General features: G+C 34.6%; 2 protein-coding genes across 8 annotated transcripts; one reads left to right on the forward strand and one right to left on the reverse strand.

Moving 5' to 3' along the window:
• The first annotated feature begins 13,058 nt into the window (after positions 1-13,058).
• On the forward strand, positions 13,059-20,379 carry LOC123321109 (protein artichoke-like). The gene is made up of 5 exons (XM_044908612.1): positions 13,059-13,212; positions 14,681-15,606; positions 18,641-18,678; positions 18,726-18,778; positions 19,321-20,379. Exons 2-5 carry the CDS (start codon positions 14,681-14,683, stop codon positions 20,284-20,286), a joined length of 1,983 nt encoding a protein of 660 aa, XP_044764547.1. The 5' UTR covers positions 13,059-13,212; the 3' UTR covers positions 20,287-20,379.
• Positions 20,380-21,362: 983 nt separating this feature from the next.
• Positions 21,363-47,217, reverse strand: LOC123320099 (toll-like receptor 3). 7 transcript variants are annotated; one of them, XM_044907279.1, is made up of 3 exons: positions 47,198-47,217; positions 23,412-23,445; positions 21,363-23,199 (listed from the first exon to the last, which is right to left on the reverse strand). In XM_044907279.1, the coding sequence occupies exon 3, from the start codon at positions 23,197-23,199 to the stop codon at positions 21,679-21,681; it is 1,521 nt and encodes a 506-aa protein (XP_044763214.1). In that variant the 5' UTR covers positions 23,412-23,445; positions 47,198-47,217; the 3' UTR covers positions 21,363-21,678. The 7 variants fall into 7 exon arrangements, with proteins under 7 accessions (XP_044763214.1, XP_044763213.1, XP_044763209.1 ...); XM_044907278.1 differs by lacking the exon at positions 47,198-47,217 and adding an exon at positions 25,628-25,796; XM_044907274.1 differs by lacking the exon at positions 47,198-47,217 and adding an exon at positions 25,479-25,796.
• Between the last annotated feature and the right edge of the window lie 24,872 nt (positions 47,218-72,089).

A 72,089-nucleotide genomic window follows, 5' to 3' on the forward strand; every position in this document is an offset into this window, starting at 1 on the left:
ATCTTTTCAGAAATTTAATATCATCTTAATAGGTAGAAGGTACCTTGGTACCTATCTCTTAATGATAACCCAATAAAAAAAATTTAACTGAATCGAAGTTAATCAAAACTAATCAGTTGTCAAAACAAAGTGACGTCCGCTTCCTAGGTAATTTCAGCCTCTACGACTCACACTTTATCATGATGATAAATTATATTTTTCTCAAAATCTTTAGCAAAAAATCAAAATGGTATCTAATTTGTTGAGAATGGAATAAGCTATTCAAAATTAATTTTTTTATTGTAAAGTATGAATATGGAAAAAAGTTTCTTGCAAAAGAAAGTTTAGGGGTGGCTTTTTTTACTCCTGTCAATTATAGAGGAACACCACCAAAAATTTTGTCTTCCCGCCTGTATAAAATATCTGCTTGATTGCATTCTCGTCAGTTCTTTGATTTTTAAGAAAAAAAATCGAAAGCGGGTTCCATCTTGAGGGGGTTCTAACTAAGTAGGGGGGCAACAAGAAAGAAAAATTTATTTGAAAGACCCACCCTATTTTTTTACAAGGAAATACTCCTTACATTTTTTCGCAACTATTCATATATAACTAGATTAAATCAGTTGTTAAACGCAAAAAAATCATGATTTCGAAAACTTTTCGAATACCAAATTCCAATCCGAAGCTAAAAAATTCACGTAATGATCCCGCAACCACTCCATCATATTTAAAACTAATTAGACCGGTTCCTCCCTCGAATTCCAACCCCCTAGCACGCATTCATTTCAAGACTGCACACCGCGATATATCTCTGTTTATCTTGAACCACGCAAACCGGCAATTCTTCAACGCCCTCACGAAAACTTGCAAGTTGCGCAAATTTTAGAAATTCCATCCCGAGCAGTCGTGCTCCGAACCCTTTCAGAACAACAATTTAATATTTCACGTACACAATACGGGCGAACTAAGAAACTCACCCCCGACCCCTTTAATTCATAACTGAAATTGCGAAAATGCCCCATTAATTTCTGCAGTGATTTCTGGTACTTGCGAGGGGGTTGAGTGTATGCGTTAAGAAATATTTGTCATCTCGGGATAAAGTTAAAGGGGAAAGAGATGGGGTAGATTCGTTTACTCCCTCTTTCGTGAAGATGTTATGCCCCATGGCCATTTTGAAGAGACATTTGAAAAGATTTCTCTAAATCCTTAGAATAAATATAACATCTCATACTGAACTAAATTTTTTTCAGGTACCCACAAATGTACGGAATATTACCACTAACAAGAAGAACTATAACGCCATCCATCACAAAACAGATGCATGAACAGAGACATCGACCTTCATAAGCCACAGAAAAAACGTACCCCTGAAGATCACCACTCAAGAGATGCATTTTTGGAATTTCTCCCAAGAATTAATTTCAAACAGGTTACCAATTAGAGCTTTCGTACTAAACCTACAAAAATCAAAAGCATAACAAGTTTTTCATCCCTTATAATTTTCTTTTCAAATGGCTGATTTCGAAATCTAAATAACTCAAAAAAATACTTAAAACTTCAAATGATTCCTTTCGTGATCGATTTTCGATAAAAATCAGATGCAGTTCACTATTATTTGTCCTTAACGCAACAAGTATATCGTCACATAATGAGCTCCTCTTCGTATAAGTCATGCAGGACGTAATTTATAAGTAAATTAGAAGAAAATATCAAAAAAGTGTAACACTGACCATAACACACATTTGCATATAAATATTCAACCTTTGCTTGAACGTAATTACATTTCCAATGAAAAATAAAAAACGGACTGGTGATCCTGGTTTTCATTTTCAATATGAAACGAGAATAAAATCTGTTATTTTTGTTATTTCCAATTAACTTATCCAAAATGAATTATCATTTGTTACTCGCCATTTCACCAATCATGTTTAAGCTATAGTAAATACCGAAATTAATAAATCTGTATATCTAAAATAATGCTCTTGGAAAAAACATCGGAATCTGCTATCTCAAAACTTTTACTTGGAATAATTCAAATATAAATTATGTTGATCCATCTGATCTTATACCGATCTTACTTCAGACCACACTAATTTTATTTTGAACTTTAAAATCAAGAAAATTATAGCAGCTTCAGGAAGATGTAATTGGGATTGATTTTTCAAAATTCAATATTGCCATAATTCCTTCCAGAACACATTTTGACCCAAAATAGGCTAAAAAACAGTGTAATCAAATCATTCTTTCAATCACCATACGCATTTCAAACTCCTCAAAATCTGAAAGATCAACAGGATTACAGAAATAGATCAACTCAGAAATTCCGGATAATGAGCCATCCTTATTTATTTTTTACATGCAGTTTGGAACCAATTACTCGATGGAAATAAATTTGTAATAAGCTCAACTCCTGATAAGAATTTATAACTGGATTTCAATTCGAAGCAAAAACAATAAACAAAACACGTCCCGAATAAACAGAATCCATTGAAAATTTTCATTTATTCCAAGTGAGTATCAACTGAAAAGTATAAATTACAACTGAAAACTTAACACACCAAATTCATTTCCGAAAAAAGCTTCATCACAATTCCAATCTGTTCGAAATGGTAGTACTTATGATATAATTCAAAAATATCATTAATTAATTCATCGAAATATAGTTTATTTTACTGTGATAGCTTTTGCTTCACTTTAACTATATAAAATATTTATATAATTAGCAGAAAATGATTATAAATTGTTTTTATTTGATTCTTTATATCGAAAAATTGTTTCATCAAGGCTGTTCACTGCTGCCTGCCCCAAAAAACTTTTCCGTCGATTAAAGGTCGAGAGCAACCGCAAAAATCTGTTAACTGTCCCTAATTGAGCTTCGAGCGCTTCTCTGTTTCAATTTGAAAACGTCCGCCCAAATTCTGGATTAACCGAACGGTAAGGGGGAAAAATACCACGGTTTTGTAGAGTATTTACTGCGGTTTTTTCGCATTAGGGTGTTCAGAACTAAGGTTCATTTAATACTAATTGAATTTTCAACGGTTAATCTGAGGGATCGCCTGAGAGATCCACATAAATGATTCCCATAAAATATTCTGACATATTCACTCAATCGTATGCGCCGTTTTGCAAACAACGTAAAATTCGTGGATCTGGTAATCTAGCTTATTGATATTCAAAAAATTATTTTTATTATTATATGAATTATTTCGAAATTAATTTTTGAATGCGGATAATTTCTGTTTTACACTTTACATACTTCGCCCAAAGCCATCAATATAGAACGGATATAATGATAATGATATAAAAAAATCAATATTTGAAGAAAAAAAATTAAACGAGAGGTAATAAAAATTGAAACATTGGGACATAATTATCATATGCCTTGTTTCTTTTTCAAACACAAATTATATCATTTTGAAAATGCGAAATCTCAAAATTATATCCTATAGAAAGATTATTCAGGTATATGTTGATTTCAGAATCATCCGATGTTACTAGTCATATATTGAGTATAAAAATATGATTCGTTTCTTGGTACAAGGTATATTGATAATAGAGAAAAAAAATGTCATTAAAAAATCGTCACATTGACATTTTGAAGGCAAAAAACTGATATTTCATTAATAACATATTTGTAGTATTTTCTATAGTCAGTTTACCATCCGTCCAACATATGAGCTTATCGATTAATTATCACTCAATACTAAATAATTCGAATAATATTTATTAAATAACTAAATAATTATTCTTCGAGTAAGGAAAACATCCAGAAAAATTCAAAACACCGAAAATTAATCCCAAATATGACAGGAGTTTAGCGAAACTAATAAATTAACAAACAATTGAAAAACTTAATGTTTTCTTAGAATATTCTTTATGAAATTTGAGTTTAAAGGCACAAAATAATCAAGAGAAACAAAACAAAATTCAGTAGCAACATAAAAAGTTGTGCTGATTTAGAGAACTAACATTGATTTTCTTTTCCTCAATCAAAAGATTCATTTAGATATATAAAAAAGCATTCGGAAATATCGGTGGATTTCATGGATGCCAAACTTTTAATATTGGAAAATTGGAGATTCAAAAAACAAAATTTGATCATTTAAAGTAACCAAATATTCTTCTCCTCTGATTTGAAATAATATTTTTTTGAAGTGATAGAAAAACTAAAGTTTCACAGCTCAAATTCCTCTCTTGAATGAGAAGAATTATCGAGATGTATTTCAACGATTCTTGCACATGAAGTAAACCTCATATTACAGAGGTTATATTAATTATTTAATTTCTCAAATCAATCAGCAAACTGAAATTCTAAATTTAATGACTACGTATATGAACTGAATTGTCGTCGATCAATTTTTCACAGATTACAGATTAAAAAAACTATCAAATGAAATTTTCAAAAAATTAAAAATAAAAAAACAATTATGATAAATCAACTTCGAAAACGTATAATGCTGAATCTAAATCATTCAATATTTCTATATTTCAACAATGCGAATTGTTTGTTCAATTGAACTCTTTCAGTTAATTTTCGAATTTTTTCAATAATTATAATGAAGAAATGGATTAAAATAATGAAAATGAATCATACAAATTTGCAATTGTGTATTTAACATAGTTTCGAAATATGGTACAGTTGTTTTAAACTGCAAAATAAATAAAAACTAATTTTAACACAAAATTAAATATTCCAATTTGACAACTCAAAACGAGATAAGATGCTGCAACATTTTTCATTTCGTTTAATTCCGAATTGAATTCACATTTCATCATACTTTCGCTTTAACATGTAATTCAATTTTTATCTCAAAAGTAAATTAATATATGAAAAAAATATCTAGAACACTCTTGAAAGCATTTTGAATTATGCCCTTCATCTCGTTAAAAAATGAAGAGTGGCATATTTTCAGCTGATGAATTACGAATAACTATTTATTCTTTCATGTTTGATACCTTCAAGAAAAAAATAAATTCAAAAGTATTTCTAATCGAAAAATAAATAAAAACGTCAGCGACATCTCCATGTGCTAACGACCATTCACTCAGCTCCCCCTTGAAACCCGTTAAAAGACCTAATTTCCCCTGAAAAACACCGAAACAATTGGTATCCACCGAATCACTTCACCCCCTCAACAAAAACCGACACAAATTGATTACAAAACCCGTTTTATCCGACTAAAGAGAAAAAGGGTGCTAACAGCCCAATCCTCTCCCGCCCTTATAACAGATTCCAGCAGATTTTTGCGGAGAACGGTCTGAAAATCAACGTGAAAAACCAATTTATCTCTCTGAAAAAACCCTCGAAAAGAGGGTTGAAATCTAGACAGCTACTTGTTGCGTGTAAAAAGGCGAATAATGATGCCGGGAACTTTTTTACCGTCGTTTTAAATACACCCCTCACGATGTGAAAAAGGCATGATAACAGATTGGAGGGAAGCTCTTAATTTGGTTTTTATTTCGAGTGATACATATCTGGATTATGATTATTATGGATGATATTCGTAGCTTTTCTGCTTTAGCGCTGTTTGCTCAGTTCTTCTGTTGACACTAGCCTCTTCATTTTTATTTCCAAAGATGTTATGCTAAAAGTATATTCATTTTAAACATATCACTTGGCTGTGAATAATCAATTCAATAAAAATACGGAAAATATTTTTTTACTCATTTTGAAATCCACAAAATTTTCAATCAATAAATTAATAAATAATAATAATTAATCTTCCAGAATTCAGAAAAATTTCCATACAAAATCTGCATGAATATTCAAGATACAGAAGATATTTCGCAAAAGAAATTATTCTTACTCATTTCTGAACCATTCAATTCTGCATAACCATTTCATAAAAAAAAAATTTTCTTCCGTTTGCTTGGAGTGCTGCATTCTGCAACTAATTAGATGAACACAGTTTCTTGAACCCTTGTTTCTTATTTTATTCCATAACTACCAAAATATAGAAATAAAATAAATAAAAATTTTACCATCATCCAATCGGTAGAACTCTGTTAACCACTCTGTAGAGTACACAATTCCATGATCTGTCGGATCCGTTTTTCATCATTTCTTCTAAAAAAGTTGATTTCCAGAATATTATAATTAGATACCAAAAAACAATTCATTATTCGAGAAATTATACCATTAAATCATATATGAATAAGATAAAAAACACAATAGTCAATTGAATTGAGAAGTTGTTTTGTTCCAAATTTGAAAATAATAAATTCCTTCAGCATAAGAGAACTACATATGCCCTTGAACAAAAATTATGACTACCTCCATTCTGATAAAGCAGAAAATTAAAATGAATACAATTAATCTTTTCATAAATATTGACAAAAGATAATAAATCAATCGAAAATTCTAATATTCAGCTAATACTCTTACAGAAGTATTCCATCGTGAGGACATAACAAAATAATGAAATTATTTTTAATGTGTCTTAAATTAATTATTAAGGAGAAATTCCAAAATTCTTCTACTCAGATATCCTATACCAAAAATTGTTTCATTCGAACAAATCTATGAATTGAATGAATATACAATAACAATGTATTTGAACAGCATTTACTCAATCGGATTTCCATTCCAACTAGCTTAATACCAAACTACCAAATACCAAAATTTTATGAACACTAAAACATAAATACAAACCTAACAATATCTAGGAAAACCTGAGTATAACGTTGCATCAGAAAAATCCCAATTCAATAATTTTTCACTCTCGATACACCATCTGAACTTTTCATGGCAAAACTGGCAACAAAGTTTAATACTTCTTTAATATGTTATAAGTATTTTAATGCTGTCCGATTAGGTAATTGCTGTTCTCAAAAATTAATTAAGAAATTTTCCATTTTCATTGCAAATTTCTCGAAGACACCTGGTTCAATAGTCTTTTAATTATTGACAGAATTTTTCTCAAAGCTAAACCACTTGTGTTCCCTGAACCCAATACAAAATTCAAGAAAATTTTATGTCAAAATAGAAACTCTTATCACCTAACTCGACTTTGAATTTCGTTCTCAAAAACCTCTACAAGCAGTATTGGACTAACTGAGCGGTAACGAATTTGATAACGGACAAAATCCAACGAAAAAAATTATATTCAAGCATATATTGTGATTATCTTTATACCACTTTCGCTGTTATTTATTATAGGCTTTCATTTAGCAGGAATGATATTTATGATGTGAACATCTGGTACATATAATAAGTTAGTCCATAAGTTATTTCGTTTTATTTTTCACTTTTTCCAGAAAAATGTCTCCTCCCCAACAAATTTTTTTCAACTGGAAATCGTAAAAAATCTTTTTATCTTTAAGTTGATATTGTTAATTGAAAATTCCACAATTTTAATTTTGCTAATTTTATGTACGTTTTCCGTTAATATTAAGTTTTCCAAATAGTTCTTAACGATTTTTAATTATAACTTGAAAAAATTCAAGACATGTAACACACATACAACTGTTTATGATAAGGGACATGTATTTTAGGTGATAAGTTACTGATTACGTACTGAGTTATTATTATTTATGTATTTTTAAGATGTTTTGTTTCAAGGTTGTTTGGATTATTTGTATTATGTAATAGTTTGGGTTTTTCAATAAAGTTCAAAAAATTATTTACTGTGTATTTTCTTCTTAACCGAGTTGTGAAAGGTGTTTTATGTTTTTATTTATTTTATAGCCTTTATTTGAAACTTCTTATTTTGCAAATAAATTGAATAAAAAAGACACCGAATTTTTGGCATCCAATATATCTGATCGGAGATATATAAATTTCCAATTTACCGAGATTCAAATAAAGGACGCACTTTTGCTTCAAAACTGTTGAATATTTCTAGTTACCCCCCTAAATTCGAAGGAACATCTCGCTAAATTCCAGAATTGAATATTCCGTCTTCTGGATCATAATGGGGGGCCTTGGAATGACATCCCCTCCCCCTTCTCAACCCTTAATGTGATAATTAAGGAAGTGACGTTTAAGCGATGAGTGACATTAGAGTTCGACGACGTTTCGCTCAACTATTATATTTAATCTTCAGTTAAAGTTTCGCAGGCTTCTCCCTAATGAATCGTTAATACGCATTAGCGACTGGAATTTGCATCTAATCAAGAAATGTTTTTGTCGAGGCAAGAAAATGGAAGGGAGGAAAAACTGAACGTCGATCTGGGTTCTGCTGTGAAGCAATCGTGTCTTGACTGTGGATACTGTGGAGGAATTCGAACTGGGAGATTCGCAATAATCAATTTAATTTTGAATTGTCCTTTATACAAACACGTACAACGATCCTACAGCATGTTTCCCTGAGTAAGAGTTTATGAGGAAAACGTGGATTTTCTTTTGAGGGTGCATATTTTGATTGAAAATTGGTGGATGGACTATCATCCCCCTAAACAACGGGGTATCTCCTTTGAGAACCTCAAACAGCAAAAAGGGCTAGTGCCAAATAATTCTTGAGGCCGTAAACTACGAGGATGTATTGATATCTAGTTAGCCTAGACCAGTTTCATGCATAAAAAAAATATTGTGTTACCATAGCAACGAACAATAACTCATTAGAAGTGTCAGTGTGAAGTTTGAGGTCACAAAAGGAAACCAAAGTTACGCAATAAATTAAAAGAAAGAAGATGTCCACTGAAATTGTGAAAATCGAAAAATTGGAGTATCGAGCCTTCATCAAGTACCTGTATTTGAAAGGGGTAAGACGTAAGCAGATTTACCCTTAGAGATCAATGTCCTTCGTATGCGACCGTGAAAAATTGGGCTGTAGGCTTCAAAAGAGGTAAATTTTCCATTGAAGATTGTGAACGATCGGGAAGGCAAGTTTCTGTGTCAGTCCCCGAAAATATCGCTGCAGTTCATGACATGATTTTATCAGACCGTCGAATTGGGCTAAAACGGATATCTGAAGCACTGAATATTTCATATCTTAAATCGAATTGTTACTATGGATGAGACTTGGGAACATTTCTACGATCCAGAAACAAAGCAACAATCGATGGAATGGCGACACTCTGGTTCTCTAAGACCTTAGAAGTTTCGTGTCCAAAAATCTGCTGGAAAAGTTCTTGCTTCATGAAATGCCATGGTGTAATCATGATTGATTTTTTGGATGAGGGTAGAACAATAACCGGGGATTACTATTCGACATAACTGACCACTCTACGGGAAAAAATTAAATAGGAAAGACGCGGAAAGCTATCCAAAGGTGTTTTGTTCTTGCTGGACAACGCCCCTACACACAAATCTCACGTTGCCATGCAAGAAATTCGTGCTTTAGGGTTTGAATTACTTGAACACCCCTCTCATTCACCAGATTTGGCTCCATCCGACTATCATCTCTTTCCTCAACTGAAAAAATTTAAAAGGCCGTAAATTTTCTTCCAACGAGGAGGTAATAAAAGCTGAGCAAGAAAAAATATTTTTTTGGAAAGGTCTAGAGACGTTGCAGGTTCGCTGTAACAAATGTATCCAATTAAGAGGAGAACATGTTGAGTAAAAAATATTTTGTTTGGTTCTATAGTAGGCTAAGAATTTCTCAATATATTCTCGTGCTCTTCAGTATTGATCAATTCCAAGAGACCTATTTTTTCAACAAATTATTGAAAAAATATGTGATCATGAGATTGGAAGGAAAACCACACATCCTCAAAACAATAATTGAATTAATTACGTCTAGCCCTGATTATTTATCATGATCCTGGTCAATTCCAGGCGAATTACACTCCTCAATATCGACTCTTATTCCATAATAACACCTAGGGCTAGATACGAAGGGGAGGCTTTATAGCCCATTAGATTCCAGGGATACTTTCCTAGCGATGAGATATTGATATCAGACTATAAATTCCTGATTTCAAGCGCCATCTAACCCTTCTATCGGGCAAAAGAGAAAACGAGAAGGAAATCAGTTCACGTCTTGAAGATATATGAACCTCAATTTGGTTAACGCCGAACCAACACCTTTATACAGTCGATTTGATACTTCATCACCGTTCAGAACAAAGTGAGTTTGTTTGCTCGTCTTCAGCGTCATTTGATCCAAACCGTTTCGACAAGGCTCGACCTCTTGGGGTGAAAGGATGGGGATTTAAGGTCTATTTCTCACGTGTTAATCGATAGAATCTTTCCATGAGAAGTTTCGGTAACTTTCTGACTCTTCTTTTAATCCTTTTGGAATTCAACAGGTGTGGATATTTTGGTGATGTCTTGAACTCTGATCACTCTATTGGCATGTGTACATTATTGAACTATTGTTCAATTTATATAACTCATGATCTTAAATTGAGAGTTTTGGACAGAAAGAATTACATTTATAAATGACCTAATATTTCTTTACACACGTTGTATGTACGATGATATATTGAAAAATTCTTAGCCTACTATAGAACCAAACAAAATTTCAATGTCAAAATATTTTATTTCTCAACATATTCTCCTCTTAATGGGATACATTTATTACAGCGAACCTGCAAAGTCTCTAGACCTTTCAAAAAAAATGTTTCTTCTTGCTCTGCAAACCAGTCCTCCACAGCTATTATTAATTCCTCGTTTTAAGAAAATTTAAGACCTTTTTTTCAGTTGAGGAAAGAGTTGATAGTCGGATGGAGCCAAATCTGGTGAATAAGGGGGGTATTCTAGTAATTCAAACCCTAAATCACCAATTTCTTGCATGGCAGAATGATATTTGTGAGCAGGGGCGTTGTTCTGCAAAAACAAAACACCTTTGGATAGCTTTCCGCGTCTTTTCTCTTTAATTTTTTTCCCGTAGAGTGGTCAGTAATGTCGAATAGTATTCTCCTGTTATTGTTCTACCCTTATAGAAAAAATCAATCATGATTACTCCATGGCAATTCCAAAAAACTGAAGCAAGAACTTTTCCAGCAGATTTTGGGACGAGATACTTCTTAGTTCTTGGAGAACCAGAGTGTCGCCATTCTATCGATTGTTGCTTTGTTTCTGGATCGTAGAAATGTATCCAAGTCTCATCCATAGTAACAATTGGATTCAAGAAGTCTACATCGTTTTCAAATCGAATGCGATGCTTCTACCCTTGCACGCTTTTGGTCAGCATTCAAACATTTGGAAATTTATTTTGCAGCATTTTTTCTCATTTCCAAATTGACTTGAACTATAATGATGAACGCGTTCGTATAAAATATTTAGTGCTTCAGATATCCGTTTTAGCCAAATTCGACGGTCTGATAAAATCATGTCATGAACTGCATCGATATTTTCGGGGACTGACACAGAAACTGGCCTTCCCGATCGGTCATGATCTTCAATGGAAAATTTACCTCTTTTGAAGCTTGCAGTCCAATTTTTCACGGTCGCATACGAAGAAAATTGTTTACCAAGTGTATTGAGCATATCTTCGTAAATCTGCTTACCTCTTGACCCTTTTAAATACAGGTACTCGATGATGACTCGATACTCCAATTTTTCGATTTTCACAATTTCGGTGGACATCTTCTTTTATTGAATTTATTTCATTTTTCGACCTCCAACTTTACAATGACACGTCTAATGAGTTATTGTTCCTTGCAACGCAATTTTTTTTATGCATGGAACTGGTCTAGGATAACTAGATATCAATACAAATGTCATTATTCTCGAGATACTGGGCATTTTTCGAATTTCAAGCAACGTGCTACATCATCTAGGAATTTGTAGCAATTTCTACGAATTGAGAATTTTTGTAATATATTTACTACTGAAGATCACTGATAAGTGATTCTTTCAGGCAGGCCTAATAGTTTTCAGAAATTGATGAAACTTTTGGAAAAATGGTGGTGAAATTCCGCAGATTAAATGTTCACCAATCATATCAATTTCTGGAATACTGTTTTATCAAGCATTCAATTATTCTGAAGATTCTAATAGATGAATATAAAGGATGATAGAATTCATGAAAATATTTAGAAACAAAAACATATAGAAATTCGTCCAGTCATAACTAGTGCTTAAGAATTTTGTCAAATATAAACGGAAAATGAAGAAAGTAAACGTTTTTTTTAAGACATAAATATTATCTTCGATTGGATTGTACCTTCCTGTATAATGATCAAATATATACAAACAAGAACAAAAAGTGCCCTTGATAACCTGTGATATGATTCGGGAAACTCAATATGCGTAAGGCCTCTCTGCTGCTCCCTATCGGTAAAACCCTCAAGCTTCTCATCCCTTTCAGCCCTCATTCAACCCTTCCCGAAAGTTTTCTTCCAGTCTATTGCCTATATTATAGATTACTGTAAATTTTAAGGCAGAAGTTCTAAATCTGGACTTCTACCGTTGGAAGTCAAAAGTTCTTTTAGAAAACTCATTGATTCACATATTCTTGAAATTGGTTGTCTCTTTTTCTGGATTACTTTACTGGAACTGAGAAAACTAGGTCATACTTTTATGCCCTCCCAAAACTGAGTATTAGAAACTTCAACAGGAAATTAAATGATGAAAATTTCGATAATATTATGCTCAATATAGGTAAAAATCAATAGTTCTTCAAGAAAACCCATTAATTCACATATTCTCAAAACTGGTTGCTCAATATTTTCATTTTGGAATCGTTTTACTGAAGCTGAGTAAACTGATTGATTTTTATCGTACTATAAACTAATGAATAGTAAATTAATTGGAACAGGAAGGTGGTTAGAATTAGCAAATCTCTTCTCATAAATTTTCTCGAAGGAAAGTCTTTAAACTCTTGCATGTCATACACGTCATACACCTTTTGAATGAAGTGGGCACATTTTGAAGACAAAAAATGAAATATTCACGTCAACTCCAAATTTTTTCAATATTCTAAGATCACCTGCAAACAAAGTTAACAGAAAACTTCCACACAGTATTGTTTTCTCTACATTCTTTCACCCCAATTGATTTCAACGTTTGTGTTATACACATATATCAGCTACAATAAACACCCATTGTTGAAAAAATCATCCTTATCGATTCATTCTTTTGTAGACTATTTCAATTCTTATAACGTAGATAGCGGAAAGCTTGAACAACAAGAGCAGATAACTTTGCTTGGCGAGATATGTATGAATTGAAAAGAACAAAAAACTATTCGTCTCAAATAAGATCGTTTGCAGTTCGCGGAACTCATATGAGTTTACACCCCGAAACAACCCAGACGTTTTTCTGAGACGATTCTAGTGGTTCTCGGAAATTCATTCTTTCGTTTCGACAGAAGAGACTGGGATTTCTGTTCAGGAAACAGTGTTAAGGTGAGTTCGAAAATTTACTATAAAGCGTGCATCTCATTGAGCTTCTAACAGTTCAACTTAAAAACCCTTCAGAAAGTGCCATTTACCATTTTTATTTTCTCGCCCCCTATTTCAGTTTCCGAACAATTTGTATTCTTTTATACGATAACCAAAAAGGTCGAAAAAAGGATGAGAACTCAGAATTAGATGAGAGAATATACTTTTGCAAAATTACTAGTGCACGGAAGAACAAGCATTTCATGAAGAAAGTGGAAAAAAATCAAACCGTCAACTACCAACATCTATTCAAAATGTGCTTTGTATTTTACTCTTTAGTATACACTGTTTTCATTTTTAACTGCTCTTCAACTTTTCTGTGCACAAAAAAATATTCACTGCCATCACTACAGTAATATTCAATTTTTTTCTATTAGGTATGTCGAAAATTATTTATTTTTTAAGCATTGGTTGAAAATTTAAATTCCCAATTTAAAATTTACAATGCTACAGATAATTTAACTAAACTGAAATTTCCAGATTTCCACTTGTGTGAGTTATTTGAACATTATACTTGTTACGCTATAACGATAGTATTTTCAGGTTTACAGTTTTTCTTCACCGACCTTATTATAGTGATACTCAGATATGTTCAGGAAATTTCAATAAAAACTGGGAGGACGACAATAAGAATGACTGAAAATTTCTAAATTTCATAATATTTGTAATTAGGTATACTGGTATACTCAACTTTCAAATGAAATAGGTGACTTGGGATGGTGTATAGTATTGAAAAATTAGAATTTGTGATTATATAGTTGAAATTCGGTGAGGAAATTAAATGATAAACTCCTATTACAGCGAAAGTAAATATATTGCAACCCAAATGTAAAAATACTAAACAAAACAAGGGAACTTTGATTTATTTCATTCTTTGATGATTTCTTTGTGGAAATGACGTCAATAATAAAATCCTGCGAAAAATCGGCATATTTCCTGCTGCCAGTGCGCCGCTTGTATCTATTCGGCATTGTCCAAAGTCAGCCTATGAAACAACAAAATAAATTAATGAGATCAGTGTTGCCGTTTGATTAGTAAACAACCTTGTTTCATGACATATCTAATATCCCAATATCCCACGTATCCAGAAAAAAAATTACACATGCACAAAGTGAAACACATGTATAGGACACTAGAAAGTATAAGGGCCATAGAAAACGCGTTTTTACTCTCCTGAATTCGTTAATATTTTCTGTCAATTCAAACACTCTGGTCACGGCGAACTCAACAGGAATTAATTGTTAAACTAACCAAAAAGAATCTAAACAATCTTATAAGTTTGTCCCTCCACTCATAAATAGTAAGAAGCAAAGAAATCTGCAAGGGGGGTAATTGTCCCAAGTTACAGGACTGTCCCAAGTTACCCGAACCTACGGGTACCTAATATAAGAAGGTCATTGTAAGCCTACTGATAAATCAATTTTGATTTCAGATGATGAACTTCTTCTCGATCATTGTCATCCCAGCTGTCTACGCCACCTTCACAGCACCGACTATCTACGTGAAGAAAACAAATGAAGCAGAATTCACAGCCATCTCCGACATGGAATACGAGACATGTCCAACAGTCCTCGAAATACACAATTTGAAAGAAAACTCAGACATCTTAGACATGGCATTCTTAGAAGGGCTGTGTAAAAGCGTCATCAACATCCAGCGCATCAGGATATCCGGAAATTTCCAGGGTATCGGAGAGGGACTCTTCGATCACCTCCTCAAGCTGGAAAATTTCCAGGCGACGGACATGGACAGTCTCACTGAGCTCAGCATCAGCAGTTCCAACCTGAAGCATCTGGACTTCTCCAGGAATCATCTGGAGAAGGTTGACATTGAGTTCAAGGACGATTTGGTCCACTTGAACCTATCCAGGAACTTCTTGGAAGTCCAAAATCTGTACATGAACACCATGAGCCACCCTCTGAGCCTTCAGCTGAGGACTTTGGACCTTTCCTACAACAGGCTGACGAAGATCGATTTTTTCCTGTCGTTCTGGAACCTTCGCAACCTCCTTCTGAACAACAACAAGATAGAGCACATCAAACCTGGCATGTTACAGAAGTACCCGAACCTTCTGGTTTTGAATTTGGCGAGGAATAAGATACACGAGATGGAAAATGGCGTTTTTATCGGTTTGACACAACTGGTGAATCTGGATATCTCGCATAATAACCTCAACGACATAAACGTTCAGATTATCAACTCTCTGAGGTCTCTGGAGGAGTTGAATTTGGAAGGGAATATAATCGACAATTTCAAGTATAACGAGCTGGAGCATGATATGGAAATACTCAAGATAAACGAGAACGATACTTACTTGCATGGGAAGAAGATTGATGGTGAGAAATTGGCAACTTTTATGTGAGATGGGTTGCCTCTGGGAACTTTTATTTTTGAACTTATCGACAGATTGTTGAAATGATCTAATTTGTTCTAATACTTAATTTTTTTGTTGAGTTAAGACAGCTATTTTCATTATATTATTGAAGTTATTCATGTTGTTTCAATAATTCTAATTTCATCTATCTATCTCTAACTAGACACATAATGATAAGTACAAACAAAATGAACTGAAGATGAATCAGCTCCCATCCCAAATTAATAGTTGTGCATATTTGGTAGATAATTTTACAATTTCATGCGGATTTCATTATAACCTGCTTATAAGAGGCCATGAATTAGGATATTCTTTCAATGAATACCTACAATCATCACAGTCTCTATATAGGGTGAGTGTTTGACTCGTACACATATTTTAACAGAGGATTCTTGAGGTCGAAAAAACCTTATAAAAAGATATAGCCATTTTGAGTTTTCATAATAAGCTGTGCCACCCCTGGGAAAACAAAATGGGGAATTCTCCTCAATTAATTATTATTAATTATGCAAGTTTAAACTGAATAATTATGAGTTTCATTCATGATTTTTTCAAATTCACCGCGGAAACTATTCAAAATCATCCTTCAAATATGGGGTTTTAAAATTTAAATCGCTTTGTGCGGAGTTTACGATTTGGCAACAGCGCGTACAAGACAATGAAAAGAACAATGTCCGATCATCTTGCTTATAAAATACCAGCTGTTGATCTACAGACCCCTATTTACTGGCGAGCTTCAACTCCAACTGGCCATAAAAATCCCATAAAATTTTACGACTTTCCTCTTTCGTCGCAGACTTCATAGACTGCCATCTTTGTCTATCACATCAAGATATTGCATTTGTTGTCCTTTATTATCAAGGCATATTTCAGTCGATGTTGTGCAATTCTCACAAAAGGCTTTAAACTTAAATACCCATTTTTATTTTTCATTTTTAAGTGCTTAAAATATTTTTTTTTTGGGAAACGGTTGAAATGGTTATTTCAAAATGTGACGTTTCGAAGATATTTAATAAAAAATACATCATTTTCGTCAGAAGGAGTATTCCCTATCACCTTCAGAATAACAAGCTACATCTTTGACAGTACACATCTGTGGATCTCTTAAACAGGTTTGTATTCAGCCAAAGTACCCAATTTCTCAAATTTCACAGATACTTTTTAATTTTTGAGCATCAAATTACTCGAAAAATTCTAGCCAAAACACTTCTATTTCAATAGTGAATTGACATATGAAGTTCAGTTCTTTGAGCACCCTTACAGAGTAGGGTTGAATCGAATGGAGACTGATAGTTTTGTTCTGAAAGGTTTCGTTCTTCCTGAAGCTCTGCTATATCATTTATGTATTAGTATCTACTCCTTCTTAGGTATTGAATGAAAAATATTGTGTGCATATATGAACAAGAAGATTGAAACATGACAATAAAATTTTTTTAATCGTACTCTGTTTACTTGTTAGGATAAAATTCATATTTTTTCTCAGTAGGTGATGATTTCGGTAAAAAACCATGTGGGAATGAATATTTCCAAGAGAAATATAGTCGATTAAATGAAATTTCGTTTACGAACAATAGTATGTGGTGAAGAATGTAACAAAAGTCAACAATGAGGAGGTATTACGTGTGAATTTTTGAGTATTAAAGTGGAAATGACGAAAAAAAAGTACAACCTATTGTCATTCCTAATTATATAATTTCCCACTGAATTGTCTGTGTTACGTCGTAATTCCAGGTCAAATGCTTCATGCAGTCTGATTTCAATAGAATCACAGCTTTCTTTATGCATCATATTACACAGATCAGTGATCGCTTTTTTTCTCACCATCAGTTTTGTTGTGATATAAATAGAAGGGAAATCCGAATGTCTGTCCCAATAACCTACTGGTGAAAATAATTATGTAATAACCACTTATTTTGATGAATTTCTTATAAGGGTGCAAATTAAGTCACTATTTGGACAGTACAGCTTATTGATAAAGAGATTATTTCAATATTTGAGAGCTGAAACGACAGTTTTGCTGCTATAATATATTTCTTTTCCCTGGATTGCTGTGAAACTCGTAAACATCCCCTATTCAACTATTCCCTTCAAGTAAGCCGTTTCCTCATCAGTTCCTGTGGCGTGGTTGTTTGTTACCAAAACTTGTTGAAATGATTTCCAAAGTTTTGAACAAATCCTCGATGATGATGATTTCTTTTGGTATTGCGAGCTCATTTTCTCACTACTTGGTATAACTCTTCTGGCCTCGCTCTGTCCAGTGATCCTCAACTGAAACACTCACTATGTAGGCGTATCATTATCTTATCATGCATTTTTATATGTTTTTAAGTCCTGGAATAGGAAAACCTATGTGTTGTAGTTGATGTGCTGAAAGAAGAGGGACATGCTGTATACTCTTACTTTGAATTACTGGATGAAATCCTAGGCTTGGTGAACCTCAAAAGTTAAGACCGAAACATTGACAAGGGATGCATGGACTATCTTAGCTGAAGCACCTCTTCCTCCATAATCAAGTGAGAAGTCAGGATTTGGGTTATTCGAGGAAAAGTTGTTGTCTGAAGCATCATACTGCACCAAAATCCTGTTTTATGCTTTATAAAATTCTTCCAGTTGTTATAATCTGCAGTGTTACTTCAAATTCTTAAATCAGAAAATAATAGTTTTATTTTTTCCTAACCAAACAATTCTTAACAGTGAAAACACACATTATAGTAAAATTAACATAAAAATTCTTCAGTTCACATGATACTTCCATCAGTACTACGGTGTAAATGGTTTCGTTCGTTTCCTGTAGAGCATCACAATCAAGATCTAGTAACAAAAACAATATAGTATATGATACACACTGACTCAAGAGCCATTTTCGTCGGGAAAAACAAAATCGCGGCCATACCGACAATGAATTCCTCAAGTATTAAACAATAGTAAAGTAGCATAATGCTTCATTCAATTATGCTCATTACTGTAGACTAAACAAAAAGAAAATATAATGTTATCGACTTTTGGTTTTTATCGCAGCAACGTCACTAGGAAGATTTTTGTTGAAGTTATATCAGGTTGGCTGGTTTCTTCTCAGTTATTTGATTTTTCTATTCTGCTGCAGATTTGTTTCTACGATCGAAATCAGAGAATATTAAGTTGATTTGCTACCCTACTGTAAGTACCTACTTTATACGACGTGTTTTCATCGTAACATAACTAATTTGTGATCAACTGAGCTATGAAATTGAGTTGTTCTGTGCCTAAACGTAGTGCTCAGCTTATGCTGATGCTGTGATGAAATATAAATGACATTTTAACCCCTAGTGTAACCTGCTATTGATATATGTATATTTAAAAAAAAATTAGATTGTAAAGAGGTTTCTCTATATTTGGTTTTGTTTATTTCAGATATCCATCCAAACATCAAATCTATCAAAAAAATCCATTGATTTTCATTTAGGTTTTGTATTGAACTATATGACTGACAGTTCAATCAGAAAACCTCCATTTATTTGCATGTTTACCTCACTCTGCCCACCAGGATACTCAGAAATATCGTAGACAGGAGTTTCTTGAAAACCTGCCACTTGTTCTTGGTTTCTACTCAGTAATTTATAGTAATCCTACTAGAACTAGAAACTGTGATGTATCATCACCTAAATTTTTTCAATGTTTGTCACAACGGGAACATAATATTCGGTGTCTTAATTTTCCAGATGAAATCCCCTACAATTCTTCACATAACAACCTTAATGGTTGCAACAATAGCCACAGATTCGTTTGGGAAACGACACGATTTTGAATTCACTGCCATCGGAGAAAGAGACTACCACCACTGCCCCACAGCCTTAGAGATAGAGAACACCAAAACTGACGAATTCCTGGACATAGAATACCTAGATGGACTATGCAAGAATGTGGTAGGCGTTTTGAGGATGAGAGTATCAGGAAACTTCTATGGGATCGCTGAGTCACTCTTCAACAAGCTACCAAGGCTCGAAGATTTCCAAGGCAACGATATGGTTAACCTCACAGACGTCACTATAGGCACGTGGAACCTGAAATTTTTGGATTTATCCAGGAACAACTTGGAAAAAGTCTCTATCGAATTCATGGACGAACTCATGAGCCTCAACTTATCGAGAAACCAATTGACGGATGATAACGTCATGATGACCAGTATGAGACCACCTCTATCCCTAAAACTAAGACTTCTGGACCTATCCAACAACAAGCTCACCAAACTGGACACCCTGTACCCCTTCTGGAACCTCAAGAAGTTCATTTTGAACGACAACCAGATCACCAACATCAAACCTGGCATCTTGCAAAGGTACCCGAACTTGGTGACTCTGAATCTATCGAGAAATAAACTGCTCAATCTTCCTGACGGTATGTTCACCGGCCTCATCCATCTGGTTAACCTGGATTTGAGCTACAACCAGTTGTCGGATGCCAAAACCAAGATTATCAATTCATTGAGGAGTTTGGAGTTCTTGGATATGATCGGCAATGATATCACGGAGTTCGAGTATGAGGAGTTGGATCACCATCTGGAAGTTTTAAGGATTAACGAGCAGCACACTTATATCCACGGGAAAAGAGTGGCTATCAATAAAGAACCGAAAAAGACCACAACATCTACGGAAATGAGTAGTCCTTCATTCACTTATATGGAGTGATTTCCTGGAATATTCTAGATCATTATTTGTGTTCCGAATAAAATTTCTTGTCTGTAAAAGTGAACTGAATACTAATTTATTCATCGAAAAATATTAGTCTTTCAATTTCACCCAGTAGATTCCACCCAAATTGTGACATATAATTGTATATCACGATACCTTCTAACATATTCTGCAGGGTAAAAAGTATTTCTTTTTAGAATTTGAGGGTTTTGTTACATTTCCCAGTCTTACTTTCATCGTAGTGAATGTTTTGTCCATGCTTGTTTTCTTTACCTTCTCGTATCCTGTTTGTAGAAAGAATCATGAAAGTGAGAGGTAGTTGAAAAATTGCTGAGCCTTTCGATGAAGTTCTTGACTTGTCCCAACTGTTTTCATACCCATTCACCTTCAACTTCAATTGCTTTTATTTCACAAGTACACACACTTCTTCCACTGAATATAATAGAAAAAATTGTAAAGTGAAGAAGAAATTTCAAAAACCAAGCTTACATTCTGGAAGACCCCTCAGAAAAAATTAAGAACTGAAATTTGACCTGAGAAAAACCATGATATAAAATTTCTAACAAAATAAGCCCATCTCATTGTGATGATTCATGAATTTTCATTCACTTAATTCAGATATTTTTGTTTCAGTTAGGCTATTTTTTTTTACAAACTGGGTTTATATTATTTGTGCTTGAATTTTTTTGTATTTTTTTCGATTTCATAAATTCTTCCAGTAGAAAGTGCCTAAGGTTTACTGAGCTTTGTTTTAGGGCCAATAAACAAAAATATATAACAGAACCAAATACTTCTTGGTTATTTACATAGGATTCATACAAAAACAGGCTAGAATAAGCTACCCAGAATTTTGAAACTAGGATCATAAATTTTCGATCTTGAATGGCAGTATTTGTGCTTAATCAGTCTTGTGGTATGTATCTTCAGTCATTAAGCCATGACAAAACGTAGACTTAGAGATCATGTTCACATAAAGCAAAAAGTATCAGAGATCAACTCACTCAAACTTCATGACATATAATTCAATTTCACCCTGCATATTCAATTATACTCCACTTAGAAAAACTACAAAATAACATGTCAGAAAATAGTTTTATTCAATCAAACATCTATTAAAGAGAAAATAACATTGAATCAACATCATTAAGTAGCGTGAATAGAACATTGTAAAAAAATTGGCAGTCACTTAACCATCAATAACAATTATGCAATTATCAAATAGACTTCCTCTCTACAATTCAATAACACGTCATATAATCGTAGATATATATTTAAAATCACATCTCTGGACTCAAACGGAAATCGATGTAATCATTTGAGAGACACAAAAAGTCTCCATCGAATCATCAAAAATGATTTTGACCTCAAGGTCAGTTTTACGAGGTCATCTCAGTGGTGTTCAACCGATTCCAAATTGAGCAGGTTCATTCTATATTTCTTCGACATTCTAGATCTTCTTATCCTCATCACAATCCTGAAGATGTTTAAGGAAACTGAGATCAAGAGGAGGACCAAACAGAGTTTCAAGAGATAAATGATGTCTTCGTAATTTTGATCTATGAACGATGAGGAAGGATTTATGGTGTTCTGTGATGCGTTAAAACCGTTTCCTGAGTCCAAATTCGAAATTTCCAACAGCATATCGTTGAAAGTTTCGTTCAGTTCATCGAGCTTAGAATTCACCAAAAACATGTCGGAATCGATTTTGTTTATTATATTGGTGTATCTGTTTTGTAACTGCGAAACGCTTGAATCGATTTTGTTGAGTGTGACGTTGAGGAAGGTCCTCACATTTTCGACATTGAGATGATGCAGTTTACCGAAGAAGTCTTTGAGGGTTATTTCGCTGGTTGCGGTAGAGTTGGTGGTTGATGCAACCCCAGAGATGTTATGGGTCATTTTCTTGTTGTTTATCGTTGCGTGGAAATGCGAATTAGGTACAGAACGTTTTATTATATTCTTTTTCATCGTACAACAACATGTTTTTGTTGAATTTGAAACACTGAAACATGTATTATTCGAGTCGGGTTGAGTCTTTTTGGTATCATTCAAATCCACCCTACATTCCAAGGTTTTATTTGTAGTTTTCACTTCTTCCAAACTGGGGTAATTCCTCAACAATTCGTTATAATCTAAACCATTTGTTTCACACCTTCTCAAATCCAAAATTTTCAAATTCTTCAACGTTGTTTTCAGAACTCCGTCCAAACTTCTGATATTATTGTAAGATATATCAAGATACTCAAGATTCTTCAAGGAACTTAAATCACTATGAGACAGATATGACAGCTCATTGAAAGATAAATTGAGGAAACGTAATTCTTTCGTTGGGAGTTTCGGTAATTTTTCCAACTTATTCCAGCTCAAATCTAGGTATTTTATGTTTCGGAAATACGAAATTGTGTCAAATTTTCTTATTTCGTTATGAGAAATATTCAAGATCTCTAGTACAGACTTTTCCTTCTCCACTGGAGTTAACTTGATGCTTGATAATTTGTTATAGGATAAATCTAGATTTTTGAGATTCTTATACACTATCAGTTCAATTCTCTTCATCTCATTATGCGATAAATCAATGGTTCTCAAGTTGAAAGTTCTAAAGTATATTTTGGTGAAGTTTAGGGAAGTTACCTGAAGAATTTCCATATTTTTCAAGCTTCCAAACAGATTTTCATCGATTCCATCGAAGCCTATCTGGATTTTCATGCTTTTCTTGTTTTCGATTTCAGTGCATTTCTCCTTTAGAAATGAGTAACTCAAACTTAAGTTGTACGTAGCTTTCAAAGACTGGCATGTTTGTCCAGGAACTGTTAATGTTGAGTCTTCTATGTTTCTTTGATCGTTGAAGAAAGAGGATGTGGAATGTATGAAGAAGAAGAAAATCATATAGTGTAGAGCATGACTGTACATCTGGAAGTAAATGGGAAGTATGTTATTAAGATTTTTTTATTCCACGTCATGAATTGATCTGCGTTAATAAATATCTATACTTCCCACACTCCATTCCCCTCAATTGAGTAAAAAATGTGATCAAAAGAAAATGACACTCGAAATTGACAAATGGGTGAAATGAGAGAGTGAAATTTTCTTGAAGAATAAGATCTAAATCCAGTTTAACTTACCTTCCGCCTTAATGTTTCTTAGTTAGGAAACCAGCTGAAATTTGAAAAACGATTTTTTATAAGATTATATCCAAATATTCTCACAAAAAAAGATGAACATATTTCTCAACTAGAAAAATGACATAATAATAATAGAGTTCAACCTTCAACGTTGAATCAGAAATTAGTCAATATCAGACAAATAGGGTGGAACTCAGGAAGATCATTCGATATTTTCAAAATTGTTGGATTTCATAGTTGATATACTCGTCCAAGATTTTTTTATTTACAAATTCAGAAGCATGTAGCAATTGATGTAGAACTATCACTTTTCTTTATTATGAGATATTACTTGAGATCAAAATAATTATACGAATATTGTTTTCTTACTAACGTATCCACTTTTTTTGCGAAACTATCATCATATTTAGTCTTTTTTGATGAAACGAGATTGTGACACTCAAAAAACTTGAGAAAATGGTTAATCATCTCACCAAAATAGGATCATTGTTTTCAGCTACTACAAATACGATTTTTGTTTCCGAACAATTAATCTTTTTGATGGAACTAATCGTTCAATATTCTTGAGTGTTGCGAATTATATGCTGTCGATTCAAATGATTTTCATTCATGGTTTATAAATAACGTAACTGATTAAAGATAATACTCAAGTCGAATTGAATTTTTATATCAGGTAATCATAAACGTACTTTCGTTTGATTCATACAAATACAGGGTGAGTCTTTGACTCGTACAAATGTTTTAACAGTAGATTTTTGAGGTCAAAAGAAACACTTTTTTCCAGTACGATTTTTTCCAACTCGGCCCTGATAAAAAGATATGGCCACCCCTAGAAAACAAAGTAACCTTCAAAATGACATGCTAAATCTGTTAAAAAAAATATGTGAATCATTCAAGCAGAGTTGTATTCAGCAAAAGTACCAAATTTTTCAAATTTTACAGATACTTTTAAATCTTTGAACATCAAATTACTTGAAAACGGCCCATCATACGAGAAAATATGACAAATTTTATTTCACAAAACGTTCGAATGTTCATTAGATAACGTCCAACTCAGTTTCCAGAGTTGGATTCTTTGAATTTTAGGTATTTTTATGGTACGTGATTGTCATAATGAGAAAACTGGAAGACGTGTCTGATATCTTATATTCGAAAAAGATTCATCAAATAAATGGAAAGCTTCATCCCAAAATTCATTTCATTCGATGAATCCGTTTGTGAGATAACTAAAAATAACATTTTTTTATGGTTTTTCAACAGCCTGTATCTTTTAATCCGAGGCGATTCGGAAAAAATGGAATGAAACATAAGTCTTTCTTTGGACCTCAAGAATCTACTGCTGAAATATTTGTACTAGTTATAGAGTCACCCTGTATACAGAGTTAGTAGAAAGTAACGTAGAAAATTCATATTATCATTCATATCATGGTTATAAATTTGTCATCCACTCTCTGCAAGAGGTGAAATGTATTCAATTGGTTTTCAAATGGCAACACTAAAAATTTGTGCCACAAATGAATAGATCTTTCATTGCTTAAGATTAATTGGTCATTTTTGGGAATTTCTATCTACGCCTTTTTATTACAGGGATGATATTTTTTTACCCATATTACGGTATTTTGAGGTCACTGACATATATTTAAAAGTGTTGTTGAGGTGTTTTCCAAAATATGCTTCTTTCATAGGGTGGTAATTGATTAAAAAAGAAAAGACATAATTTTTTTGTAAATTCGATTTTGTCTCCAAATAATTGATCAACCTAGTAAAGGAATAAGGCATCTTTTCGATAATACATAAATCATAGATTTTGACATAAATCGAAAAGATAAATCACTATTGAGGTGAATGTCATTGACATCAAACCGCTTGAAAAAATTTAAAATTCGAATTCAATAAGTTCAAACATTTCATTCAATATGATTTGAATTTGTGCTCGACTTTTTACTGACTCTGTATATTATGTGTAAAGATGATGGGTGAATTCGATCAATGAGGGGATTTAAAAGTGTAATTATGATAGGGATGCTTTGTGGGAGAGACCTGGAGGAATACAAGAATAATAATTACCAGTGAACCATTCCAAAACTTCCTTGTGTAAGATGGTATAATAATTCAGGTACCAATTTCCCACACAACAATATTCTTTGGTGCCAGAATTCCGAAAACCAAAGCCAAAATCGAACTGAACTTCTTTTTCGCAAAAAAGAAGTACTCACTTATTCATTTATATCACCACAACTAGTTCGTTTAAAAAGAAAGTTATGGCACCTTGAGCGAATGAATGAACGGAGATTTTTAAGAACCAGAATCGGCGTCTACAATTCACCAATTCTCCCACCGTAACCACGTGATACGCGAAGCCGAACAATTATCAGAGGTAAAATAGATGCAATCATTTTGTGGAGGATACCTACATTGAAAATAAAGGAATAGATTCATTCGATAGATAAAATCCACTGATCAAAGTGCGATTGATTTACTACTCTGTCAAAAAAGTAACGATTATCATCAATGAATTATATGTAATTACTAGCTGACCCGGCAAACGTTGTTTTGCCATATAAATAATTTTCATGTTGTATCATAAAAAAATAGAAATTAAAAATTTTGTCTAAAAAATAGAAAAAAAATTTAGGGGTGGACTACCCCTAACATTTAGGGGGATGAAAAATAGATGTTGGCCGATTCTCATAGATAGCTGACCCGGCAAACGTTGTTTTGCCATATAAATAATTTCCTAATGATTAAATTACTAAAATGGCTATTAAAAAATAAGGGTTGATCGTAGAAGGGTGAAAATTGAGGATTGTATGTATTTTTGTATGTTGTATCATAAAAAAATAGAAATTAAAAATTTTGTCTAAAAAATACAGAAAAAAATTTAGGGGTGGACTACCCCTAACATTTAGGGGGATGAAAAATAGATGTTGGCCGATTCTCATAGATACCGGATAAGCACAAAAAATTTCATCAAAATCGGTCAAGCCGTTTCGGAGGAGTATGGTAACGAAAACTATGACACGAGAATTTTATATATTAGATTGTGGGAAACTGGGAATTAAGAGTCTTTTCGAAGGGTGATAACAGCTGAAAGCACCACTAAAACAAACAGTAATCGTATGACCTTATTTCAAAGAAATATCTCTTGCCTTTTAATCTATCGACAAAATCCAGAACCCATGAATCGAATGGATTTGTCGAGTTAGCAGAATGCAGAAAAATCTTCGGTTTGATCCAAATCCCGACAACTTAGTTCATTACACATCTAAGAACTTTGTGCTTCGTGGAACATGGAATGCGACTAAGAAATTCAACGTCTTATAACCATACATCAATCCACATCAAACATGTGGTGGATTTACACCCTATATTCGATTGACGAGCTAGACTAGATGATAGGGTAGAGAATGGATTCTCCGCTATGGTTACAGGGAGTTGCTATTAGTTGGGGAGCCGTTGATGCTAAATAGGGATTTACTCGAGCGTCGTGGAGACCTAGTGGATTTTGAAGTTTAGATGGTAGAAAGAAAAAAAGGTTCTATAATGCGTCTTAAGGATCTCAAAGATGTAAAAAAATCGTACATACTCGAGCGTGTCAGATTAAGATACTGTATATGCCCTACGTGTCTCTGATAAGGAATTCATGCTTATCTGACAGTTTGCGTGGTGGGTCTGGTCGTACGTAATAGTTGAAAATGGTAAGAACTATTGGAGGATATGTTAATTGGACCCAAAGGAAGCTAATCTCCAAGGGACTGACAATTTGGACGTGATGCAAGGTCACAGCGGTCCTTTGAAAATGTAGAAAAATCAATACTTGTACATACTCGAGCGTGTCAGATTTTTATAGAGATGATTAATCTCGGTGTTGTAGACGTATTGACCCATTAATCTGACACTAATCAGGGGGGGTTTTCTTAATCTGACACTTTGAAGATGATAAAAATGCTTTTTTTCGAATATTCCCCTGCCTGTACCTCTATTCGTTTTTGTATTCATTATGAAAGTTATAGATAATAAAATTCTACACAACTTTTATCTGATGCAATTTTACATACTTTCAACCGTTTTCGAGTTAGACGGCGATAAGGGCGAGGAGCTAAGCCACACATGCAAAACGGCAAGGTCAATGTAGAATCTCAGTCTAATCTACATTCATCGCCATATATCTCAAAAACCTTCAAACGTAGAAAAAATTACTTCGGACAAAATTTGTAGAAAATGTTATGCTCTACAACTTTTATGATGGATACGAAAAAGATTGGAAGCCCAGGGGAGGAGATAATTAAAAAAAAACTGATTTTTGTGACCTTTATGGCCAATTTTTATTGTTTCGGATTGCTGAAACTGTCAGATTGTATTTTTTCCGTTATTCTTGAATCATTAGCTTCAAACTAAGAAAAAACGCCACCGCGTTCGAGTATGTACACGTGACGTTTTTTTTTGCAACTTTGGCGCCCTCCCACACATTTTCGTAACGCTTAAATTGTCAGATTAGGAGAATATATACTTTTCAACATGTACCACATATATCTTAATCTGACACGATCGACTATGTACAAGGATCGTTTTTTTTTTACTATTCAGGCTGTCCTAGACAATTCCCCCTATATACAGGTCTAATTTATGGTAGAGGTACTCTACAGGGTCCAAGGTATGTTCCCTTATATTATTCTGACATGCCCGAGTAAATCCCGAATTTCCCTCGTCGGCACCCCAACTATATGGAGCTAACCAATTTATCTGATTGAAATTGTAACTTTTATACATGATCCATATTTTCTTATCCTTCTATTGAAACATTTAAATTTGATTCAAAGGGTTCCAATTCGGCATAGAGCATATTGAAATGTTTCTGCCGCTTCCCATTATTCCGCAAAGATCATTCCGCCAGAGCAGAACTATGGAAACAATTCAATTAAGTATTGAGTAAACCCTCTCTCCCATGACATAAGACACGACTTCAGAAATAACAACTGGGAAAGCAAAAGCGGGCTGTGAGTATGACAGCTCCCGAACATCGAGAACAGCGCGGCTGTTCAGAGAGAGAATCTGAACGAAGGGTGTGTTCATTAATTCACCCCGTTTCCAAAGTCTTAGAGTTATTAACGTCAGCCAATGAGGAAACGGCTCCTCTATTTACAATGGGAGCATTGTTTCCGCTTCCGTTTTCGCAAGATATTCAATTTTCGTTTCTCAAACGAGACGCCGTCTTACTTTGTACCTTCTAGGGGGGTGTTTTTGGGGTGGCGTAGGATGCGGGTTGGCAACTGCCATTAGAGAGATGAATTAGCGAGTTTCGGATGATCAATACGTGGAGGGTGAAGAGGCTGTTCTGAAATTTCACACCGGTATATGGGGATGCTTTGAACTAACTGAAATTTCTTATTGAATTGAAAAACCTCGAAGCTTTTGGCTGAACATAAGCCATTTGTTAAATCTTCCAACACTAATGCGATATGATCGAGATTCATCTACAACAGACAAATGCTGATGAGAAAACCAATGAAAAAAGCCAGTTTTGAACTTATTAGTACCTCTGGATATGGGGCACCACTAATAGTTGGGGAGTCCACGATGCTGAATCGGGATTTACTCGAGCGTCGTGGAGATTTTGAAGATTAGATAGTATAAAGCAAAAAAGGTTCTATGATGTACCACTTTCACCGGTGTGGAAAGCGTCTGCAGAATCTCAAAGATGTAAAAAAAATCATCAGGTGTACATACTCGAGAGTGTCAGATTAAGATACTCTATTATGCCCTACGTGTCTCTGATCGTGTCGCTGGTCTTATGGAAGAGTTGAAAATGGTGAAAACAAAATTTTCGAGAGTGTCAGATTTTCAGAGGATCCAAAGGAAGCTACTTTTCAAACGACTGACAATTTGTACGTGACGCAAGGTCACATAGGTCCTTTGAAAATGCAAAAAAAATCGTTACTTGTACATACTCCAGCGTGTCAGATTTTCATGGTAAATCTCGGTGTTACAGACGTGTTGACCCTTTAATCTGACACTAATCAGTAATTAGGGGGATTTTCTTAATCTGACAGTTTGAAGATGATAACAATGCATTTTTTGAAAATATCTCCCTTCTTGTACCTCTAATCGTTTCTGTGTTCATTATGAAAGTTGTAGATAATAAAATTCCATGCAAGTTTTGTCTGAAGCAATTTTACATACACTCAATTGTTTTCGAGTTAGATGGCGATAAGGGTGAGGAGCTTAGCCACACATGCGAAAGGCCAAGGTCAATGTAGAAACCCAGTGTAATGTACATTCATCGCCATATATCTCAAAAACGTTATATCTCTGGTAGAAACCTTAAGCAGTTCTAAACTACGATAAGCTTCATACAGGAACTGAAACTTCAAAATATCAATGATGTAGTTCCAAGTACGTAATGTCACTAGAATATAATGTGGCATTGATGGAAAACTATCTCCGAACGTCAGGAAACATCGTGGGGAAAATTCAAAAACAAAAATTTATTACACGATTCTGTTACCTACCAAAACTAATTGCATGCTCTCAAGTAATCATTATCTGGTGTGATTTTTCCTAAACTTGTATACGATCTTAAATGGTGGACGAAGTATGATAAGCTTGCTCTATAATTTGCTTCCAGATCTCCTAAAAGCCGTGTTAAGAGATTTTGGTTATGCACCGTCCATATGAGACTTTCAGTTTAGGATAATATACCTATTCTCAAAACTGATCAGTGTCAAACGGGTCTATTATCAGGAATAACTATCACTTAATGAGATGGTGGTCATCAATATCTCTAACTCCCTTCTGAGAGACCCCCAGCAACAACAAATTGGTGAAGCTCCTGGGATTGTTGGAGCTCCTGGGCTTGAACTGTATCTCCCTTACAAGACCCTTAGTGGTACAATGGATCAAAAAATCACTACAACTTATTGGAACTGAGTTTAGTATCTTGTAATGGCCAAAGAGATGATTTTCATCTCATTTGATGGTCCGAAATGCGAAAACTATGTTTGTCGAGGTTCAGCCTGAAAAATTTTTTAGGACTAGGACCTTCATGTGCTCTACCAATAAATCAACGAATTTGTGGAGTTGCTGGTGGTGATTAAACGTCCGTCCCAAATTCATGAACACAAAACATTATCGAAAATCTAGACCGCCATGCCATAGTTCATCGAGCAAACAACGAAGCAGGGAAGCCCCTCGATCATGCTTCAACATATTTGCCACAATTTCGTGTAATTAAACATCGATTTCAGTTTAGCGGTTTCGAACCCTCGTCGCATTCCTCGATAATAAGGCAAGATATGTAAGATGCCGGCACTTTGGAGCATTTCCATTGGAAAATGATTATAAGGAGGGATTATTATGTCGAGAAGAAGAAGGGAGGGGAGAATGTAGATATAAGACGGAGATTCGATGGAAGGGAAGCTTAAGAAGCTCCTCGATATCGATTTGGCATGATCTACATTATGGAGTTATGGATAGATAGTTATAGATGAAGTAGTAGTAGTCTTCATGAAGAATGAAATGTCCCATAGAAAGCTGAAGAGTTGAATAGTGAGCTTCCAATTGCCTCAGAAGCACAATCCAGAGGTTAACTCAAACTATTTGACGTTATTTACGAACTTTCTGGTCTATTACAATGATATATTTGTAAAGATCTGTAACCCTATACCTTCAGCTTTCTGAATAGGGGCCTTTAATAACTACAATGGATACGCAATCCACACCTGGTGATGAGGAAGTGGAAACTCTGCTTGGAAGGTTCCATGTATGTGCATTCTCATCATTGATCTGCAGCATGAACATGTAGCTGACATTGAGAAAACCTATATTCCGTAACATTTTTACCTGGCATAGGATTCTCCCTTGAGTTCTCCTTCCTTCTTTAAAGTTTTGAGGAAAATTTCAGAAGTGATGAAGAGAACTGCTCAAAATGGAGCTAAAATCACTTCTCTTCAGCTCTTCTGGCACATTGTAGAGTGTATATTCGAGAGATCATCAACACTAAACCAATATCCTTCAATTTTAAATCTGTCAAATCATCTTTGGAATGACTACTGTCATATTTTATGTAACAGATTGCGTATCTAACTGAAGAATTCCCAGACAACATACTCACTGACATAAAAGGAAGCTGTCACACTCGATTAAGCATATTCTCAAAATCTGATTCAGAAAGTTTTTGGGGAGACAGTTTCGAAAATTCGATGAATTCCTTCAGGCAGTCTACTGTCCTTTATTCTGAAGGCTATTAACATTGCTGGCGTTCCCAAATCGCTGCTTCATGTAAATTTTGCTTTGTAGCCTTGAAAGAGACTGTCCTAACACAGAATTACTAATTGCTCATCTCGTTTTCATATTTCCTTACACATTTTCACGAGGACTATGTATCTCAAACCTCTGTTACTATTCCTAGCATCATCTTTAAGCCCCCCTTCTACTTAATCTTGTGAGGAACTATTCTTATGCAGCCCACTACTTTCAAGCTGGTCCATCATGGGTACCTTGTTCCTATACTAAGGGTATGGTCCTTAGTTGTCTTTTGAGGAAGAGGGATACAAAGTTCTCATGAACTCCAGTATCTAGAATGGCTTCATGGAGGTTAATCCTGCAAGTTTTCATAGCAATTTTTGCATTGAGTTGCAATGAAGAGTATTTCCCTCACCAGGTAATCGGGGGGTTTGTTTCCTCTTCCCGCAAAATCTGTATGGGTCAGTTTTGCGTCACATCTCCAAGTGTCAACAGCCAGACTTCTAGAGGCCATCATCTCCATAACTTTGCAGCAGCGATCTCCACAGAAGCTTGGTATCTAGGGTTATTCCCAGATATTTAACTGCAAACCATATTGAACTTACATCGATTTTTTTCTACTTTTGCCAAAATATTGTTTCGATCCAGCACCTCCATGTCTTCTAACAAGACTGCACTGTCCCAACTGCCCAACAATCCACAAATACCGATTCCAGAGCGAAAACTCTTTCTTCATGAATATAGACACAGAATCGGCGAAGCAGAGATGTGGAAGAGATAATTAGTTCTGTAATAACTGGATTGGAATAATGACCAGAATTTCAAAGTTGTTGAATATCGTTTAATTACCGCTGGGGGCTATAAGTTCCTAGGGACCACTTTTACTACATACGGGCTAATTGTAAATATGGCAGTTACAAGGTTATTGCAGGTACGGAAGAATACAGCAGTAGCTATCTCTCGCCCGGTATGTGAATGTTTTTGTTTTCAATTTTTTGAGCTCAAGCAACACCGCACAGTAGAAATTAGACTTAACCACCAGGTGAATCTTCATTCAGATTAAAGGGTTGGGCTGTAAGCATTCACAAGACTGCTGCACGATAAGAGATTCACGTTTTATGTTGAGATCTGTTGAAAAAATACACTTTGATGGTTCAAATTGCAGGAAAAACAAGGCTCGGTTTAGGTTATATGTCTAGAAATATTTCAAACCCTAGTTATATCGAAGAATAAGGTTTCAAAGCTGCTGCAGAATTCGCCAATATGAATGGTCAAGATCGATATGCATAGATAGGAAATCTATACATACAGGATAACCAAGAGATAAGAACTTTTCCAGCAGATTTCTGGAAACGAAACTTCTTAGGTCTTGGAGAACCAGAGTGAAGCCATTCCATCGATTGTTGCTTTGTTTCTGGATCGTAGAAATCTACCCAAGTGTCATCCATGGTAACAATTCGGTTTAAGAAGTCTACATCGTTTTCAAATCGAGCACAGATCAAACGCGATACTTCTACCCTTGCACGCTTTTGGTTAACATTCAAACATTTGGGGATCCATTTTGCAGCAATTTTTCTCATGTCCAAATTGACGTGAACTATATGATGAATGCGTTCGTACGAAATATTCAGTGCTTCAGATATCCGTTTTAGCCAAATTCGACGGTCTGATAAAATCATGTCATGAACTGCATCGATATTTTCGGGGACTGACACAGTAACTGGCCTTCCCGATCGGTCATCATCTTCAATGGAAAATTAACCTCTTTTGAAGCTTGCAGTCCAATTTTTCACGGTCGCATACGGAGGACATTGATCACCAAGGGTATTAAGCATTTCTTCGTAAATCTCCTTACCTCCTGACCCTTTTAAATACAGGTACTTGATGATGGCTCGATACTCAGATTTTTCGATTTTCACAATTTCGGTGGACATCTTCTTTCTTTTAATTTATTGCGTAACTCTGGATTACTTTTTTGACCTCAAACTTCACACTGACACTTCTAATGAGTCATCGTTCGTTGCTATGGTAACGCAATATTTTTTTATGCATGGAACTGGTCTAGGCTAACTAGATATCAATACATCGTCGTATTAAACATTCTACCACAAGTTGAGTATGTATAAACATACAACATGCATAGGGCACACTAGATCTCTTTAAAATCTACAATCTACATATAGCATCCTGATTATTCTTACTGGTAAAAAAACGTTTGCAGAATGAGACGAAAATGAACAATTGCTTCCCTGAGTTCTCCCCTGAATCATACAAACCAGCCACATTCCGGCCATCCCCTATTCAACCCCATCCTGCGGACGTCTTAGGTGTGTTATCTTAGTGAAAATTCGAAACCTCCAACTCAATATAAGATATTTGCATTTAAATCGAGTTATAACAGAATATGTTCTATATTCTCGAGTAATAAGGTTAATGTTAGTTTATCTTTGGCCGCAGTTTACTTTAGATATGTATATGTTGGAAGTTCCTTGTGGCCATACTGTTTGTTTATACTCTAAAGTTGGCTACACTGAAGTAGAGTTGATGGCCGGGTGTGTGTTGAACTTATAAACTGATAAGACGTTCGGGGGCTTATGAATCTATGGGGTATATTTTGAGATTATTGAGAGAGTCTTCTCGGTATAGCATCAACAGGGAAACAGAGAATAAATTTGTTATTTGTTTCAAATGAAACAACAAGAATCAGTTGCCAACAAAAGTTCTTTCAATCGATTTAGCAGTATTCGAAATATCCATTTGTGGAAATAATATATCTCCGTGTCTCTCAAGCCAGGATCTTAGGCATTTCTTTTTTAAATTGGAAATACTTTTTACTTACACTTTAGAAGTACACTGCGCAAAAAAATTAACGCACATTATGGAAATCTCAAATTTATTCTACAACTGAAGGTGTTCTCAATGATAATTATTTTTATCAGAATTATGCATGCATATGTTATCCACTTTCAACGGTTTTCTTCAATACAGATGTTTTTTCCCAGCAGAAATAAAAAAAGATGATATTATCAGATTTTGAATGTATTGGCTCCATTCTAAAATCAGTTGTTCTCGATCAATTCTAGTGATCAATAGTTTTTCTTTCGTTTGATTTTCTACACTCGATCGCTATGCAACGCGAAACACGCAATTTGCCCGAAGAGGAATGTGCCCAAGCGGTAGTTTTGCGAGAAGAAGGGTGGACATACACAAGAATTGCAGAAAGGTTTGAAGTTTTCCATACAAGTGTGTCCAGAATGTTGCAGCGATTCAGGGAGACAGGTATGAATGTCCGAAAACCAGGACAGGGTAGACCACGGGTAACAACTGCCATTCAAGAACGTTACTTGAGAGTTTCTTCGTTGAGACAACGGTTTGCAACCGCTCGCCTCCTCCAAATTCAGCTTGAGCAAACTCATGAGGTGCAAATTAGCACTCAGACAATAAGAAATCGCCTCAGAGAATATGATTTAAGGCCTCGTATCGCGGCAAGAGGCCCAGCTCTTACCCCAGCCCATCGAAGGGCGCGTTTGGATTTTGCGAGAGAGCATAATAATTGGGAAGAGGCCGATTGGGAAAGAGTTCTCTTCACAGATGAGTCTAGATTCTGCCTCTACCATTGTGATCGACGTTCTCTTGTATACAGACGTCCACATGAAAGATATGCTATAAGTGCAATTTCCTGAATTCTACTGGTTTCGGGGGAGGATCGATTATGGTATGGGATGGAATATCTTTGACTGCTCGCACAGACCTAGTGGTCGTTGATAATGGAGCTATGAATGCTGATAAGTATATAAGGAACATTCTTGAAAAGCATGTAGTGCCATCTGCCCCATACATTGATGAAAATTTTTATGGACGATAATGCCAGACCCCATCGTGCGCGCATCGTTCAGGAGTATATACCTTGAAGAGGTTGAAGTCTCTCGAATAGAATGGCCAGCAAGAAGTCCAGATCTCAATCCGATTGAGCAGGTTTGAAATAACCTCAATAGAAGGCTGAGAAGTTCAGAAAATCATCCAGCTACTTAATGACTTAGGAATCCAACTCGGAGAAATCTGAGAAGGATTAGATGAGAACATTTTAAGATCACTCATTTTGAGTATGAACCGTCGTTGCCGAGCTGTAATTAACGCAAGGGGTGGAAATACCAAGTAATAAATCACTTATCAGCATTTCAGTATTTTGAAAATTGATCATTTCTCTTCTTTCACATAGGATTCGGTGGAATCCTGAATTTTTCTTCCATTTAATGTGTCTTGTTTCGTTCAAAACCTTCCCGAGAGAACATAAGAAATAAGTTATAATGTCAATTTTAGATTTTCAGAATGTGCGTTAATTTTTTTGTGCAGTGTATATACTAGTGAATAGACTTTTCTTCACAACGTTAAGAAGAAGGATATAGGTCTGTTTAATCCAAAAGCGACATCATACCCTAAACAAGTATAATTAAAACCTTGAATAATCATGAATATTCGAATAAATTCTCCTGTCCAGCGGTGACGGCGTCTCGGACAATCACAAAGGCCCCAATCTCTACCCTAAGGACCCGAAGAAGTCCTTTCATCCTCGCACGGCGCAAATCCGAAATGAATTAGCGCACGCATGACTGTCCCTAAGACGTGTATAATTTTATTTGACCAGATAAAGGACGAATGTTCAAGAACCCGAGCCTCTCCTCTCTCAAGACGACTGATAATGGGGTGGAAAGGACCTTTCGAATGGTGGAACTTCAGATTTGGAGGTTGATGTTGCTCCAATTGTTCCTTTGAGGGTGGCCCGGTCGTTTTCTCTCGTCGACGAGTCTGAAATTAAGCAACGCTAGGATATGGCTTCCTTGCTGTTCCCTGGTGGTTGGTTACATTTTTTGAGGTCCTGGACTATAGCAAGGGTGTTTTCAGTAGGGGAGCCATTTGAGAACTTGACAGAATAATTTTTTGCACTATCGCAGTTACTTTTCTCTTCCAATAAGAATAAGTTTCAAAGAAGTTTTCTTTCAAACATAAATATAGCATATATTACAATTATTATAAAGATATACTATGTACCAATTTTACATCAACAAATACCTTATAGAATTTTAAATATAATAATATGCCCCCCAAAATCAATCTTGGAACCGCCACTGGCTGAAGGCTCTTGATAACGCATATTTGAGTGGGCAGCACTCTTCGTTTCTTCAATTTTTGCCTAGAATATGAAGATCCATAACAATTATACCATGGAGAGAATTATAAAAAGGGGAATGATGAATAATCTATATTTTTTGTGATGATTCTTGATGTAGTAGGAAATGCGTTTCTTAGAGGAGATGGTTAATGAATCATTGTAGATATGGTACCACAAGAAACGTATAAAGATTCGCATTAAATTTTCCTTCGAAATTCATATTTTCATATGCAAGACTCCATATTGCATTTCCCAATACTCTTTGTTTGTTCTTTTAGAGTTCAACGTGAACAACTGTAACATATATCTCAAGTCGTGAGAAATTATTCTTTAAAACGAGTTCTGTCAGTTTCAACAACAGGTAGAGAATAAAGAATGGGGCGAAAATGCTTAAACCCTTGGATTCAATATAACTCACTTACAGTTTCTAAAAAACTGGTTATTTTCAACCCTGCAGGAAACTTGTCCACTTTCAATTGAACAATCATTCGTTTTTTGAAGTGGTAATAGTGTGGTTCCAGTGACTGAAAAATCATTCATGTATACTAGTATTTGGTATTCTACCTCCTGCGTCACTTAGTATTGGTCGAAAAACTTCTATACTCATTACATATCGAATGGAAAGTAACAAGAAATTTCTGTGTATTCAGACGGTGAAGCAAAAATTGAATTCAATATCAATCATTGAAAATTTCGTCGGTTAACAATCCAAACAACATGAGTATAAGTACATTTTTTACCATTTTTGTGTTGAGTGCATTTCCGTAACCAAAATCGATAAACAAGGTGACAATTTGAGAACTTGCCAGGCCAATTATGTCTCGTCAAGGATGTTTTCAAAGAAAAAGCCGGAACAGGTCAATTTTTAAAGGGAGGGGGACATATTTCGAGCAAAATTGTAAGCCTAAATCTCCTCAAACCTAGATGTGGGGCTATCACTCCTAAATTCTTCATAGGAAATAGACTCAAAATAGAGGGTGAGCTAAACCTCAATTGGAAGACTATATCCCTCTACATAATACTATTGTCTTCCAATTGAGGTATAGCTCACCCTCAATTCCCTATTAAGAATTTAGGGGTGACAAACCCTACAGATTGAGGAGATTTTGGACTACAGATTGAGGAGATTTTGGACTACAATTCTGGTAGAAGCATGTCCCCCTCCGAATAAAAATTGACCTGTTTCGGCATTTTCTCTGAAAACATCCTTGTCGAGACATAATTGGCCTGGCAAGATTCAAAATTGTCAAGCCCTGTAACTACTTCAAGGACTCAATAAAAATTTGCAAACCATAGTATTCATGTAGAGGGTCAAGTGATCTTTAAATTGAGGTATAGCTCACCCTGTATTCCCCATTGAGAATTTAGAGGTGATAGCTCCTAAACCTAGGGTTGGTGAGATTTCGGCTTAGAATTCTGCTCAAAATATGTCCCCCTACAAATAGAAATTGGCCTGTTCCGGCATTTTCACTGAAATCATCCTTGTCGTGGCATAATTGGCCTGGCAAGTTCTCAAATTGTCACCCTGTATATATAAATGCATAATGATGTTCGAAGAACTACAATTTATGTTATTTTTTCACTTATTAAAGATATCCTTAAATGTAGTCGTTCCATTGTAGGGAGAAACTTCCAATCAAAAAAACACTAAACTAACAAAAGTTACTGATGGTTTATCTGGTTTTGTCAGTAAGCTGACGATTTATGAATTGTTCTGCAGATGAAATAAGTAACGTCCAGTTTCATAATCGAATTCAACGTCACTGTTTACGCGTTTTTTTGCGTTTTGCGTTTTTCACATGAACAGAACATCTGTTGAAATCGTCTTCACAAGTCCGCGTATGGATTCAGTATTGAATCGATAGTTGTCGTTTGAAGATATATCGCTGCCTTTCATTTTTGATTATTATAGTTTTCACCCGCTTTGAAATTCCTCTTAATTTATAGAAATCTCCGCTTATTAGAATAGAAAAACCCGCTATACTTATCAAAACTTTAGTTCACCCGCTATCAAATATAGAGTATTCCGCAATAGTCGTTAGTGCCGCTATATAGTGTCTTCTGTTTTTTGTGTGGAAGACAAGAACCAAAAATAGAGGAAAGGGTGCTTGGTGAAGCCTTCGCTTAGTTTGGTGAGTAAGAATTTCAGCATTTTTCCACATTTCATTTTTTTTCTTATACAGTCCATTCAACATTCGCCAAAACGATCACTTTATAAGCTTAAAGCTTCCTTTACTGTCATTTTTACGACCGTTTTCATAATCAAACCTAAAATCGCTTTAATTTTAAAGCTTCCTTCAACCCTACTAACGTCCAGTTCCTGTAGTGTCATTTTTAATAGGGTTAAAGGAAGCTTTAAAATTAAAGGGACTTTGGGTTTGATTATTAATTAAAATGACCTTAAAGGAAGCTTTAAGCTTAAAGTGACGTTGAATTCGAGAATGAAACTGGACGTTAAAGTAGGGTTAAAGGAAGCTTTAAAATTAAAGCGAGTTTAGGTTTGATTATGAAACTGTACGTTAGTAGGGTTAAAGGAAGCTTTAAAATTAAAGCGACTTTAGGTTTGGTTATAAAATCGGCCGTAAATATAATAAATTGTGGAAATGGTTTTGGACAAAACAATCTGATTCCTTCCAACAACTGCAGCTGTAAAATAATTTCAAAGGATTAATACAAATTTCTTTATTCAAGTAGGGGCAACTTGAACATAACATAACAATACGCGTGGTCAAAAACCAGAGTCTGTCCACTCCATAAAGAAAATTGACGTAAGGATAGTGTTATAAAACGCAAATATGGATCATTTAGATGAAATTTTTCATCATCAAACTCTAAGATGAAGATAATGTTAACAAATTCATACCAAATCAATACATTAATATTTCAAATGAGCTTCGAAGTTTGTCAGACTCGTCTTGTCGATATGGCTGTACTATCTACCGGCATCAGGGCCAACTGAGACCGCGATGTGGAGGAAGATGCACGCCCCAACGGCAACAACTAATTTATATTTGAAATGTTAATCCTCCAGAAACTAGGAAAGGGCTTAAATTACACACGTCTCAAGACTCTGTCGAGCATTAATAATGACTAGTGCACGAAATTCTCCTAGGTATTAATCTAACTTAACGTGGGGAAATTCAACTCGGGGTGACTTCAGATTACCACTTTAATATATTCTAAAACTTCCCGGCGGTTGAATAATCCACCCTGTAGACCGGCGAGTTCACCGGCACGTACCCATCTTCCATCCCGATCCAGTCGCCCTGGCCGAGGGCGTTGGAAAGAGACGCGGAGGTCTAGCAGGCCGCGGGAACATAGAGGAACACGTATCGCACCGCCATCTTAAATCAATATTATATAAAATGGGAGGAATCTCAGTTTTAGACGAAGAAAATAGCGCACCTTCGAGCGGGAAAGAGATATAAATATCTAATGTACGACTGGAGAAGGAGAGGGAGATGTTTCCGAAGGAGCAGGACGCAGGATCTACCCGCGAGGAAGGTTGCTGGCTGCACGGAAAATGTCTAAGGCGCATCTTAAGGAAGAAGAAGATGGAGCATAGATTCGGCGGTGCTGGAGAGGAAGATAGAGGGCGATACCTGTTAAATATGCATGAGACAACGAAATATAGGATATAAGGAGGAAGTACCGCCATTTTCTAGTAACGCCCACTGGATTTTTAGGAGAGGAACTCCTTGGAACCCGGGAAGGAGCTGGGGATGTTCGATATTCGGGGTCGAAAGGGAAGACAGTGGGAGATTCGGATGGTGGCACGCTCGGATTAATTATTTGTGGGTTTGGGAGAGGTATTACCGGGCTCAGAAACCCTGATTCAATGGCCTTTCAGTAATAGATGAAATGGGAAAAATCTTCTGGTGGTTGATGAACTGCTCATTGAGTTTTCGAAAGATTTCGCAAACTGTTGGAGTTTTTCTACCTCTAATCCTACACAGCAGGCTGTTTCTTTCATAAATCCACATGGATATCACATTCACTGGATGAAGATATCCTATAGAATTTGCAGGGTTATCCATATGTTTCAGAGACGTACATATGAATAGTTTCGAAAGATTTGAGGAGTGATTTCTCGTCAAAGAATAGAGTTAGTGTATCCCTACTCCATTCACATTTATTTTAGCAGTCGGTTGGCCATGAAATAATTTTCTCATGTTTTTGTAACTAGAACGGAGTAAGGTTGGCACTCGTGAAATATCGTTAATCTCATAACGCCATTGCCGCAACTTATATCAATTTTTATTACGAAAATGCCGAAAGTGATTGAAAAAAGAGACAGGGTTTCAGGAAGTGCTATTTAGAATTCAGGTTCGCTCATTCAAATAGTTTTACCCTGATATTCTAAAATCCACAATACGTTAGACGGTAGGGAACATATTCAATATAAGTGAATTTATATAATGTTTCATCTGAATCTAAACGACTTATTTTGAGCTGAATATTTTCACAATCAGAAAGATTGTGAATGAAGAGGATGACAAAGAATTTCCTTCTATTGGGAGACCCAAAAAGTGGTGGCATTTGAGAATTTTATTTTTGAGTGAATTGATGCGAAAAGTTTACTACAGGATTTTAGATGAAAGTCATCGTGGAATAAGTTCCCGAAAATTCATTTTTCTATTTTTCATTTGACTTATCATATGCATTGTAAATGTCTTAAGGTACCAATAAATAACAAATTATTATTATTATATCAATGTATTGAGATCATCAGCCACAAATACGCGCCAGTTGTCCTGTAAATTGTTTATTCATGTGAAATTCTTGTTCAAAGGTGAAGTTCATCTTGACTTAAAACTTCCTTTAATTCCATTTACTTATATTGATGGAGGATGATTTTTGTTTAAGAATTTAACACTCTTGTAATTATCTGTTAATTCCTTCGGGAGATACCCACTCCCAATTAATTAATATTTTTGAAATCTACAACTGATGTAACGTATTCAAACTTTAGCCAAAGAAGATAACGAACATTAACTCTCCTCAAACCAGTACATATTATGATATTATACTGATCTCTTGTATTTTCCATGCAAATAACTGGATTTGGTATGCCTTCAATCAGTTTGTATAAACTTCAATTATGGTCGTCACATATTTTCCGAAGAGATTCAACATTCTGATAAAATATGTAATAGCAGAAACTTTTACGTAGAACGGTCAACATAGCGTTGATTTAAAACCCAAAAATGTTTGGACAAGCGCATAACCCCACATTTTCGTACTATACAGAGTGAAATGTGTCAAATTTCCATGGCCAACCGAGTGCTTAAATAAAAATGAATGGAGTATATATTTATATGTATATTTTTTGAACACCCCCTGTTCAGATGCAGCTCCCTAAAAATGGCACCTTAAAATCTATTTTTTCTTAGAAACCACAAAACTGACTGAAATGCAGACATTCTTAAGAGAGCGAAGAGGCAATTTTGGTGTTCTGACTGAAATGCAGACATTTTTGAGAGAGCAAAAAGGCAATTTTGATGTTGTTTTCCAATGTCAGCACGTTATCCACCTACTAGGTAAATTCACGAAGATATTCCCAGCCTATAAGTACGAGTTTAGGTTGCTAAATTTCATTTTCTGTCGACCTGAACAAAAAATTGCATTTTACTCACAAATTTTCGAACGAAAACTCGACTATTTTTGAAGGCCAGTGAAGACGGCTTGATTTTAAGAGTGAATTAGGTGAGTGATTTGAATATTAGTGTTCATTATAATCAAGAATGGATAGTGATAGCGATATGGATAACAGTTACACTACTCCCGAGCTGAGGGAATTTGCAAATACGGCGTCCTAGATGAGGCTATCAAACGGGTAACTACTGACTTTTTCAGAGATAAACGACTCGAAAGCTGAGATTCCAAAAATCCTGAAAAAGATGGGTTCAGTTGAAAATTCGTCAAGACCGAACGGTTGGACCTAAATGGATGAAATTCTCACATTTATTACTAGAGAAAATGCTTTTTAAGAGTATGTATCACATTTACATCTACCTTTATTTTCCTGGAAGCAAGTACACTCGCACGTTGACCAAAATTCCCAAAAAGTTGGGGTCAGTTAAAACTTCCTTAAGACCGAATGGTTATGCCAAGATGAATGAAATTCTCAGATTTATTACTACAAAAAATGCTCTTTGAGAATATGTATCACATTTCCATCTACGGTTACTTTTATTGGGAGATAAACGACTCGAAAGCTGACCTTCAAAAATCCTGAAAAAGATGGGTTCAGTTAAAAATTCATTTGATCATCAAGACCAAACGGTTGCACTCGGATGGATGAAATTCCCAGATTTCTTACTAGAAGGGTAGTTCTTTAAGAATGTGTATCACACTCGAATCTGGGATGGTTTTTCTGGGAGATACACGTGTCGAAAATTGACCTTTTAAAAATTCGCAAAAATATGAAGTCAGCTAAGAATTCCTCAAGACCGAACAATTGCACCAAGGTCGATGACCTTTTAGAATATGTATAACATTTGGATATACGATGATTTCTCTGGGAGATACGCGTGTATAAAGATATACACACCTTACCGAATTTCAAAAACAAAATTATGCTCCCCTACAAGATCTCTCCTGCAACCGTCAGTGTTACTTGTTTTTTTTTTTTGAATGCCCATTTTCACTAAACTGTTTTTCAATCTTGCTTATGGTACCTACACCTACCTACTTTGCTACATGTGTGGTAAATTAGGAAACTTGTCTCGAAGAACGAAGAAATTCATTTTGTGTTCTTGTTCTATCTTCGTAACTCCGTATAGAAAATCATAATGATAATTTCAATCTAGTATAATCCAGTTAAATACGACATTTTGTATCATCTTTCGACCAACGTTCAACGTTGTTAGCTCACAAAATGACAAACTTATAAATAATAAATATCCTTGCTTCTGTCCTCTGGATAACATTCTACTCTTCTTACTTACCTCCATTCAACCTTATTGTTCAACAAATACCTTCGCAGAATAGCCATTGAATCAGATTGTCATTTAAAAAATTATCGATGACGTCATGGCACGCTGTATAATATCTTTTTATATCAAAAAGATCGCAATTTAAAATTCTATAAGACCTATGCGACCATATTCAGAACATCTTCGATTTACTGAATATTCTTTATGAGATTTATTAGATACAATTGTGGTATAGATGGAATGGAGTAATTTCTGTTGCAGCAACAAATGTCCGTCACCTATCAGTCAATGACCACGAATAATCCACCAAAGTATCCCTCCAACCCTTTCATTGGCAGGACTAAGCAACCCCAACCCCATCGACAACTCGCACGCCACCACTCATTTTTATCGTTTCTCTCTCCATCTCGCCTTTTTTCCCTCTCTTTCCTCATGGGAAGCCGCGATAAGGACCGAAAAATGAAAGAAATACGGCTTGCCACGTCATTTGCGCATGTGTGCCGGAAAAACCGACCTTTTTCTTTTTTGGGGGAGGTTTTCATACGGTCTTTTCAATGCCTCCAGTTGATGAATAGAATTAAAAACGATTTGTTTGTGTTCCGTGTTTCGCGAAATTCTAGCGGGCTACGGTCGGTGGCGGGATTTGTGTTTATTTTCTACTTTTTTCGGCTTTTGTTGGATTTTTGAACTGTAGCAGGTGTAGGTGCTCATTTTACGTTGGGATAAGTGAGATACAGTTGCATGTCGACACAATTGTTGAAATGTGCAGTTAACATTCTTGCGTTTTTCTAGTTATTTCTCAACTTGAGTACCATATTCATTCATTGATTTATTTCAACCGAACATACATACATACATGCATACAACAGGGAAAATACTGCTTATATTATCAAACCCTATTCTCGTATATATCAGATATACCCATCACACGTTTCATCAGTAAGTTCATTGTTTATTGATTAAATTACTATGTTCCCAATGGAACAGCCTGTATATTTTATGAGTCAAAGAAAGAAATGAAGAACTGGAATTCATGTTCGATAAAATGAACATACGAATGGTATTTATTGGTACACTGAACTTTCTGAGGTGAAACATTTCGTTTTCACTGAACTGAAATGAATTGTATGCATATGATAATCGAATATAACCATCACAAGTTAGAATATAAATGATCAAAAAGCAGTTGGATATGAATTTCAGCAGTGTGATCATTTTATCTTCACTAAAATAGCAATAGGAAGCGCGTAAATACTAGGTACACTTGTAAATACATTGGGGTAAATTTAATCATTTCACCATTTCAGTAATTTATTTATGTATTTACTATGTATATTTTCTATGTTGTTCTTAGTTTTTGGTTCACTCTCCCTATTCGTTTTGGAGAATTTTCGACATTTATCATGGAAATAATAATTGAGCACCTTGATTCACATTATCAATACTTACTACTGATATGAAGGCAGTTTTTTTCTTCAAAACTCCAATTCACTCAATTTAAAAAAGACTTAAAAGCTTAGAAAGAAAATAGTTCGCCAAGTTTTTTTTTAGTAGGTTATTAGTAAATAAACAAATCTGCAAGACTTTACTTACCGGGTGATTGTTAATATAACTCAATAAGTATCTCATTTGATATTGGTCTTACAAAAACGTTTGCATGTGAAAATATGAAGCAATTTTAGTGGCATTCAGAATTCAGTACTACGAAATGAAAACAAGCATCGTAAACCTAAAAATTTTATGTAACCTGGAACTTTTAAATGAAACACCCTGTATTTTTCCTTCCTAATCGGTATAGAGTTCTTTTTTGTTCGTCAAATATATATCTTTGTTAGTTTTTAAAAACATAGATTGTTTCTTCTGAATCTAAGACGGCTGTTGAACGCCACACGACAGTAGCCATGGATAATAAAACAATTATTAAACTGTTTTGTTCGACATTGATATTACTTTTTATTCATAATTTGTAATTTAAATTCATGTATTATGAATGTTATATTCTGAGGTAGAAAGAGTTGATATTGTGTCAGGTTTTATGAAAAATAAGCAAAACCAACGTTTAGCGCGTCTTCAGTATGAAGACTTTCATTATGAATAACAAGAAATGTCAATGTCAATGTCAAACAAAACTATTTAATTGTTTTATTATCCATGGCTATACTTTCTTGTGGCATTCTGCCTTAGATTCACAAGACAAATCTATATTTTTCGCTTAAATGACAGAGATAACCCCAGTAAAGTATATACCTATATTTGAAATCAGAACTCTACCGATAAGGAAATTACATAAAATGTTTAGGTTTTCGATTCTTTTTTGCATTTACTGTTACTGAATCCTGATGGCCATAAAAAATACTTCATATTCGCCCATTTAAACCTTTTTGTGAGACCAACATAAACTGAGATAGCAATTGAGTAAAATATAAACAATCGCCCTGTACATAATCGCTTCATGGAATCGCCATTTGATGATTCTAATAAATTAACGATTGATTTCATTGAATATACAGGGCGTCCCAAAACTAATGAATCAAACGTCACACCACGATAGAGTAGACCAAGTATTATCGAATGACACCAACATTAGTTCAACGAAAATGTACCTTTTCCAAAATAATCAGAATTTCATTAAAATACCTAAAGTTGCCGATTTTCGAACTATTTTTCTTAACCACAGGGCCAGTTTGTGAAAAAAGGTATCGATTTTAAATTATATTGATCTAAGATTATTGTTTTATCTCCCTAATTGAAATTATTTCAAGTAGTTAATGGATAACCTAAGTAAATGTAAATTAAAACAATTGTTTTTCTACATGATTTTCATTACTCAGAATAAACCCTCTCTATAGGGGTTAATCACAAATTGGCCTTGTGATGGAAAAAATAGTTCGAAAATCGGCAACTTTATGTTAGGTTTTTTCAGAATCGGCACATTTTCGCTCAACTAATGTTGGTGTCATTCGATAGTATTTGATCTACTCTATCGTGGTGTGACGTTTGATTCACTAGTTCTGGGACACCCTGTATGTACGTATACGAATCTTTCATCAAAGCTACAAGGGTAGTTATAGTATTTTACTAAAAAATTGGGAACAAATTGGAAATGTGTTATGGAAATATTGTTTCTATCCAAATGAAATACTCAAAACAACAAAAAACTATTCTACATTCTCAAGTATACGAAATTAAAAGAATTAAAAGCACGTATCTTGTCCCCCACTGACATATACTACCAGGCTAACGATTTTTTAAGATACAAGAGATGAAAATTTTAAATGCTGAAAGATATTCAAGATAATTTTTGAAATACCAATATGAATATTTCACATTCTCAATGAATATATCTTCAATTTCACTTTATCAACCTGAAACGTTGTGAATTCAATTATTTCCACGGAAAATACAATATGATGATTGTTGAATTATTATATACTTACTGCGAAGACTAGGTATGGTAACAGACAAACTTTGGTACAATGAATAATACGATATAATGATTTACGTAGTTCAAGTTGCTTCAGTGATGTATATCTACTACCATGAACAATGTTTTCAATTAAAAGTGCTTAGCAAGTACGTCGTTGATAACTGCCTATTTATCATTTGCTTCAAAAACTTAATTATCAATAATAACGTTAGTTAATTCAGCAAAATGCCACCCATCAGGTGGCCGTTTTTTTTCTTCGTTAACATTATTCACATATACAGCTACTACAATATTTTCAATCCAATACGTAGGTACTATATGAAAAAAATGCTTGGAGTTTCACTAAAAAAATCTTTAATAATTACATTGAAACCCACCCTTCACTTCTATCATTGAGCAATTTTATACAAGAATATAGAGTTTTACAACACCGGGTAGACTCTTGAACACCTCCAACCCCCAAACCTCCCTCTAAAACCCATTAAAATAGATAATGCCCCGCCATTTCCTGAAATATATCCGAATACAGCACCGCGTGGCCTCACACAGCCAACTTTACCAATCTAAATGATAAAACGACACTATTAACTTTAGGGGGCTAGAACGTTCGTAAATTATACAAGATTTTACCTAAGGTTAAGTTACTGCACCGTCTCAGGGCTGGATATAGCTCCTCATTAAATTTATTCAACCATTAGAGGCTCCTTTAAGATTTTCAGGGCCATTAGAGGGTGCTGCTACAGCGAGGAAGCCATGAATCTGGGATATTCTCCCTGAAATATGGCTACTTAAATCTTTAATGGTTTGTTTAGGCCTGCGAACGTGTGGGGTATGGATTCTGGGGGTGGGGGAAGGGTCTAAGGACGAAATCCTCGTTTGCGAAGATCAAATTTGTTATTGAAGAGAAAACGCTGTTTTTATACAGAGTGGCAACACTACATCCACTCGGGTAGAAAGAAATTTAATTTTTACCTAACAATATACATAATATTCTAGTTGAAAAACAATGAAATCATTATTGCAATCTTCACCTGAAAACCAACGTTTACTTCGTTGAAAATTCTCGATGAATATTCGAAGGGTCACCTAAACAAGTAGAACAACTTTAAATAACACGATAAAAAGGGGTGGGGTTGATATATCGTAATAAATATAAAAAGTAAAACGTTTCCCTTCTGAGGGAAAACTTGTTTCATTAGTGGTTTTTCTCACACTCACTTCTTACAGGTCGAATATACAAGAAATAGTTACATGTTGGTAAGGGTTGAAGATGACCACTGGTCAAACTTGATTGAAGGGGTTAGATATCCAGCTCAGATAGAATTGAGGTTGAACTAGTTGAAGAAATATTCGTATTCTTATTTCAAATTGTATCTAAGTATTCCTACTCAGTATTATATAGGGCGACCCTTTTCTTACTCGGACACACATAACATTTTCTCTTCAATTTGTACTACTTTGCCTGATAGAAAATTGTGGGTAATTTTTGTGGAACCAGCATTCAATATAACTTTTCATTGTTTCTTCTGATATGTGGACCAGCTATTCCATTATTCCATTAGCAAAATTCTGGTTGAATCTTAATTTATACGAAAAACTGTTAGAGCTAGTTTTCTTCCTGTTGGTTCTTTTCTATAACGAAATTTCCACATCTTTGCAACTCAGAGCGATAGCATGAATAGAAACAGGACATTATTTCAAAAGTAACACATGAACCTTCGTCGCTTTTTTTGAATCCACGCGCTTAAAATTCACAAAAGAACAATTTTAGGATTTATTCCAATAAGAATTCCCTGTGTTTGTAACCTACTGCGAATAATAGGTACTATTTTTCAATAGTATATATTGCCCAGAAATCGTACAAATGGAACTTCCTTCTTCTTTGGAAATACGAGGATGTATTGATTTCTAGCTAGCCTAGACCAGTTCCATGCATACAAAAATATTGCGTTACCATAGCAACGAACAATAATTCATTAGAAGTGCCAGTGTGAAGTTTGAGGTCAAAAAAGTAAACCAGAGTTACGCAATGAATTAAAAGAAAGAAGATGTCCACCGAAATTGTGAAAATCGAAAAATTGGAGTATCGAGCCATCATCAAGTACCTGTATTTAAAAGGGTTAAGAGGTAAGCAGATTTACGAAGATATGCTTAATACCCTTGGTGATCAATGTCCTTCGTGAAAAATTGGATTGCAAGCTTCAAAAGAGGTAAATTTACCATTGAAGATGATGACCGATCAGGAAGGCCAGTTTCAGTGTCAGTCCCCGAAAATATCGCTGCAGTTCATGAAATGATTTTAACAGACCGTCGAATTGGGCTACAACGGATATCTGAAGCACTGAATATTTCATACGAACGCTTTCATCATTTAGTTCACGTCCATTTGGACATGAGAAAAATTGCTGCAAAATGGATCCCCAAATGTTTGAATTTTGACCAAAATCGTGCAAGGGTAGAAGCATCGCGTTCGATCTGTGCTCACTATGTCACTATGGATAAGACTTGGGTACATTTCTACGATCCAGAAACAAAGCAACAATCGATGGAATGGTGACACTCTGGTTCTCCAAGACCTAAGAAGTTTCCTGTAAAAAAATCTTCTGGAAAAGTTCTTGCTTCAGTTTTTTGGGATTTCCATGGGAGTAATCATGATTGATTTTTTTGGATAAGGGTAGAACAATAACCGGGGATTACTATTCGACATTACTGACCACTCTACGGGAAAAATTGAATAGAAAAGACACGGAAAGCTATCCAAAGGTGTTTTGTTTTTGCAGGACAACGCCCCTGCACACAAATTTCATGTTGCCATGCAAAAAATTCGTGATTTAGGGTTTGAATTACTAGAACACCCCCCCTTATTCACCAGATTTGGCTCCATCCAACTATCATCTCTTTCCTCAACTGAACAAAAGTTTAAAAGCTCGTAAATTTTCTTACAACGAGGAAGTTATAAAAGCTGTGGAGGTCTGGTTTGCAGAGCAAGAAGAAACATTTTTTTTCGAAAGGTCTAAAGACGTTGCAGGTTCACTGTAATAAATAATGTATCCAATTAAGAAGAGAATATGTTGAGTAATGAAATATTTTGACATTGAAATTTTGTTTGGTTCTATAGTAGGCTAGGAATTTTTCAATATATCCTCATACCTATTTAAAATGATCAATACAGGCTTCATATAAAAATTAAATGGTCCAAAGTAATTTTATCTATCAAGACAGTTTAGTATTTACATATTGAGGTAGTGGAAATCTCAATAAAACACGTTTTCCCTTGGAAAAGAATCTTCATCTGCAACCAATTATCAAGAGAGACCATTTTCACTTGTTACTATGTACAAAATTTTCTCGATTTTCCTCCAGCTCAGATTCAGATCTTCGTCATAGGATCTCCAAGCAGGAAGCCATGAATCTTTATCTCCGGTAACCGTCACATCAATCTTCCCACCATATTACCCGGCCACCCTCTCCCAATATCTCAGCTGTCCCGAATCCAATCCCGCCTAATCCGTCTCTTACGTTCCCCCTAGCAGCGCGGGGGACCCTCCATATGCCACCCTCTCAGAACCACCCTCCGGCAGAGCGCGCGGCAGACTTCAACTGTGCTTTCAAAATGGCTTCCTCTCCGCATGCAAATTTCGTGGAAAACTTTAAGACAGCATCCGTGGCTCCGATATTGAGTTAACACCACGTCAAGGCGGATCCGGGGATGGTGAATCTTAGGGGCGCAACGAATAAGGGTGAGTTTTGGAAGAAGAGCGGGCTCGATCGATTTTCTTGATGGAAGTTACCCTCTTGGGCTGTTGTCGTTCAAGTTTCGGTTATTTCGGGCTGTATCGCTTGGTAATTAGCGAATTACGGAGGGTTGTAATCATCCCCGTAAGTGACGTTTGGATGAGTGTGCTGGGAACTTGGAAAACTTGAGAGTTTGGGTTTTTCTCGTTCCAAAGAGGGCTTACCCTGCTGATCAAATGTGTAATTTGTTCCCTACAAATGGTTCTTAAATTATTCTTCAATCCGACTGGCTTAGCACAACCTCCTACCCAAAAACATAAATGAAAGTAACAATAATATGAACCTACAGAGTCATTTTGTGAAAAATTGCGTTATTACTGAAAGAATGAAGTGTCAAAATTCATTAATATTCAGATACCTGAAGCTCATCTATGCCCACATTTCATGTTTGATATAAAAAAAAATCTAGGTGCAACAAAACAATATAACTTTTGTGGCTTCTGAATAAATTTCCTTATAACTACAGATTAATTCAACTCATAAATTGCTACCCCTTCTAATATTGTTCAAAGATAAATAAAATCCAGTACTTTTAAGGTTGAAGTTGATCATTCACGAAAGGGTCCAACATATCTCGTTGAATATAGAGAAAATACACGAAAAAATACTCAGAATTGCAATAAAATCACTTTACCAATATCATGAACATAATAATCATAGATTTGAAGCAATAACCTTGAACCCGTCATTTCGAAAAGATCACGAGATACACCTTTGAAAAAATTAAGAGTTCAACAATTTTTACGTGAAGTTTGTTTATGATGAATATTTTCGATAATAAATAAATCCAACAGAAGGTGAGTCTTTGACTCGTACAAATATTTCAACAGTATATTCTTGAGATCAAAGGAAACACCTTTATCCTTTACCCTTCTTTCTGAATCGGCCCGCTTTGAAAGATACAGGCTGTTGAAAAACCTTTAAAAAATGTATTTTTAGTTCTATCTCAAAAACGGTTTTATCGAATGGAATCAATTCTAGAATATAGTTTTGCATTCATTTGATGAATCTTTTTCGAACACAAGATATCACCCACGTCATCCAGCTTTCTCATTATGACCATTACGTACCATTAAAACAGCAAAAATTCAAATAACCCAACTCTTGAACCTAAGTTGAACGCTATCTTATGAATATTAGAACGTTTTGTGAAATAAAAGTATTCTCCATATTTTCTCGTATAATGCGCCGATTTCTAGTAATTTGATGTTCGGAAAAAAGTGTTCCTTTTGACCTCAAAAATCTACTACTAAAATATTTGTACAAGTCAAAGACTCACCGTGTATGTTCTCTCTTTCTCATCTTCCATGTTGAGTTCCTTTAGCACCATTGTATTTTCCATGTGAAATATATTTCTGTTGTTCCTGAAAAGTTTTTATGACACTACTCAGGCCCTTTTCAAAATGACGGATTCTATTCGTAATAGATCAACCTCGGGTTTGATAAAGCTTGATCGGGGAATCAAATTTGATTGACGAATAGACGTCAATTTATTTTCAATCCATAATTCAGTCATGCTTATTCAGAATATCATTCTCGCATCAAATTATCATTATCATATGTCCATTTAATTATTCTCAATTGCTACTTATTCAATATTAGCTGAAATGAAAAGGTTTCAGTGATTTCGTTTTAGAAATTGAGTGACTGTCAAATCGTTGATCGGACAATCAAAGTATTATGAAACCCGCTGTAAATGAGTATTTATTGAATTTATCCTTTGAGTGAAGGAAATAAAAAGAAAGGAAATAATTTTTTCGCAGATAAACATAATTAAGCTGTAGAATACAAGGTTGATTCTACATTTCGAAAAATATACAAAATATAATAACATTGAGCTTCAATTCTCAATAATAGACCATCAACCGAAGATTTTCACCCTGTATCAACAGCTAACAGAATCAAGTAGATACTTGTTTTAGATAACAAGTTGAAAATCGGAATAGTGGAGATCATTTCTGTACAATGTGTTATTACGTGGAAGTTATCTTCTTAGCCTTTGTTCACACAAAATTCTCCCAAAATTTGTTTCTTGTGGAATTTCTCTGCGAATTTTCTGGAGATCTCCCCATTCGAAGGTTTATGGGTTTAAAGGGTGCTACTTTTTATGGCTGTCGAGGAGGTGGTTCTCTCTTCATGTTGTTCGCAAGTTTTTTGATTCCCTTTTTCTGATCTATTTCAACTCCAAGATATTTCGCACTTTCTTCATACTTTATTTATATTTTATAATCATATTTCTCATGACCAGTTTGGGATGATAATTTTTGAAAATTTCGAGACACATGTGTAACAAGGTCTAAAAATGCCCATCCACTATGAAAATTTTAGGGGTGTTCATACACGATACACAACCGTCGGTCGTCAAGTTCTCAAATAACATCGAAGAACTCCTTGATTCCCACGCGAAATCAAACTAGTTTGACAACCTTCCAAAATAACACCATTTCATAGAAAACAATTGATAAAAATTCGGATAACCTTAAAGGGTGAATGGAATAAATACAGCCAGAATATACAGAAACCATATCAGTAACCTGTGGAACACGTTCTGCAAGTTGAATTTCTCACAGTTACATCGCGAACAGGTCAATAAGATAATCGAATAATTGTAAGACTTTCGTAAGGGTGCAAGTTGACCAGTGGTCAAACTCGAAATCAAGGGTTGATGTCCAGTTCTGACTGATTCCAAGTGGCCAAGAAGTATCTGTATAATAAATTCAGGTCGTGTGGATTGTACTATTGAATGGTTATTATTTGAAGGGATCCTTCGTATTCATAATAAGGGTTCGGACGTAAGGGTGAGCATTTTAAGAATGACCTCTAACAGGTTGATATTATCTGAAGGTGAACAATTTTTAATGGAAATTCTTTCACCCTAAATAACTCGAAGTCGCTTTCATTTGAAGGGTGTGACATGACGAAGTTCTGAATTTTTTAGGGATGCTTACTCAGTATGGTGAGTTTCTAAATAATCTCACTGCATAGGTAATAATACATAACAAGTATTCAGGTCAATCACAGCAATCGCATTCAAGAAGTAATAAAAGACGACATAAAATAGGTTTTTCCTTAATACAAAAACCTTCTATAAGTACAAGAACTGGAGCCAAAGATATTTACAGTAGAAAAAAAACATTTATACATATATGCCAATACATAACAAACTTCCTCATTAATAAAATCTTCCAAGTAGGTACCTATGTTGTATAGAGATTTTTCTAAATGATCTCTCTTCTTCCTTGCAATAAACAAAGTGTTGAAAGTATCTACACCCAATTTTGCAGAGTGTTATGTCTTCATAGTACTATGAACTATGGAACTAAGCCATATACGATTTTGTTAATCAGCTTTGTCTCTTCATATTTCTTCAACCGTTTGATAGGTATTCAAAGATATTTTCTAATCAGAAGGAAAGTGTAGCTGAAATGCATCAAATGCTCCAGATGATGAGCATGGGCGTAGATAGGTTGGGGCCAGAATTGTATGTGTTAAATACAGGGTGTTTTCACCCTGAAGAAGATAAAACTCATCAAAATAAGTCGTTTAACAACATATTGTCCATATAAAATATCCATGATGGCTGAGATACAACCCCCACAAGTTCGGCAAAATTTCATTAAGTACAGGACTGTGGAAGGTGACTCCGGCATCGCAAAAGCGAAACAAAACATAAACGTATGGCTGGACAATGATTGGTTCAGTACCAAGTTCATCGGAATAGATGCGTCAGTTCACTTTTGAGAGAATCATAATTGTTGTATCGTGCAATTTATGGTGAAAAAAAAATTTAAAAAATGGAGGCAGTTTCTTGAAAGTGCTTATGATTGTTATTTTCAGATTGTAAAAGTTTGTAACACTCTTTTTCAAAAGAATATATATATGATGACAAAGTGCTATGATGTTTCCCCATTTCATCCCATTTTTACGTCGATTGTTGGAATGTTCGAACAAGAGGATTGTGTTGCCCATTGTGAAAAAATTCGTGAATAATTTTGACGAATTTTATGGATGAGATTTTGAAGTATTATTCTATTTTGTACACTTGTGTCCTAAGTTTCTTTTGTCAGTTGGTATCGAAATGAGCCATTCCATAAAATCGTGTAAGTTACTGAAAATTAGTGAGAACAATTGGGCAATCCTAAGTTTCCATTTTCATTACCACGTGAATATCGCACGAGGCAATATTCTAAACGAAACCACATGGTCGAATCAGGAGATAAGTTTTTTCCCACTGCTTTGCGATAATTCAGCTAACATACGGTCTAGGGTCGTATTAGGATCTATTTCAGTAATCATTTTCAATTTTTTGTTCAACTTTGTCATTTTGAAAATTTTGTATTGGTTATTTTTGGTGAAACGCTTCATTTTGAGCAGTTCTACCTTCTGTTGAAAAAAAGCCTTACCTTCGAATACACCCTGTAAGTTCTAACTTAGTTCTATTCTATGAGATCTATAGTTTTGCCCAGTGTGTGAGTATTCTTATTAAGTTCAGTAGGTAACCCATGCAATAATGACTTTTTCTTTAATCTTGCTGGAAATTTTCAACACATATCATATGAGTCGATAATTATTTTCATCGTCAACGTTGCTCTGCATGTAACCTCTCAAACAATCTTAATGTAGATGGTAATAATAGGCAATACTCCTGACGAAAATGATGAATTTTTTATGAAATATCTTTGAAACGTCACATTTTGAAATAACCATTTCAACCGTTTCCCAAAAAAAACTTATTTTAAGCACTTAAAAATGAAAAATAAAAGTGGGTATTTATAGTTTATAGCGTTTTGTGAGAATTGCACAAGCTGGCAACATCGACTGAAATATGCCTTGATAATGAAGGACAACAAATACATTATCTTGATGAGATAGACAAAGATGGCTGTCTATGAAGTCTGCGACGAACAAGGAAGGTCGTAAAATTTTATGGGGTTTTTATGGCCGGTTGCAGTTGAAGCTCGCCAGTAAGTAGGCGCCTGTAGATCAACAGCTGTTATTTTATAAACAAGCTGATCGGACATTGTTCTTTTCATTGTCTTGTATGCGCTGTTGCCAAATCGTAAACTCCGCACGAAGCGATTTAAATTTTAAAACCCCATATTTGAAGGATGATTTTGAATAGTTTCCGCGGTGAATTTGAAAAAATCATGAATGGAACTCATAATTATTCAGTTAAAACTTGCATATGCTGTGATAACACAAATTGAGGAGAATTCCCCATTGCAAGGGATTGGTGTGGGAACTTTCGGAAATATAATTTTTTGAATTTTTCAACCCTGAAATATCTACCCTCCGAACGTTTCTGAGCAGGAATCTCGTGTTGCGAACAACCTAAATCAGCCCCTGTTCGAAACGCGACCGTGCGGAAAGCGCGCGGGGGTGTGTGTGGGAAAGCGGGGGGGTTGGGAAAGCTGAGGCTCAGGTTCTGCAAGGAAATTACATAAACCTTAAGTAAGCGACTCTGATGGCTGCTGTCATAGAGAAATTTAGATATTATGATTAATTATGCCGAACGCGTTCACCAGCCCTATCTCTAGCCGCCGCTCCATCCCCCTTCCAGCCCCTGTGGGCGTCTAGCTCCTTCTGGCCCGCTCCATTGTTCAGATAAAGTTCCGAACAACTTTAATTACAAATTTGAATTCGTTAAAATGGGAATTAATAGTTCCCTTGGAGGGTCTAGGGGTTGGGGGGTCGGGGGTGGTATAGGGATCGAAGTTGGCGGAGTGTGAGTGATTGGGGTGGATTCGGTATTCGAAGAATCCGGATAGTATCGAGTTTGATGGAGTTTCGATGGTTTTTCTTCCGTCCGGATGGATATCGGGCTGAATTTCAGAGGTTCCGTCTGATATTCGTATAGCGATGATACTTCGTGTGGAAAAAATCGATATTTGCAGGAATTTGAGTCGTGTATATAGGGGCCTCTTCATACTTGTCTTGGGTATACTCCATTCACTTTTATTTTAGCAGTTGGTTGGACATGGAAATTTGACACATTTCACTCTGTATAGTACGAAAATGTGGGGTTAATGTTTTTACTTGTATTCGTATAATAAATGGTTCAAGATATTGCTATGAGTTCTTGAAGTGACGGTTGAGATGAATGAGTTGTTTTTTATCTTCCTTTCGACTTTAAGGTCCTCATCGGTCGTTATCGGTAATCAATGTTGAAGGTGTGGAAAGTATGATGGTTTCAAATAATCACAAAGCACCTAGAAGAAATGCTAATAGTTAGTAATCTCTGCCACAAATATACTGAGAAATCCATTTATTTCAAAACAAAATATCATTGAACCTGAGTGTTACTGATGAAGCCCTGGGTTTCTAGTCCTGGCTTGGTATGTTGTGAGGTCAAAAAAATTATGAAGGGAAACTCTAAATGATGGTTAATGTCCATAGATTAGAGACAAAACCAGGACGAATGGGATATCTAGTTAATAACTTCATCTGACAAGACTAAAACACATTGTTGTAGCGTCTAGAAATCGTATCTCAACAACGTTATTTCTCCGTAGAAATTTGGTTACGAATTGGATAGTTGCCATGTGCAACAAACCTAGAATCAACGTTAGGTGGTAACGTTGCTATGATACTAGGATGTATCATAGCATGATTTTTATTTGGTACTCAAACAAAAGAAAAATAGATGGAATATTGAGGTATTCTTATGATATGGCATAAAGAATATTCTATATACCTGTGATCGATTATAATAACTATACTCCATTCACTTTTATTTTAGCACTAGGTTGGCACATTTCACTCTATATAGTACGAAAATGTGGGTTTATGAGGATTTTCAAAACATTTTTGGGTTTTAAATCAACGCTATGTTGCCCGTTCTACGTAAAAGTTTCTGTTATTATGTATTTTATCACAATGTCGAATCTCTTTGAAAAATATGTGACGAACATAATTGAAGTTTATACAAACTGAAGGCATACCAAATCCAGTCATTTGCAAGGAAAATACAAAAGATCAGTATAATATCATAATATACACTAGCTTGAGGAGAGTTAATATTCGTTATCTTCTTTGGCTAAAGTTTGAATACGTTACATCAGTTGTAGATTTCAAAAATATTAACCCGAAGATGAAATGCATATGATGCACTGGTTGGAAATGCATATATCTCGAAGGAATTAACAGATAATTACAAGAATGTTAAATTCTTCAACAAAAATCATCTTGCATCAATATAAGTAAAAGGAATTAAAGTTTCAAGTCAAGATGAACTTTACCTTTGAACAAAAATTTCACATGAATAAACAATGAACAGGACAACTGGCTCGTATTTGTGGCTGTTCATCTTAATACATTGATATGATAATAATAATTAGGTATTTATTGGTACCTTAAGACATTTACAATGTATAGGACAAGTCAAACCAAAAATAGAAAAATCAATTTTCAGAAACTTATTCTCCGATGACATTCATCGAAAATCCTGTAGTAACGTTTAGCATCAATTCACCCAAACAAAAAATTCTCAAATGCCACCACTTTTTTGGGTCTGCCAATAGAAAGAAATTCTTTGCCATTCTCTTCATTCACAATCTTTCTGATTGTGGAAATATTCAGCTGAAATATAAGTCGTTTAGATTCAGATGGAACATTATATAAATTCTCTTACATTGAATGTGTTCGCTACCGTCTGACGTATTGTGGATTTTAGAATATCAGGGTATAACTATTTGAATGAGCGGACCTGAATTCTGAATAGCACTTCCTGAAAGCCTGTCTCTTTTTTCAATAACTTTCGGCACTTTCGTTATAAAATTTATATTAGTTGTGGCAACGGCGTTATGACATTAACCACATTTCATGAGTGCCAACCTTACTCCGTTCAAGTTACAAAAACTTGAGAAAATAATTTCATGGCCAACCGACTGCTAAAATAAATGTGAATACAGTATATTTACAAATTTATTCACAATAAAACTCATTATCCATGAGATAAACTCTTTTAATTCAACTAGATTTTTAGATTTAAGGGGATTCTGCCTCCTCCTTTCGGATAAAATTTTTTAATGTGTATCCATCTTTTAAATATTCAGTGTTGGTTTCCTAATAAGTTTTCCGAATTCTATTTGTGTAACATCTGCCTCAGGCGCTAGTACAATTTTGAATTTTCAACAGTGGACTTTCTCACGACCTCTATCCAGCCAGAGGGACCAAAAAAATTCCAGTTTGACGACGTTTTCCAGTTATCCTGTTTATAGCGTCTATATAATGGTTGGAAGGGTTGAAGATGTACAAGGCTGGACGGTGGTCAGTTGATGGCTATGAAACGAGCGCGATGCTCACCCCTTTGACTCGACCATAACTGAGAATGGGGTAGTGATGATACAATTACCTTCAGGTCGGTGATAGTTTGTGGGATAGGGCAATGTGTTCTTCTCCTTTCAGAGGATTATTGGAAAGTCATCGATGTTGTACAGGCTATTTTTTAATTAGGTGTTTTTTCGAAAAATGCGAATAGAATTGTCAAAAAATATGTATTGAATGAAGAAATAAAATTGGTTTCATCATGATTTACAACTTTTATAAGTTCCAATGAGAGATTATTGAAAAAGTTTTGACTAGCTGAAGGCTGCGATGGCTGTTACATGTTGAAATATTCAGATTCTTTAGCACTCAAAATCACTGAATATTCATCATTGGAAACAACGAAAATATTTTTGATTACTCCCAACACAGTGAATTGAACTTTGGATCTTGAGAATCAATTCATACAGTATCGAAAGAAATTTCTACTTTTGATGTTAAATGAATATCTAACTACTGTTTCGAAATTTCCCTTGTTTTAATTTCCGCAAAATGCAAATTTCACAAACCCTCAAACAGGAAAAAACAGAATAATTCCATAGAAATTCTTACACCATATTTTCTCATTCTTTTTCAAGATCTTGAATGGTCAGGAACTTCTTCGTTGCAATGTCATAATAGTGCGATAGGAACTCTGAAGAATTACTACTGAAAAAACTGCCAGAGGCATTCATACGTCTGTTTATAATTGTAAGCATTGATGGGTCTCAAATATGAATCAAAATTCCAGAAAAAAATTGTTTGCCCAATTTAAAATGATCTCAATAACATTCTTTAATAACCAGAATCCTATTATAGATTCATTCGAGATGAAATATTATCAACAAACTTTGATCATCAACATCCAGTGTGTTTTTCCTTCAGCGTAAGCCAGAAGTTTCAATCTTCCATCCATCACACATGTCGACAAAATAGAGGAACAGCTGCTTTTGTAACTATGTATTGCTAAAACATTCTTAATCCATTCGCCTTTCTGAAAAAAATAGTGAGCTACATACAAGGTACCAACCAACCTGTTGGTTCACTTTCTTGAATTGATAAGTCTTACCTGCAACCTTTTTTATAAGGGTGTGAGGTGCCCCCAAGAAGATAACACTGCTATCTGGACATCAACCCTTAATATCAAGTTTGACCACTGGTCATCGTGGATCCTCAAAATGTCTCACAATTATTTGAATATATTTGACCTGTTCGAAATGTAACTGTGAGAAATTTAACTCGAGGAACTTGTTCAACAGGTTAGTTTCATCTAGGTTAGTGCAGCATTTATTACAATTGCCCTTTTCAAACTTTTTAAAAAACTATACTCGATTTCGAAGGCCGTTCAAAAGGTTGAACTTTGGATATCGTGTGAATTTGGACTTCGTTGTTGTCCTATGATGAAGAGTCTGAAATAGTAAAAGCTTCCTAATTTAGAACTGATGCATTTTAGCTTTCGAAGTCGCAATCACTGACTTAGTTTTAAATGTCATTATTTGGGATACCAAATTATTGATGGAAACAAATTTTTTATGGATATTAGAACGCTATCTTCAGAAAAATTATAATTTGAATTAGAAAAAGTTCAGTTTAGGTTGTTCAGGTGACATGAAGAAAATACTGAAAATCGTTCATTTTTTTTTCAGAAAAAAAGTATTACCTACAATTTATATTATCTTCACATTGTCCATGAAAAATAATTGTTCCATTAGCTCTCAATGCATACAAATTCACCCTTCCTCACTAGGAAGAATTATTCAAGGCCTTTTTTATACGTAACAGGTGTAGCAGGTAGTCACTTCGTATTAGTACCTCCATTCAATTTAGATGATCTTTTCATTACACCATTAGAGATGCACGCGTCTTTTGTATTCAATCATTGTCTAGCTTTTTGCACCTTGTTTTTATACCTGGAGGATCCCATGAGGTGTTCGGATAGGTACTTGTCTCTTCATGCCTAATCTTCATAACAACACATCAATATTACTACCTCAGTAAAGAAAGAAATCCTTGGGTTCCTTTCAATGGCTTTCTTGAATTCAAAAAATAAAATACTTCCATGGTGTTCTTAAACCTTCTTATAGTATACTTGACCATATTGAAAAATTATATCTTGTTATAAACATAACAAGTAGGCACATAAAATTTCATTTATTCACGAACAAAAGTATAAAATAATATACCTACTCGATGAGTCTTTGACTCTTGGAAATATTTTAACCGTAGATTCTTGAGGTCAAAAGAAACACTTTTTTCTCATATCATTTTTTCCGATTCAGCCCAGATAAAAAGATATAGCCATTTTAAGTTTTCATAATGAGCTGTGACACCCCTGAAAAAATTACCTTCAGAATAACAAGGTAAATCTGTGACACTACACATCTGTGGATCATTGGAATAGAGTTTTATTTAGCCAAAGTACCCAATTTTTCAAATTTCACAGATATTTTTCATTTTTGAACATCAAATTACTACGAGAATATCATCATCTTGAATAAAAAAATAAATAAAAATAATACGAAGATGAAATTATTTTTTTATTATCGAATATAACATACAAATACACGTCAATAAAAATTTATGACTATCTGTGATATATTCATATTATATGTGCTCTTATAGTAGAAGCTATACTGAGCATTATACCTTTTAGCAAAGAATATCAACCTTTTTTTTTCACAGCTTACTTGACGACGAATTTTTGAACGCATGTTAGTATATCCCTTTTGATAGTTTTTCATTATAAAAAAGGGCCCTTAATGAAACTCACATCATCCTACACACTACATGTACACTGACATAAAAATCCAAGTTAGTTCGGTTGAGATATTCGTGATAAATTCTTTTGAGCGATGTTCTTTCAAAAAATTACAATTTCGCCTCATTTTATGAATCAAAATTGCAACTAACTTGCGTAAAGAGTAGAATGTAATTCGGTTGACAAAATTTTCTCAACATTCAGCTCGTTCCCGATTTCCCAACCCTACACTGAGAGAACGAAATAGTGAAATTACAGTGAAAATCTTGGGTTATTTGTGACCAACGATAATCACTGGAATTTCACAAGGAATATTCTGAAACGAAAACCTTGTAAAATCACAGAAAATATAAATCACAAGTTGGTTGTGATTTCACATGAAATTTTTTCTAATGATTTTTTTAGAAACTAAACCTGTGAATACTCATTGTGAAATCACAATGGAATTTTATGGTATCAACTGTAAAATTACATTTATTCTGTGAATTCGCAAAGGATTTTTACAGAAATAAATTGTAAAATTAAAAAATTTTGGAAAATTACAGGATTCATTGTGGAATCACCTCTTGGTCTCGCGAAAATACGTCGTGAAATTTAGCATCAATTATACCGTAAAATACTATAATGTTGTGAATAAACAGAGCAGATTCACAGAATTTAATTGTGAATTTCAAGTATTTGTTGAAATTCCAGAATTCATTGTAGAAATACCCCACACCTTTTTAAAATTACTTCGTGAAATAACCATGAAAATTACTGGATAATTGTCTTTATTTTGTTATTGATCAAAGTATTTGTACAGAACTAAATTTGGCACAATCACTGCCTAAAATATACATCAATTGGAAAAAAAACATTAGATTAATTAAAAATAACAACTATAACATAAAATATAGTCATCAATATGGAAAAAATTTGAAACATTATATCAGTTAAAAAACAACCACAACATGAAATTAATATAATCTTCAATATAAAAAACAATATGAAACATAACATCAAACAAAAACAACAACCACAAATATCACCTAAAATGATTAAACATTTTTTTCAAAATATAAAAAAAAATCAACATAATTGTGAAGCATTCAACTGTGAAATATCAGCTTCTGAAAATATTGATATAAGTATGCGCTTATTTAGCGGTTCATATCATAAGAGTATAAAATTAAAATTCAAAAACAAAGTATACCTAGTCTTCTTCTAACAAAAAAAACACAATCTTCTGGAATAGATAAATTTATGAATTTGTTTTCTATAAAACTTGCTTTTGTCGTGCTTGACTTACTTCCAGAATCCGGATGAATGTTGAAATGCATCCTTCGGAACATCTCCATAGATTAAATTGAGGGCCTCCCTGAATACATAGGTTGTAAACGTAAACACATATCGTTTTTCCATAAAGAATTCGTATCGGTGATTTATTCCTGAAAAAAAAAATGAAATAAGTAGGAATCCAATAGGCAATATTTCGATACAGAATAATTGAATAATAAGTGGTATGCATGCGGTGTTCAATTTTTTTCATTAATATCTGCCAAAGGAAAACCACAAATCGAAATAAACATCGCTTTCAAAAAATGTGAACTATCTACTTACCAGTATACAACGCGTCCCAAAATTCAACGATAAGCCGGCGCCGTAGGGTGTACATGGTCGTGAATACTTCAGAAAAAATAAGAAAAAAAATCCAGCTCACTTTGTTATTTAATTACAAAATAACTTAGAAATTCTTCGAAAATTAACAACCTTCATGACATTTTAAGTTACTACGGCCACAATTTTTCAAAAATTTTTGTAAATTTTTTTGTGTCGGCAACTTGAGTAGTACTGCTGCCCACCACGATTCCTAAATCTCCTAGAATACTTATAGTTTTTACACAAAAAATAATCAAGATATGTTTTTCCCACAAAATTTTTAAAGATTTTTCCGTTCAGCACACTTTCCCTCATTGTTTTGTTAAAAAAAGTATGGAAACTATGGCGGCAAGTTTTTCTAAAAATTTACACAACTAACCAAGATTCCAAAATAGTATAATAATCCAAGAAAAATAGTCGCAAAAAAAATATGCGTACCATTTCTTAGAAGGACTAAATTACTTAATTGTTCTCGTTCATAGTGACAATTTTTATTATGCGCCGAAATGAGATTGTGTAAAGTCATTTCTTGGAATTTCAATGAGGTACGTGTGTTGTTGATGAAATTTAGAAATTAAAGAGAAAAATATAGCGAGAGATACACCTTAGAGAAGGATAGTAGATGTTCTTTGTTTAATAACAATAGCACTATAAAGAAGTTCCTATTCTCGGCAAAGTCAGTACCAATCTCAGAACATAGATACATGGAATGGAAGAAAAACATTCCAAAGACTGGAGTGAGATAGTTGCTTAGTGTTGCCAATCAAAATTGAGACAGTTGACTCGGACATCATTAACATCAATTTTCAGTACGAATAGATAGGAAGTATGTAAATTTTTCAATATAACGCCACTGCCTTAGTGTCGTGCTAGACAGAGGAACATCGAATGTGTGAACTACAAAAAATTCATCCGTAGCATAGAATGTCCATTCCATGTATCTATGTTCTGAGATTGGTACTGACTTTGCCGAGAATAGGAACTTCTTTATCAGTGCTATTGTTATTAAACAAAGAACATCTACTATCCTTCTCTAAGGTGTATCTCTCGCTATATTTTTCTCTTTAATTTCTAAATTTCATCAACAACACACGTACTCCATTGAAATTCCAAGAAATGACTTTACACAATCTCATTTCGGCACATAATGAAAATTGTCACTATGAACGAGAACAATTAAGTAATTTAGTCCTTCTAAGAAATGGTACGCATATTTTTTTTGCGACTATTTTTCTTGGATTATTATACTATTTTGGAATCTTGGTTAGTTGTGTAAATTTTTAGAAAAACTTGCCGCCATAGTTTCCATACTTTTTTCAACAAAACAATGAGGGAAAGTGGGCTGAACGGAAAAATCTTTCAAAATTTTGTGGGAAAAACATATCTTGATTATTTTTTGTGTAAAAACTATAAGTATTCTAGGAGATTTAGGAATCGTGGTGGGCAGCAGTACTACTCAAGTTGCCGACACAAAAAAATTTACGAAAATTTTTGAAAAATTGTGGCCGTAGTAACTTGAAATGTCATGAAGGTTGTTAATTTTCGAAGAATTTCTAAGTTATTTTGTAATTAAATAACAAAGTGAGATGGATTTTTTTTCTTATTTTTTCTGAAGTAGTCACGACCATGTACAACCTACGGCGCCGGCTTATCGTTGAATTTTGGGACACGTTGTATATTTCTTTTGTCACACACTTGAAACCTTGAAGGAACTTGGAAGGCAGAATTACTTGGAACTTGAAAGAACTAAATCATAGGAAACAAAAAACTGAACCATGTATAACTCTTCGCACTTCAGAGTTCTTGAAGACACAGTGGATCATTCCAGAATGAATTGGGTTATGGGGTAAGTTAGAAAGTTAGTGAGTATCTACGATAGGATATGGGATTGGGCAACGAGCAGGTGCCAGTTTCAGGAAAGGTTTTGATTGGCCACAGAATGAATCTAGAAGCAGATAAAAGTTGTGATTTTACAATTGCATTATGAAATTCCATTGAAGCTGTGAATTCGGATCCAGCCGAGCGACGTCACGTACCGCATAGGTGGAAAATGACTTGATATTTGCAATCATATTGTAATATTACGTTCAAGCTATGAATGTGTTTAACACATTTTTAAAATAGATATTTTACAAAAATACCCAGACTTACGAGTTTTTTCAGCAGTAGGTACCTACTCAAAATATTTTCTGACCAAGTGACAGAATTTGTTTTTCGATTATGGTTGAGGAGGAATGCAGGAACCTATAATCTCCTTAATGAATTATACAAAGAATAGAATGAAATATATTTTATTTATATCTTCAGAAATGTATTCATATAAAGAACAAGTCGAGAAAAAAATTTCTACAAAAAACGTCATTGTGGACTGTCTCAATGCGATGAATAAATTAGACAAAAAGTCATCTGTATGGACTCTATGTTGAACTGATGGATCAAAATTAGAAAGAGTTACAGGCATTGGGGTGTGTGGACACAGATCAATATAAGGCAGCAGTCCAAAATGAGGAGGGAAGGAAGCATTAAAAAAAATCCTGTACACACACTCCTAGACATGCAGAGAATAGTTATAACAACAAAAAAATTCGTCTTTCCTTCACCGATCTACACCGGAAAGCTCCTGGAGCTGTCACTAGATGAGCTTCTGAAAAGTCAGCTTCAGATGAGACTCTTCGTGGATCGGAAAAAGAACAGCACAATTTTGGCCTTCGTAAGATCAAGATCATCAGTTGTTTATTAAATTTCAAGCGGCATCTTTGGAACGCTCTAATGGAAACCGATTGATCTATTTTTTTTATTCTGTTTTCATATTCGAGAGAAATATTTTGACCATAATAAATTTCAACAATTTCGCGTAAGATTTTCCTCTTGCTGTAGACATGTAAATAAAAAGTGTTCTATCCTTGAAGGAAATTGTGCCGCGACATCATGTTGTAAAATTATATTTTTTCGTGGTAATTTCACAACCGCCTTAATAACACATTGTATAAGCACATTTGTGAAGGAATTTTAAAATTAAAAGGGTTCTGCATTGTAATTCTACAACACAACATTTTCTTCTTCGCAAATTCACAAGAAAAATTCTCAAATCACAATAACTTTGTGAAATAACGTTGTGAAATCACATTTTCATGTGATAATTCACAAAATTATTGTAATTAAAAAAAAAATTAGATCACAATAATGTTGTGAAATTACCGTTTCATGTTGAAATTCGCAAATTTATTGTAATATTGCATTGCAGTTGTAATTTTTCAGGTGAATATTACAACCCTTGTGATATCACAGAGAATTAACACATATTTTCTGTAAATTTCATATTCACTGTAAATATACATGATAGTTTTACATTTTTCATGAAATTTCGCAACACCCTTGTAGAAACATCCAGATATTAGTTGTGAAAAAAATAATCCAACTGTGTAACTGTAACCAGTCCAGCTAATATGGGGGTAATTTCACATTGTAACCTCAAGATTTTTCTCAGTGTAGAAGAACTAGATTTCAACCCTTGTCCACTTCAAGTCTGACCACTGGTCATCTCCAATCCCTTCTGGATTGACCAGACACGCCGATTGTCTCGACCTGAACCAGCAGTGTGAGAATAACAACTTTCGCTGTCGCCCTATTTTTACAATTGGGTTCCGAATCAACCGACCTTTTTATAGCTTATCTGGAATCGGTTACACCAGTAGTTATTTCAGTTCCAATTCACGACAACTTGTCCAACCAGGTCGCTGTGAGAAAATCACCCTTTTTCGTTGAATTGTGTTAGTTCGAGACCTGGCTTGATATGAAGGGAATGCGTTTTTTCAATTCTAACCAGATTTGTTTCATTTTCGAACAACCTGTTTTTGTTCTTTTCTAGAGGGTCATTTTCCGTTACCGGTAGTTAAAATTGGGGTTAAATTTGTGAAGGAATGTTTTCTGGACGTTTCGTTATAATATGATTGATTTCCGACCATTCTTTCAACAGGTAATTGGGTTTTAAACTCAAATCTGTATGGGATGAATTCATTGAAACTGTTTTATGATTTTTTTTAGGTATACCAAGACCCATATATTTGATATTCCATACAACACGAACACAGGGTGTAAATGATTAGTTGAGGGGATGAACCAGAGTGTTAAAAATCTTTTAGCTTAGCTGATCCTAGACAATTTTTCAATACACTCTAATCATTATATTTCCAATCATTTCATCACTAATAAAATCGCAAAACACACTTCAAATGAACCGATAGAGTTGAGAACCTACTCCTACTGTAGACAAATTAAATGGAAATGATCGCATTTCTTGACAGAATGCATAATTTTTTTCATACAACCAAATAGACACTGAGCTTATAAATTGTTATGTCTTGTGGTGTATGCCACCAATCACCAAATCATCAGATATTCTCCCTAAGGATTCAGAAAGTCTCATCTTTGCCTCATCAAGTCGGTTTACATCAATTCCGCCGAGCTCTGCAAGTTTTGGATGGTCTGGCCTGTACAGAGGGCAACCCATCTTGCTCTCTAGAGGCAGATTTAAATTTGCGAGTGGACCTTCTTGGCCTTAGTCGCCGTTAATTGCTTGCTATGGGTTCGAATCGCCCGTCATAAGAGGGGTAGATAGGTTCTCGATTTTCCCATTCAGGAATCATGAATTGGACATCGATTTTCTTGGATAAAATTCGTTATAATCTCGAAGAGGTTGAATTTCGTCACGTCGACTATATCCTGTAGGAGAAAATATATCAGAAACGTTTTCATAAAAAGGAACGGACCGTTTTGAGTTTTGATAAATATTCCTTTATGCATCAAAGGTTTCAAAGTATATCGTGGAAGAGCCATTTCACCAAAACTTTTTATTATGACACTTAATTTCACATTAACAAGCCTGACATTTCAGGATATTAGTTTAGACTGATTTTTAATTGAAATATTGGACACTCCTTCGTAAAGCAACATTATTTGAAATATTTCTTCTTTAGTAGGTACTTAGTTTCAAGATTTTTTGATACTCTCAAGTATTTTTCAAGGTTGTTCTGAATTCGGACTTGTCATATTTCCAAAACGGTGACCTATTATTATCTGAAAAAAAGGTTCGAATATGCTGAACGACTCAGACTATGGATTAGGATATATACCGTGCTTCAGAATTCGGATATAAATTTTGAAAAAAATAAAATATACTTGTCCCAAGTCACCACCGATTTGGGAGGCTTGGGACACAAGTTAAAAAATCCATTGATTTCTCAACTCTTAAATGGAATAGGTGACTTGGGACGGTGCATACTTTTGAAAAATTAGAATTTGTGATTATATAGTTGAAATTCGGTAAGAAAATTGAATGATAAACCCCTATTACAGCGAAAGTAAATATATTGCAACTCAATTGTAAAAAAACTAAACAAAACTAGGAAACTTTGATTTCTTTCATTCTTAGGTTATTTCTTCGTTCAAATAACGTAAATAACAATATCCTGCGAAAAATCGGCATATTTTCTGCTGCCCATGCTCCGTTTGTATCTATTCGGCATTGTCCCAAGTCACCCTATGAAACAACAACAAAAATTAATGAGATCCGTGTTGCCGTTTGATTTGTAAACAACCTTGTTTCATGACATATATAATATCCCAATATCCCACGAATACAGAAAAAAAATGACACATGCACAAAGTGAAACACATGTACAGGACACTAGAAATTATAAAGGCCATAAAAAACGCGCTTTTACTCTCCTGAATTCATTAATTTTTCCTGTCAATTCAAACACTCTGGTCACGGCAAACTCAACAGGAATAAATTGTTAAACTAACCGAAAAGACGCTACACAATCTTATAAGTTTGTCCTTTCATTCAAAAATGGTGAGACACAAAGAAATATGCAAGGGGGTAATTGTCCCAAGTTAGAGGACTGTCCCAAGTCACAGGACTGTCCCAAGTCACCCGAATCTACCGTAATGTTTAACTACTAATAATTCCAAGATCTTCTGTTGTTTTCAGTAATGAGAATATTATTTGTTGTTCTTTATTAGTTTCGAGAGTGCTTTGATATTCTTCACAATTTTCAAGATTTTATAGTTTCAAAATAATTTGATTGTTCTCAATTAGTTATTAGTTTCAAGACTGCTGTTTGAATTTCTTCAGAAGTTTTGTGATTGTTTTCATGTTCCTCGGTAGTTTTATGATTTCTTTGATGTTTCCTAATTTCTTCATCAGTTTTCAAATTTTTCTGTTCTTCTTTATGAGTTACAAGATTATTTCTTGTTTTTCAGCAAATTCAAGATGATATTGTCATCATTTACTAGTTAGGCTATTGTTTTATTTTTCTTCAGTAGTCTCGAGATGCACTATTTACAAGATTGTGTTTCCGTTCCCCACTTATTTCAAGATAATGTTCTTTAGAGGTTTTTCTGTAGTTTTCAAGATTGATTTGTTATTTTTGATAGTTTTTAATATGTATAGTCTTCAATATGGTTGCTAAGTAGTTTTCAAGATTGTTTTGATGGTCTTCATTGATTTCAAAGATTGTTTTGTTTTCCTTCGTTATTTCCAACATTATTATGTTTTTTTTTTAGTAAATTCAAGATGATTGTTCTTCACACAGTTATACCATTCTTTCATGCTCCTTTAGACCTTCGGTAGTTTCTATATTGGTTTGATATTCTTCACTATTTTCAAGATTTTTCTGGCGTTCTTAAGTATAGTTCAAAGTTGATTTTATTTTGAGTGGTTTTTGGTTCTACAGTAGTTTTCAGACTATATCAATGTTTTTCAGTACCTTTCAAGACTCCCTTTATATTCTTCAGTGCTTTTACGGTTCTTCAGTAGTTTCAAGAATGTTTGTTCTTCTTTAACAGTTTAAAGATTGACTTGTTGTCTGTTAAATTTGGATAAGGTTAAACATTTTTTAACATTCCTGGTAGAATCTCTATTCTTGTAGAGAGATTGTCATGTCTATAACATCAAACTGTGACCATATCTGTACAGAAGATCGAGTTTCTTTCGAACACTCAGCTCCTCCTAACAATGAAAAACTTAACTGAATACTCAACCTATGATTCAATATAAAATTGTGAGAAAACTGATCCTCAGACAGAAAAATGTCTAATATTCGAACTCTTGCACCTTCACCAGTCGTCTCGAATCACCAAAGTGATAACCCTGGAGAAGCTTCGCTCTCGACATCTGGGCTTAAAGCCAAGTTCAGGAATTAATTCCATTAGAGAGAATCCCAGGAAACTCAATACGTCATCTGACGTGTTCCTGGGAAGTTGAAATTCAGAAATTATAATCAGGAGCAGCGTGCATCGTACAGGGAGTGTTATTAAATGAACTCTGGCAGGCAGCTCCGTAGTAGAAATGGAAGACAAACATTAGATGGGAGGGTTGGAGGAGGGTGAGAGCTGATGCAGGGTTGCTCAAAAAGAAAGAAACTTTTTTCAAGGAGGATTTATTTATAAATACGATAATTTGTTTTTATATGGGCACCTATATAACGTGAGCTCTTTTTCAAAAGTATTCCTTGATAATAAGTAATGGTATTTGAAAGAAGACCACATGAAAATTTGTGCTAACACAACTTCAGTCTCGTATTCAAGACAGAATTAAATGAGAAATTATGGTTGTGCTGTGATGATTTCGGAAAATCTATTTGGGTAATATGTCAATCAGCCATGTTAAAAAATAAGCAAATACATTTTAGATATACTAGATTAAAAATAACCTTAAAACTAGGAAAAAGCAAAACACACTATTATATTTCATATTCTGTGAAGAAAATGGCTAATTCCACTCCAAATTCTTAAATTTTTCCCGTTGAATTTTCAGTAGAGCGAGTAATCGACGAACATTATACAAAATAACATCAAAGCACCGAGACCATCTTCCACAACCCTCTTCTCTGAACATCCCCGATTATAAAATCCTTTCATTATCCAATTTCCCCGCCATAACTTCGGAATATCCAACAAAAGGACCGAAGGAATTCAAATAGAAGGTACACTATTAACCCTGCCCGGTGCTACGTCTCTTTCTAACTCCGAAAGCGAACGGGAAAATGATAGACCCTAAGAATAATGCATGGACTATAATTACTAGCAAACTTTCCCAATTTAAACAAACTAAAATTTCCTACTTTAACCCCACGACTAAAACTACCATAAATTTAATCAAAAACAGAACGTATATTAGAAATTCAATCTCGGCAAAGCTGACCGAGCTAAGGGTTGAGCTAAGGATGCGGACAGGGGCGGATTGGGGTTATTGATTGTGATAGAACCGGAACAGAAAGTTTCTGTCTGACCCACTACAAACTATCCATGGATGTAGTGGATATTCTGGACTGTCTTGAAAATATATTCAAAGAATATACCATGTGTATGAGATAGAACAGTTTATCAGAGGTTAATATAACAG

Source organism: Coccinella septempunctata, chromosome 9 (genome assembly GCF_907165205.1).
Source record: "Coccinella septempunctata chromosome 9, icCocSept1.1, whole genome shotgun sequence".
NCBI lineage: Eukaryota > Metazoa > Arthropoda > Insecta > Coleoptera > Coccinellidae > Coccinella > Coccinella septempunctata.

Coding starts and splice junctions, on each gene's coding strand:
- LOC123321109 (XM_044908612.1), top strand. CDS start 14,681: ATGATGAACTTCTTCTCGATCATTGTCATCCCAGCTGTCTACGCCACC. Junction 15,607..18,640: donor GAGAAATTGGCAACTTTTAT/GTGAGATGGGTT, acceptor TTTTTATCGCAG/CAACGTCACTAGGAAGATTT. Junction 18,779..19,320: donor AGTTGATTTGCTACCCTACT/GTAAGTACCTAC, acceptor TTAATTTTCCAG/ATGAAATCCCCTACAATTCT.
- LOC123320099 (XM_044907279.1), bottom strand. CDS start 23,199: ATGTACAGTCATGCTCTACACTATATGATTTTCTTCTTCTTCATACAT.